Here is a 72,089-nt window from a genome sequence, read left to right on the forward strand (position 1 = left end):
AGTCTGTCTCTCTCTGATATGAAGGACGGGACATTCTGGGTAGTCTGTCTCTCTCTGATATGAAGGACGGGACATTCTGGGTAGTCTGTCTCTCTCTGATATGAAGGACGGGACATTCTGGGTAGTCTGTCTCTCTCTGATATGAAGGACGGGACATTCTGGGTAGTCTCTCTCTCTCTGATATGAAGGATGGGACATTCTGGGTAGTCTGTCTCTCTCTGATATGAAGGACGGGACATTCTGGGTAGTCTGTCTCTCTCTCTCTGATATGAAGGACGGGACATTCTGGGTCGTCTGTCTCTCTCTGATATGAAGGACGGGACATTCTGGGTAGTCTGTCTCTCTCTGATATGAAGGACGGGACATTCTGGGTAGTCAGTCTCTCTCTGATATGAAGTAGAGGACATTCTGGGTAGTCTGTCTCTCTCTCTGATATGAAGGATGGGACATTCTGGGTAGTCTGTCTCTCTCTCTGATATGAAGGACGGGACATTCTGGGCAGTCTGTCTCTCTCTCTGATATGAAGGATGGGACATTCTGGGTAGTCTGTCTCTCTCTCTGATATGAAGGACGGGACATTCTGGGTCGTCTCTCTCTCTCTCTCTGATATGAAGGACGGGACATTCTGGGTAGTCTGTCTCTCTCTCTGATATGAAGGACGGGACATTCTGGGTAGTCTGTCTCTCTCTCTGATATGAAGGACGGGACATTCTGGGTAGTCTGTCTCTCTCTCTGATATGAAGGACGGGACATTCTGGGTAGTCTGTCTCTCTCTCTGATATGAAGGACGGGACATTCTGGGTAGTCTGTCTCTCTCTCTGATATGAAGGATGGGACATTCTGGGTAGTCTGTCTCTCTCTCTGATATGAAGGACGGGACATTCTGGGTCGTCTGTCTCTCTCTCTGATATGAAGGACGGGACATTCTGGGTAGTTTTTTCTCGGTATCTGATATGAAGGACGGGACATTCTGGGTAGTCTGTCTCTCTCTGATATGAAGGACGGGACATTCTGGGTAGTCTGTCTCTCTCTGATATGAAGGACGGGACATTCTGGGTAGTCTGTTTCTCTCTCTCTGATATGAAGGACGGACATTCTGGGTAGTCTGTCTCTCTCTGATATGAAGGACGGGACATTCTGGGTCGTCTGTCTCTCTCTGATATGAAGGACGGGACATTCTGGGTCGTCTGTCTCTCTCTGATATGAAGGACGGGACATTCTGGGTAGTCTGTCTCTCTCTGATATGAAGGACGGGATATTCTGGGTAGTCTGTCTCTCTCTGATATGAAGGACGGGACATTCTGGGTAGTCTGTCTCTCTGATATGAAGGACGGGACATTCTGGGTAGTCTGTCTCTCTCTCTGATATGAAGGATGGGACATTCTGGGTCGTCTGTCTCTCTCTCTGATATGAAGGACGGGACATTCTGGGTAGTCTGTCTCTCTCTCTGATATGAAGGACGGGACATTCTGGGTAGTCTGTCTCTCTCTCTGATATGAAGGACGGGACATTCTGGGTAGTCTGTCTCTCTTTCTGATATGAAGGACGGGACATTCTGGGTAGTCTGTCTCTCTCTCTGATATGAAGGACGGGACATTCTGGGTAGTCTGTCTCTCTCTGATATGAAGGACGGGACATTCTGGGTCGTCTGTCTCTCTGATATGAAGGACGGGACATTCTGGGTAGTCTGTCTCTCTCTCTGATATGAAGGACGGGACATTCTGGGTAGTCTGTCTCTCTCTGATATGAAGGACGGGACATTCTGGGTAGTCTGTCTCTCTCTCTGATATGAAGGACGGGACATTCTGGGTAGTCTGTCTCTCTCTGATATGAAGGACGAGACATTCTGGGTAGTCTGTCTCTCTCTCTGATATGAAGGACGGGACATTCTGGGTAGTTTTTTCTCGGTATTTGATATGAAGGACGGGACATTCTGGGTAGTCTGTCTCTCTCTGATATGAAGGACGGGACATTCTGGGTAGTCTGTCTCTCTCTGATATGAAGGACGGGACATTCTGGGTAGTCTGTCTCTCTCTCTGATATGAAGGACGGGACATTCTGGGTCGTCTGTCTCTCTCTGATATGAAGGATGGGACATTCTGGGTCGTCTGTCTCTCTCTGATATGAAGGACGGGACATTCTGGGTAGTCTGTCTCTCTCTGATATGAAGGACGGGACATTCTGGGTAGTCTGTCTCTCTGATATGAAGGACGGGACATTCTGGGTCGTCTGTCTCTCTCTCTGATATGAAGGATGGGACATTCTGGGTCGTCTGTCTCTCTCTCTGATATGAATGACGGGACATTCTGGGTAGTCTGTCTCTCTCTCTGATATGAAGGACAGGACATTCTGGGTAGTCTGTCTCTCTCTCTGATATGAAGGACGGGACATTCTGGGTAGTCTGTCTCTCTGATATGAAGGATGGGACATTCTGGGTAGTCTGTCTCTCTCTGATATGAAGGACGGGACATTCTGGGTAGTCTGTCTCTCTCTCTGATATGAAGGACGGGACATTCTGGGTAGTCTGTCTCTCTCTCTGATATGAAGGACGGGACATTCTGGGTAGTCTGTCTCTCTCTCTGATATGAAGGACGGGACATTCTGGGTAGTCTGTCTCTCTCTGATATGAAGGACGAGACATTCTGGGTAGTCTGTCTCTCTCTCTGATATGAAGGACGGGACATTCTGGGTAGTTTTTTCTCGGTATTTGATATGAAGGACGGGACATTCTGGGTAGTCTGTCTCTCTCTCTGATATGAAGGACGGGACATTCTGGGTAGTCTGTCTCTCTCTCTGATATGAAGGACGGGACATTCTGGGTAGTCTGTCTCTCTCTCTGATATGAAGGACGGGACATTCTGGGTAGTCTGTCTCTCTCTCTGATATGAAGGACGGGACATTCTGGGTAGTCTGTCTCTCTCTCTGATATGAAGGACGGGACATTCTGGGTAGTCTGTCTCTCTCTGATATGAAGGACGGGACATTCTGGGTAGTCTGTCTCTCTGATATGAAGGACGGGACATTCTGTGTAGTCTGTCTCTCTCTGATATGAAGGACGGGACATTCTGGGTAGTCTGTCTCTCTCTGATATGAAGGACGGGACATTCTGGGTAGTCTGTCTCTCTCTGATATGAAGGACGGGACATTCTGGGTAGTCTGTCTCTCTCTCTGATATGAAGGACGGGACATTCTGGGTAGTCTGTCTCTCTCTGATATGAAGGACGGGACATTCTGGGTAGTCTGTCTCTCTCTGATATGAAGGACGGGACATTCTGGGTAGTCTGTCTCTCTCTCTGATATGAAGGACGGGACATTCTGGGTAGTCTGTCTCTCTCTCTAATATGAAGGACGGGACATTCTGGGTCGTCTGTCTCTCTCTGATATGAAGGACGGGACATTCTGGGTAGTCTCTCTCTCTCTGATATGAAGGACGGGACATTCTGGGTAGTCTGTCTCTCTCTCTGATATGAAGGACGGGACATTCTGGGTAGTCTGTCTCTCTCTCTGATATGAAGGACGGGACATTCTGGGTAGTCTGTCTCTCTCTGATATGAAGGACGGGATATTCTGGGTAGTCTGTCTCTCTCTGATATGAAGGACGGGACATTCTGGGTAGTCTGTCTCTCTGATATGAAGGACGGGACATTCTGGGTAGTCTGTCTCTCTCTCTGATATGAAGGACGGGACATTCTGGGTAGTCTGTCTCTCTCTCTGATATGAAGGACGGGACATTCTGGGTAGTCTGTCTCTCTCTGATATGAAGGACGGTACATTCTGGGTAGTCTGTCTCTCTCTGATATGAAGGACGGGACATTCTGGGTAGTCTGTCTCTCTCTGATATGAAGGACGGGACATTCTGGGTAGTTTTTTCTCGGTATCTGATATGAAGGACGGGACATTCTGGGTAGTCTGTCTCTCTGATATGAAGGACGGGACATTCTGGGTAGTCTGTCTCTCTCTCTGATATGAAGGACGGGACATTCTGGGTAGTCTGTCTCTCTCTGATATGAAGGACGGGACATTCTGGGTAGCCTGTCTCTCTCTGATATGAAGGACGGGACATTCTGGGTAGTCTGTCTCTCTCTCTGATATGAAGGACGGGACATTCTGGGTAGTCTGTCTCTCTCTGATATGAAGGACGGGACATTCTGGGTCGTCTGTCTCTCTCTCTGATATGAAGGACGGGACATTCTGGGTCGTCTGTCTCTCTCTGATATGAAGGACGGGACATTCTGGGTAGTCTGTCTCTCTCTCTGATATGAAGGACGGGACATTCTGGGTAGTCTGTCTCTCTCTCTGATATGAAGGACGGGACATTCTGGGTAGTCTGTCTCTCTCTCTGATATGAAGGACGGGACATTCTGGGTAGTTTGTCTCTCTCTCTGATATGAAGGACGGGACATTCTGGGTAGTCTGTCTCTCTCTGATATGAAGGACGGGACATTCTGGGTAGTCTGTCTCTCTCTCTCTGATATGAAGGACGGGACATTCTGGGTAGTCTGTCTCTCTCTCTGATATGAAGGACGGGACATTCTGGGTAGTCTGTCTCTCTCTCTGATATGAAGGACGGGACATTCTGGGTAGTCTGTCTCTCTCTCTGATATGAAGGACGGGACATTCTGGGTAGTCTGTCTCTCTCTGATATGAAGGACGGGACATTCTGGGTAGTCTGTCTCTCTCTGATATGAAGGACGGGACATTCTGGGTCGTCTGTCTCTCTCTGATATGAAGGATGGGACATTCTGGGTCGTCTGTCTCTCTCTGATATGAAGGACGGGACATTCTGGGTAGTCTGTATCTCTCTGATATGAAGGACGGGACATTTTGGGTAGTCTGTCTCTCTCTGATATGATGGACGGGACATTCTGGGTCGTCTGTCTCTCTCTCTCTCTGATATGAAGGACGGGACATTCTGGGTAGTCTGTCTCTCTCTCTGATATGAAGGACGGGACATTCTGGGTAGTCTGTCTCTCTCTGATATGAAGGACGGGACATTCTGGGTAGTCTGTCTCTCTCTGATATGATGGACGGGACATTCTGGGTAGTCTGTCTCTCTCTCTGATATGAAGGACGGGACATTCTGGGTAGTCTGTCTCTCTGATATGAAGGACGGGACATTCTGGGTAGTCTGTCTCTCTCTCTGATATGAAGGACGGGACATTCTGGGTAGCCTGTCTCTCTCTGATATGAAGGACGGGACATTCTGGGTAGTCTGTCTCTCTCTGATATGAAGGACGGAACATTCTGGGTAGTCTGTCTCTCTCTGATATGAAGGACGGGACATTCTGGGTAGTCTGTCTCTCTCTCTGATATGAAGGACAGGACATTCTGGGTAGTCTGTCTCTCTCTGATATGAAGGACGGGACATTCTGGGTCGTCTGTCTCTCTGATATGAAGGACGGGACATTCTGGGTCGTCTGTCTCTCTCTGATATGAAGGATGGGACATTCTGGGTAGTCTGTCTCTCTCTGATATGATGGACGGGACATTCTGGGTAGTCTGTCTCTCTCTCTGATATGAAGTAGAGGACATTCTGGGTAGTCTGTCTCTCTGATATGAAGGACGGGACATTCTGGGTCGTCTGTCTCTCTCTGATATGAAGGACGGGACATTCTGGGTAGTCTGTCTCTCTCTGATATGAAGGACGGGACATTCTGGGTAGTCTGTCTCTCTCTGATATGAAGGACGGGACATTCTGGGTAGTCTGTCTCTCTCTGATATGAAGGACGGGACATTCTGGGTAGTCTGTCTCTCTCTGATATGAAGGACGGGACATTCTGGGTAGTCTCTCTCTCTCTGATATGAAGGATGGGTTATTCTGGGTAGTCTGTCTCTCTCTGATATGAAGGACGGGACATTCTGGGTAGTCTGTCTCTCTCTGATATGAAGGACGGGACATTCTGGGTAGTCTCTCTCTCTCTGATATGAAGGATGGGTTATTCTGGGTAGTCTGTCTCTCTCTGATATGAAGGACGGGACATTCTGGGTAGTCTGTCTCTCTCTCTCTGATATGAAGGACGGGACATTCTGGGTCGTCTGTCTCTCTCTGATATGAAGGACGGGACATTCTGGGTAGTCTGTCTCTCTCTGATATGAAGGACGGGACATTCTGGGTAGTCAGTCTCTCTCTGATATGAAGTAGAGGACATTCTGGGTAGTCTGTCTCTCTCTCTGATATGAAGGACGGGACATTCTGGGTAGTCTGTCTCTCTCTGATATGAAGGACGGGACATTCTGGGTAGTCTGTCTCTCTCTGATATGAAGGACGGGACATTCTGGGTCATCTGTCTCTCTCTCTGATATGAAGGACGGGACATTCTGGGCAGTCTGTCTCTCTCTCTGATATGAAGGATGGGACATTCTGGGTAGTCTGTCTCTCTCTCTGATATGAAGGACGGGACATTCTGGGTAGTCTGTCTCTCTCTCTGATATGAAGGACGGGACATTCTGGGTAGTCTGTCTCTCTCTCTGATATGAAAGACGGGACATTCTGGGTAGTCTGTCTCTCTCTCTGATATGAAGGACGGGACATTCTGGGTCGTCTGTCTCTCTCTCTGATATGAAGGACGGGACATTCTGGGTAGTCTGTCTCTCTCTCTGATATGAAGGACGGGACATTCTGGGTCGTCTGTCTCTCTCTCTGATATGAAGGACGGGACATTCTGGGTAGTCTGTCTCTCTCTGATATGAAGGACGGGACATTCTGGGTAGTCAGTCTCTCTCTGATATGAAGTAGAGGACATTCTGGGTAGTCTGTCTCTCTCTCTGATATGAAGGACGGGACATTCTGGGTAGTCTGTCTCTCTGATATGAAGGACGGGACATTCTGGGTAGTCTGTCTCTCTCTCTGATATGAAGGACGGGACATTCTGGGTAGTCTGTCTCTCTCTGATATGAAGGACGGGACATTCTGGGTAGTCTGTCTCTCTCTCTGATATGAAGGACGGGACATTCTGGGTAGTCTGTCTCTCTCTGATATGAAGGACGAGACATTCTGGGTAGTTTTTTCTCGGTATTTGATATGAAGGACGGGACATTCTGGGTAGTCTGTCTCTCTCTGATATGAAGGACGGGACATTCTGGGTAGTCTGTCTCTCTCTGATATGAAGGACGGGACATTCTGGGTAGTCTGTCTCTCTCTCTGATATGAAGGACGGGACATTCTGGGTCGTCTGTCTCTCTCTGATATGAAGGATGGGACATTCTGGGTCGTCTGTCTCTCTCTGATATGAAGGACGGGACATTCTGGGTAGTCTGTCTCTCTCTGATATGAAGGACGGGACATTCTGGGTAGTCTGTCTCTCTGATATGAAGGACGGGACATTCTGGGTCGTCTGTCTCTCTCTCTGATATGAAGGATGGGACATTCTGGGTCGTCTGTCTCTCTCTCTGATATGAATGACGGGACATTCTGGGTAGTCTGTCTCTCTCTCTGATATGAAGGACAGGACATTCTGGGTAGTCTGTCTCTCTCTCTGATATGAAGGACGGGACATTCTGGGTAGTCTGTCTCTCTGATATGAAGGATGGGACATTCTGGGTAGTCTGTCTCTCTCTCTGATATGAAGGACGGGACATTCTGGGTAGTCTGTCTCTCTCTCTGATATGAAGGACGGGACATTCTGGGTAGTCTGTCTCTCTCTCTGATATGAAGGACGGGACATTCTGGGTAGTCTGTCTCTCTCTCTGATATGAAGGACGGGACATTCTGGGTAGTCTGTCTCTCTCTGATATGAAGGACGAGACATTCTGGGTAGTCTGTCTCTCTCTCTGATATGAAGGACGGGACATTCTGGGTAGTTTTTTCTCGGTATTTGATATGAAGGACGGGACATTCTGGGTAGTCTGTCTCTCTCTCTGATATGAAGGACGGGACATTCTGGGTAGTCTGTCTCTCTCTCTGATATGAAGGACGGGACATTCTGGGTAGTCTGTCTCTCTCTCTGATATGAAGGACGGGACATTCTGGGTAGTCTGTCTCTCTCTCTGATATGAAGGACGGGACATTCTGGGTAGTCTGTCTCTCTCTCTGATATGAAGGACGGGACATTCTGGGTAGTCTGTCTCTCTCTGATATGAAGGACGGGACATTCTGGGTAGTCTGTCTCTCTGATATGAAGGACGGGACATTCTGTGTAGTCTGTCTCTCTCTGATATGAAGGACGGGACATTCTGGGTAGTCTGTCTCTCTCTGATATGAAGGACGGGACATTCTGGGTAGTCTGTGTCTCTCTGATAAGAAGGACGGGACATTCTGGGTAGTCTGTCTCTCTCTCTGATATGAAGGACGGGACATTCTGGGTAGTCTGTCTCTCGCTGATATGAAGGACGGGACATTCTGCGTAGTCTGTCTCTCTCTGATATGAAGGACGGGACATTCTGGGTAGTCTGTCTCTCTCTCTGATATGAAGGACGGGACATTCTGGGTAGTCTGTCTCTCTCTCTAATATGAAGGACGGGACATTCTGGGTCGTCTGTCTCTCTCTGATATGAAGGACGGGACATTCTGGGTAGTCTCTCTCTCTCTGATATGAAGGACGGGACATTCTGGGTAGTCTGTCTCTCTCTCTGATATGAAGGACGGGACATTCTGGGTAGTCTGTCTCTCTCTGATATGAAGGACGGGATATTCTGGGTAGTCTGTCTCTCTCTGATATGAAGGACGGGACATTCTGGGTAGTCTGTCTCTCTGATATGAAGGACGGGACATTCTGGGTAGTCTGTCTCTCTCTCTGATATGAAGGACGGGACATTCTGGGTAGTCTGTCTCTCTCTCTGATATGAAGGACGGGACATTCTGGGTAGTCTGTCTCTCTCTGATATGAAGGACGGGACATTCTGGGTAGTCTGTCTCTCTCTGATATGAAGGACGGTACATTCTGGGTAGTCTGTCTCTCTCTGATATGAAGGACGGGACATTCTGGGTAGTCTGTCTCTCTCTGATATGAAGGACGGGACATTCTGGGTAGTTTTTTCTCGGTATCTGATATGAAGGACGGGACATTCTGGGTAGTCTGTCTCTCTGATATGAAGGACGGGACATTCTGGGTAGTCTGTCTCTCTCTCTGATATGAAGGACGGGACATTCTGGGTAGTCTGTCTCTCTCTGATATGAAGGACGGGACATTCTGGGTAGCCTGTCTCTCTCTGATATGAAGGACGGGACATTCTGGGTAGTCTGTCTCTCTCTCTGATATGAAGGACGGGACATTCTGGGTAGTCTGTCTCTCTCTGATATGAAGGACGGGACATTCTGGGTCGTCTGTCTCTCTCTGATATGAAGGACGGGACATTCTGGGTAGTCTGTCTCTCTCTCTGATATGAAGGACGGGACATTCTGGGTAGTCTGTCTCTCTCTCTGATATGAAGGACGGGACATTCTGGGTCGTCTGTCTCTCTCTGATATGAAGGACGGGACATTCTGGGTAGTCTGTCTCTCTCTCTGATATGAAGGACGGGACATTCTGGGTAGTCTGTCTCTCTCTCTGATATGAAGGACGGGACATTCTGGGTAGTCTGTCTCTCTCTCTGATATGAAGGACGGGACATTCTGGGTAGTTTGTCTCTCTCTCTGATATGAAGGACGGGACATTCTGGGTAGTCTGTCTCTCTCTGATATGAAGGACGGGACATTCTGGGTAGTCTGTCTCTCTCTCTCTGATATGAAGGACGGGACATTCTGGGTAGTCTGTCTCTCTCTCTGATATGAAGGACGGGACATTCTGGGTAGTCTGTCTCTCTCTCTGATATGAAGGACGGGACATTCTGGGTAGTCTGTCTCTCTCTCTGATATGAAGGACGGGACATTCTGGGTAGTCTGTCTCTCTCTGATATGAAGGACGGGACATTCTGGGTAGTCTGTCTCTCTCTGATATGAAGGACGGGACATTCTGGGTCGTCTGTCTCTCTCTGATATGAAGGATGGGACATTCTGGGTCGTCTGTCTCTCTCTGATATGAAGGACGGGACATTCTGGGTAGTCTGTATCTCTCTGATATGAAGGACGGGACATTTTGGGTAGTCTGTCTCTCTCTGATATGAAGGACGGGACATTCTGGGTCGTCTGTCTCTCTCTCTCTCTGATATGAAGGACGGGACATTCTGGGTAGTCTGTCTCTCTCTCTGATATGAAGGACGGGACATTCTGGGTAGTCTGTCTCTCTCTGATATGATGGACGGGACATTCTGGGTAGTCTGTCTCTCTCTCTGATATGAAGGACGGGACATTCTGGGTAGTCTGTCTCTCTGATATGAAGGACGGGACATTCTGGGTAGTCTGTCTCTCTCTGATATGATGGACGGGACATTCTGGGTAGTCTGTCTCTCTCTGATATGATGGACGGGACATTCTGGGTAGTCTGTCTCTCTCTCTGATATGAAGGACGGGACATTCTGGGTAGTCTGTCTCTCTCTGATATGAAGGACGGGACATTCTGGGTAGTCTGTCTCTCTCTGATATGATGGACGGGACATTCTGGGTAGTCTGTCTCTCTCTCTGATATGAAGGACGGGACATTCTGGGTAGTCTGTCTCTCTGATATGAAGGACGGGACATTCTGGGTAGTCTGTCTCTCTCTCTGATATGAAGGACGGGACATTCTGGGTAGCCTGTCTCTCTCTGATATGAAGGACGGGACATTCTGGGTAGTCTGTCTCTCTCTGATATGAAGGACGGAACATTCTGGGTAGTCTGTCTCTCTCTGATATGAAGGACGGGACATTCTGGGTAGTCTGTCTCTCTCTCTGATATGAAGGACAGGACATTCTGGGTAGTCTGTCTCTCTCTGATATGAAGGACGGGACATTCTGGGTAGTCTGTCTCTCTGATATGAAGGACGGGACATTCTGGGTCGTCTGTCTCTCTCTGATATGAAGGATGGGACATTCTGGGTAGTCTGTCTCTCTCTGATATGATGGACGGGACATTCTGGGTAGTCTGTCTCTCTCTCTGATATGAAGTAGAGGACATTCTGGGTAGTCTGTCTCTCTCTCTGATATGAAGGACGGGACATTCTGGGTCGTCTGTCTCTCTCTGATATGAAGGACGGGACATTCTGGGTAGTCTGTCTCTCTCTGATATGATGGACGGGACATTCTGGGTAGTCTGTCTCTCTGATATGAAGGACGGGACATTCTGGGTAGTCTGTCTCTCTCTCTGATATGAAGGACGGGACATTCTGGGTAGTCTGTCTCTCTCTCTGATATGAAGGACGGGACATTCTGGGTAGTCTGTCTCTCTCTGATATGAAGGACGGGACATTCTGGGTAGTCTGTCTCTCTCTGATATGAAGGACGGGACATTCTGGGTAGTCTGTCTCTCTCTGATATGAAGGACGGGACATTCTGGGTAGTCTGTCTCTCTCTGATATGAAGGACGGGACATTCTGGGTAGTCTCTCTCTCTCTGATATGAAGGATGGGTTATTCTGGGTAGTCTGTCTCTCTCTGATATGAAGGACGGGACATTCTGGGTAGTCTGTCTCTCTCTGATATGAAGGACGGGACATTCTGGGTAGTCTCTCTCTCTCTGATATGAAGGATGGGTTATTCTGGGTAGTCTGTCTCTCTCTGATATGAAGGACGGGACATTCTGGGTAGTCTGTCTCTCTCTCTCTGATATGAAGGACGGGACATTCTGGGTCGTCTGTCTCTCTCTGATATGAAGGACGGGACATTCTGGGTAGTCTGTCTCTCTCTGATATGAAGGACGGGATATTCTGGGTAGTCAGTCTCTCTCTGATATGAAGTAGAGGACATTCTGGGTAGTCTGTCTCTCTCTCTGATATGAAGGACGGGACATTCTGGGTAGTCTGTCTCTCTCTGATATGAAGGACGGGACATTCTGGGTAGTCTGTCTCTCTCTGATATGAAGGACGGGACATTCTGGGTCATCTGTCTCTCTCTCTGATATGAAGGACGGGACATTCTGGGCAGTCTGTCTCTCTCTCTGATATGAAGGATGGGACATTCTGGGTAGTCTGTCTCTCTCTCTGATATGAAGGACGGGACATTCTGGGTCGTCTGTCTCTCTCTCTGATATGAAAGACGGGACATTCTGGGTAGTCTGTCTCTCTCTCTGATATGAAGGACGGGACATTCTGGGTCGTCTGTCTCTCTCTCTGATATGAAGGACGGGACATTCTGGGTAGTCTGTCTCTCTCTCTGATATGAAGGACGGGACATTCTGGGTCGTCTGTCTCTCTCTCTGATATGAAGGACGGGACATTCTGGGTAGTCTGTCTCTCTCTGATATGAAGGACGGGACATTCTGGGTAGTCAGTCTCTCTCTGATATGAAGTAGAGGACATTCTGGGTAGTCTGTCTCTCTCTCTGATATGAAGGACGGGACATTCTGGGTAGTCAGTCTCTCTCTGATATGAAGTAGAGGACATTCTGGGTAGTCTGTCTCTCTCTCTGATATGAAGGACGGGATATGCTGTTACACAGTTACTATTGATGTTAATGTTCATGAGAATTCAAATAGTTTATTTTTTGTACCATTTTCTATGGACATTTCTATAGTTAGTAATGCTGCCATCCAGTGGTCTTATTTGGTAATGCATTTGTTTTTCATGTTGCCTTCCTGAGATCTATGACACAGTTCCTTTGTATATGAAGCTCCTCCCTTCTTCTTGAGTACAGCACTTTCTGTGTCATGGAGGCATCTAACAGACCACATGTAACAGGGACACGTGTATTCTGCATAGTACGCTACAGAATGTATCATCTTTTGACCGCATAATACTGGAAACCATTCTGCTGTATCCTGTTGTCACATGTACAGAATAAAGCAACTTCTGGATGAACACCGTATTGGTGAGTTCAAGCTATCTGATAAGGATTGTCCACAGTGATTATATCTGCTTCTACAGGCTAGGCAGAGAGGTCTCACAAGGGATAAATCGCTATCACAACAATCTGAGTCAGAATAGAAGATGCATAGAATCCCTCCAGCCTGCTGTGTATATGTGTGTGCCTAACCTGCAATCAAGCTCAGTGCCATCCGCCATCTTGCAAAGCACATGGCCGCACCAGCTCACTGCACTTCATGTGAATGTTGAACACTGATTCTCTGCATTGAACTGTGTTACCCCAGCTGTCTAAGCTGCTGCTCGTCTTCTTAACCCCTTCCATACCGGGCAATTTTACCCCTTTCTGCCCCCAGGCCAGTTTTCAGCGTTCTCACACTTTGAATGACAATTGCGCGGTCATACAACATTGTACCCAAACTAAAATTTGATCATTTTCTTCACACAACTAGAGCTTTCTTTTGGTGGTATTTAATCACCGCCGGGGTTTTTATTTTTTGCTAAATTAACAAAAAAAGACCAAAAATTTGGGAAAAAAAACACATTTTTCTTTGTTTCTGTTATAAAAGTTTACAAATAAATAATTGTTCTTCATAAATTTAGGCCGAGATGTATTCTGCTCCATGTCTTTGGGGAAAATAACCCAAATTAGGATGTATTATTTATCTGTAGGAAAGTTATAGAGTTCACAAACTATGGTATAGATCTGAATATTGATCAATCCTGAAGTACTGACAGCCAATCTAATCTCTTGAGGTCCAAGAATGTCAGAACAGTACAGATACCCCCCAAATGTCAGGACGGTACAGATACCCCCCAAATGTCAGGACGGTACAGATATCCCCCAAATGTCAGGACGGTACAGATATCCCCCAAATGTCAGGACGGTACAGATATCCCCCAAATGTCAGGACGGTACAGATATCCCCCAAATGTCAGGACAGTACAGATATCCCCCAAATGTCAGGACAGTACAGATATCCCCCAAATGACCCCTTTTTGCAGAGTAGACAGTCCGACGTACTTCATAAGAGGCATGGCGAGTTTTTTGAAGTTGTATTTTTTTGTCATAATTTTTCGGAAAATGAAAAAATTAAAAAAATTATTTTCACAATTTTTTTTTTTACATCCTGTCACCAGTGCAGTACAGCGTCATCATATAACTGGCATGGCGGTGAACAGCGACACTGACTGGTGACAGTATGAAAAAAAAAATATATTTTTTTTTTTAATTTTTTTTTTTTTTTTATTATATTTAATTTTTTATTACATTTTTTTTTTATTTTTTTTTAGATTTTTTTTCATATTTTACTATGACCAAAATAGTACAATGTTACCATAGTAACATTGTACTACTTTGGGGAAGTGATCAGTATTTTTTTTTTTTTTACACAATTTGCTTATAGCAAAGAATTACTTTGCTATAAACAAGCATTTACCTGAATGAAATCGATTCATTCAGCTTTTTTTTTTTTTTTTTTTTTTTTGTGCTTAGCTGTGATTTGGTCACAGCTAATCACATGACATGTGCATGTGAGCTGCTGTGACCATTCACAGCTAGGCACTAGTATACAATGGATGGCATCATGAATGAAGCCATCCATTGTATACAACTGTCATGTGACCTGCTGTGATTGGTCACAGCAGGTCACATGGTACCAGCAACGGGAGCCGGTACTCGGATCTGTCATCGGCCATGTCTGAGGTGCACGGCCCGTGACAGATCGCACTGCTGCGTCGCTCTGCAACCGCGCATGTGCGGGAGCACGCCAAATGGTGTCCACCCGGAAAGCTGCAGCGCTTTTCAAGCCGCCAAACGGCCATTGGCCGGGCGACTAATGGTTAAAGAGACAGTACCAATTTTTGCAGAACGCTAAAAAATGTCTAGACAAGGCTCTGAACACTCCTTTATGGCCGAACCAACGCAGATACATCGTTCCTCTGAACCAGCAGACGTACAGGGAGCAGATTCTGCAGACATTGCCGAACAGAGCGTAAAACCCAAACGTACAATAAAACCGACACAGAAACTCAGGGAAAACTATGAAGCCACTAGAGACGAGTTCTCCAGTAACCTGTCAGACCTCTGGGACCGAACTTCACAACGCGTGTCAGTTTTGTCACATGACAATGATCGACCAGCTGAATTAAGAGACTCTATAAATCGCCTATCTGCTGCTTATGAACGCTACCAGCGGCTGTCTGTAAAGTACTCCGCTTTCTTGCAGGACTCTAATGTAGAGGATTCTTCAGCAGAACTGACCAGGACTGATGCACTAAACCAACAAAGGGATCTTGTGGTGCAAAATGCTAAGTTTAAAGCAGAACTCCGCATTACTCAACTGCAGGAGACCAGATCTCACAGATCCACCTCAACCAAGCGCACTGCACTTTCTTCTAGATCCTCTCGCTCCAGAAGTTCCACGTTAAGCGATAAGCTAATAGAGGCCCGCGCTGATGCTGAATCGAAAAAGGCGCAAAGCTCTTTTACCAGAAAGGAAGCAGAGGTAGAAGCACGCAAGATAGCGCAACAAGCAGAGATGATAGCTCAGCAAGCAGAGGTAGAAGCACGCAAGATAGCGCAACAAGCAGAGATGATAGCTCAGCAAGCAGAGGTAGAAGCACGCAAGATAGCGCAACAAGCAGAGATGATAGCTCAGCAAGCAGAGGTAGAAGCACGCAAGGTAGCTCAGCAAGCAGAGGTAGAAGCACACAAGGTAGCTCAGCAAGCAGAGGTAGAAGCACGCAAGGTAGCTCAGCAAGCAGAGGTAGAAGCACGCAAGGTAGCTCAGCAAGCAGAGATGGAAGCACGCAAGATAGCTCAGCAAGCAGAGGTAGAAGCACGCAAGGTAGCTCAACAAGCAGAGATGGAAGCACGCAAGGTAGCTCAGCAAGCAGAGGTAGAAGCACGCAAGATAGCTCAGCAAGCAGAGGTAGAAGCACGCAAGATAGCTCAGCAAGCAGAGGTAGAAGCACGCAAGGTAGCTCAGCAAGCAGAGGTAGAAGCACGCAAGATAGCTCAGCAAGCAGAGGTAGAAGTACGCAAGATATCTCAGCAAGCAGAGGTAGAAGTACGCAAGATATCTCAGCAAGCAGAGATGGAAGCACGCAAGGTAGCTCAGCAAGCAGAGATGGAAGCACGCAAGATAGCTCAGCAAGCAGAGATGGAAGCTCAAAGCAAAGCTCTCCAAGCACAAATGGCTTCTCAACAAGCAGAGGAAGATTCCCAAATAAAGATTCTGCAGATGGAAGGGGAGGAAGCAGCTTCCCTAGCAAGGCTGAAAGTCCTTGAACAAGCGATGGGACAAAGTACTAATTCAGATTGCCTTGTCCCAGCAGAACTGGAGGATCCAGTTGAACGTACCAGTGAATACGTATTACAGCATAACATGTGCGAAGATACAGAGTTATCTCCTGTACCTCCTACTAACACTGTTCTGACTCTCAACACAGAGACCTCTCAGCTCCATATGCCTAAGCCTCTTCAAATCTACAACACAAGTACATCTATGCAGCAAACCACATCAACTCCTGCCAACAACAAGGTGACTTCCAGCGACAAGTCGCAGCTCAAGCCACAGCCAGCACAAGCCTTAGAGACTACACCACAGTTAAACGCTCATGCAACATCATTTTACCCTGGTAAACCTCACCCTACATCACCAGAGAACTTTCACACCCAAGGGGTTCCACAAGTTACTTTGGCACCAAAGAGTGAGAGATCAGACTTGAATGACTTCGCCAGATATATGATTCGCCGTGAGCTCATTGACACCGGCCTCTCAAGGTTTGACGACTGTCCAGAGAGCTACAGGGCCTGGAGATCAACCTTCAAGACTGCTATTGCTGATCTCAACCTTACTACTAAGGAAGAACTTGATTTGCTCATAAAGTGGCTGGGACCAGAATCTGCAGATCGTGTTAAAAGACTGAGAACAGTACATGTTGACCACCCAGACGCAGGTCTTGTTGCTGCATGGGCAAGACTTGAGCAAGCCTATGGTAGCTCTGAAGCCATAGAGAGCGCTCTATTCAAGAGACTGCAAAACTTCCCAAAAATAGGAAACAGAGACTATCGCAGGCTCCAAGATCTAAGTGACCTCCTCATGGAGCTAGAGTTGGCAAAGACAGACCCACGTCTATCTGGACTAAGCTTCCTGGACACCGCTCATGGTGTCAACCCAGTGGTGTCTAAACTGCCATACGGCCTGCAAGAGAAATGGGCACAACAGGGCTCAAGGTACAAAAGAGACTATAACGTATCCTTTCCTCCATTCTCATACTTTTGCAGGTTCATTAGTGATCAAGCCTGGACGAGAAACGATCCCAGCTTCAGCTTCAGTGAACCAAACTTGCCTGCTTCATCCTCATCATCATCAAGGTATGATAATACAGCAGCTAAACGTAGAGACTGTACTAGAGCAATATCTGTGAAAAGGACAGACGTCTCGCCCTCCACAACCTCGCCTACTGACCAAGGCATTGTGGATGCCAGAGATAAAGACCCTAATCGTCAGTGTCCTATTCACAAGAAGCCTCACCCTCTTAAGAAATGTCGTGGGCTTAGGGCAAAGACTTTACAAGAGCGCAGGGAGATTCTCCAGAAACTTGGAATATGCTACAAGTGCTGTGCTTCTTATAACCACTTTGCTAAAGACTGTAAAGTTGTCATCAAGTGCACAGAATGCGGTAGCAACGGACATGTTACAGCCATGCATGCTACTCCACTTCCAGACAACCCGCAGCAGCTACCTACCTCAACCCCTGTGTGAGGGACCGCCGAGCGGCACCACTAGCACTCCACTGGTCAAGCGTGCCCAGAGCGCGGAGTCTAAGCCCCAGGGTACTTGTTCACCAGGGCCCCTGATGGTGGGGATGGACTTGTAGTACCCCGGAACCAGGTCGCCACTACTGAGCACACCTGTCAGTGGTAGGGGTGTTCGCCAGGGTCTCCAACCAGGGAGAGCCAGATGTGAGGAGGTCGGGAGACCCCGATGGGATGGATGGATGGATGGCTGAGCAAGTGCGAAGTCAGACAGGCCGAGTTGGTAACGAAGAGGACGGTAAGGTACAAGGGAGCGGGCAGAGAATCGTCGGGTCACACGCCAGGTCAGCAACAGTAGGTCAGATCTAATGAGGGGCATCCAGGAAGAGAGGTCAGGCAAAGCAAGGGTCTGGGCAGGAGAAATCAGCAGGTCAAGAACAATCCGGGTCAAATAACTTACAAGGCACAAGTACAGGATCACAGGAAACAGGTAAGACCAGAAGGCACCGAAATGACAGCTCAGGGACATTTAAATATCCCGCCCTGCGCTGCCATTGGTGCCCAGCGGGCGGCCGCGGCTTCTACTGCGCATGCGCGAACTCAACGCCGCGGCCGGCCCGGACCTAGTGCCCGTGTCCCTGCACAGGGCGGTGCAGTGCGCCTGCGCCGGGACCATCGCGGCGGGGATCGAGGGGATCCCTGACACCCTGTCTCAAATTATGGTGGGGAGCAACAAAGTCATGCTCTAGCCAAAAGCCATGTTTCTTCTTCATGCACAGAAGTCTGTGGAGAGGGACTGGATCACAAATGCTGTGCCAAGATATGGCTAGTCAAGATATACCCCAAGGATCATCCTGAGGAAGCTGCTAGGATGTATGCCATAATAGATAAACAGAGCAACAGATCCCTGGTCAAGCCTAAATTCTTTGAGATCTTTGGCTTAGAAGGTCACGCCACACCGTATACTCTCAGAACCTGTTCTGGTCGTGTAGAGACCTTTTGGCAGAAGGGTCGATGGATTCATGGTCTCTCATATCAAGGATGGAGAAGGCATACCCCTCCCAACATTAGTTGAGTGTGATCAGATACCAGACGAAAGAGGAGAGATACCTACTCCAGAAGCTGCATATCATCATCATCCTCACTTAAGGCACCTTGCTGATGAGATTCCTGCGATGGACAAGAGTGCTGAAATCTTGGTCCTGCTAGGAAGAGACATTCTCAGAGTACATACAATGTGATGGACCTGACGATGCCCCTTATGCACAAAGACTTGACCTAGGCTGGGTAATAGTGGGCGATGTATGCCTGGACAGAACGTCATCTGAGATCCACTCCTTCAAAACTTACATGTTGGGAAATGGACGTGCATCCCACTTCAAACAGTGCCCTCACCATTATGAAGTAAAGGAGAAGCCTCTTGACATCATCCAAGTACCTGATGTTACTCCTGTTCTTTGTGATGACAACCTAGGTACCACAGTGTTTTGTACTACAAGTGATGACAACAAAATAGCCTTGTCAGTGGAAGATAGAGAGTTCATCAAAATAATGGACGAAGAATTCTTCCAGGATGACTCTAACAGCTGGATCGCACCATTACCTCTTCGTGCCGCAAGGGCCACACTCCCAACCAATCGTGAACAGGCTCTATCCAGATTCAACTCGCTTCAACGAACACTAAAGAACAGGCCTGAAATGAAGGAACATTTCATCGCTTTTATGAAAAGGATCTTTGACAATGATCACGCCGAACCAGCGCCACCACTTCAAAGACACGATGAGTGCTGGTACCTGCCTTTCTTTGGAGTGTATCATCCACGTAAGCCAAAACAAATCAGGGTAGTATTTGACTCCAGTGCCAAGCATCGAGGCGTATCCCTGAACGATGTTCTTCTCACTGGCCCGAATCTAACCAACAACCTTGTAGGTATACTTATGAGATTTAGAAGAGAACCAGTTGCCATAACTGCTGATATTGAGCAAATGTTTCATTGCTTCATTGTACGTGAAGACCATAGGAACCTCCTAAGGTTTCTGTGGCACCGTAACAACAAAATGGACAATGAGATCATTGAATACCGCATGAAGGTACATGTTTTTGGAAATAGTCCCTCACCCGCTGTTTCAACATATGGTTTACGAAGGACCGCCCTTGGTGGAGAAAAGGAATATGGTGCGGATGCTCGACACTTCGTTGAGAGAGACTTTTATGTTGACGATGGACTTAAGTCTTTACCTACAGACAAAGAAGCCATAGACCTGCTCCAAAGGACACAAGGTATGCTTTCCGAGGCTAACCTCAGACTACATGACTAGTGCACCAGAGATCGGTTCATCCAGATCCCCTTACCTATAACTCTTACTTAAATAAAAACATGACACCAATTTGGAGTAAAATGGCCAACGTGGCCTTTTATTAACCACACGATTTAAACACCAAACCATTCCTTATAACAGAAAACATACCAATTTGTTGTTGGTCTTCGAAGGCCCCATCCACAAATTATCTGAAATGCACCTGCGGACCCCATATACCACCAGGCCTCCAGCCGCAACCAACCAGCTCGGAGACAACCTTACCGTCCGCAGTGCAGCACCACCACATTCCAGTTAAACCTTGGTTAACTGGAATGTTCCCCGGGCACACCATACCACCGATGGGTCCCACACCATTCTCTGTACCTTTTTCAGGGCTCCCAGGTGTGACCAGAGGTGTGTGGCTGACGCAGGGAAACGCAGACCTCAGATATGTTATAAACAATATAATTTATTAACACTAACAATACAAACATAAACGCAGTGCAATACTAAAACATAATACAGTGCAACCAAACCAAACCAAACCAACCACCCACAGATAACAGTACATACAAGCAAGCGTCGTCAGGCAGGCCAGGTCAATATCAATAGGGCAGGTAGGTACAGGGGGAGCAAGCGGAGATTGGTCGGGGTCACAGGCCAGGTTCAGCAGGTAGCAAGCAGCGTAGTACAGAGGGTCAGGCAGAGGGATGGTCAGGGTCACAAGCCAGGGATCAGAACAGGTAGCAAGCAGCGTAGTACAGAGGGTCAGGCAGAGGGATGGTCAGACAAGCCAGGGATCAGAGCAGGGTCAGCAGAGAATCAGACAGGAACAGAGAGCAGGAACAGGATACAGGGCCCAAGAGAAACACAACACCAAGGCAGAGTCTGCAAGTCTGGCCATCCCTTAAATACCCCAGCATAATTAGTTCCAGGTGTTAGCTGGCTGCAACGTTGAGTCTCTGATTGCTGGGAGCACCCGCTGGCCAGCCCTGGTACTGCAGATCAAAAGGCAGGCGAGTCCCACCATTGCTGGCTAGTCCATTCCTGACAACCTTCAAGATAATACCCGCCTCCAAAGACCAACAAACCGCCGATGAACCGCATAACCCCCATTCCTCGTAGAGGAAACCAATACTCACTAAATAGGGAGGGCGGGAGGGAAGCTCACTCACCAATGTCCAGCTCCGACTGACCGCCCCCCACCCAGGACACCCCACCCAAAGGTGCCAAAGAGACCACCCACGTTCTCCCTCTACCAACCAGCTCCCACCTATACATTTTCAAACCCCTGCACTCACTTAACCCTTTCTAGCCTTCCTTACCCACTCTAGGCCTAGTCATGCCTGCCCTGCGCTACTTCTTTCCTGTCATTTACGCTACGGGCATTACTCAAGATTGCCTCGAATAGTGTCGCTGTTATGAAAGCCTTTCAACCTGGCGATCATGCCACTGGGTTTAAAGATTTAAATCTTGGGATGGACATGCCACCTGTACAGAGAAGTCTGGGCCTACGGTGGGACTTATTAAAAGATACCTTCGGCTTTCAAGTCGGCTCTGCAGACAAACCATTTACCAAGCGTGGTGTCCTGTCGGTGGTGAACGGCTTATACGATCCATTGGGGTTTGTGGCTCCCATCACCATACAAGGTAAAGCCTTACTTAGACAGTTCTCAGAGTCTATTAAAGGTTGGGATGCTCCGCTGCCTACAGACGAGCTTCCAAAGTGGGAGTCCTGGAAACAATCTCTACATGCCTTAGATGGAATCAGTATACCACGCTGTTACACCTCAGCTTCCCTTGCTACAAGTCAGGGGAAAGAGCTTCACATCTTCTCAGAAGCATCTGCCATAATCAATTCAAGACCACTTGTTCCAGTTCCTACAGATCCAGAGACCCCAACTATCCTTACCCCAGCTACTCCACTTACCCAGAAGCTTGGGTCCGTTCCTGTTCCACCTGGAAACTTTAAAGCAGGAAATCTGTGCTATGACCAGTGGAAGCGAGTACAACACCTCTCCAACCGCTTCTGGACTCGTTGGAGAATGGAGTATATTTCTACTCTGCAAGGACGCAGAAAGTGGCAACGCCTGAACCCTAACATTGGAGTTGGAGATCTCGTTCTGCTGAAGGACCAGCAAGCTGAAAGAATCGAGTGGCCTATGGGACTCATTGTAAAGAGCGTTCCTAGGGATGACGGCAAGGTACGCAAGGTGGAGGTGAAAGTTGCAAGACAAGGGACTGTAAAGACTTTCAGCAGACCTATCACGGAACTTGTTCTGCTCTTGCCCTTTGGAGAATGAACTTGCTTGCGTATGCTGCTGGATCCAACCTGTGACTTCAAGAAGGAAGTGTCTTGAACTTTAATCGATACAACTTGAAGCCTTACGTTATAATTGTTGCACTATATGCATGTTCTCTTTTTTATGTCTTTCAGGTCTTCAAGGCTTCAAGCAAATTGCGCTGTTGTTTATTTGCAATTGTATAACTACCGTTATGGTTTAAATAGTGACATTTACAATGCCAGACGGGGAGTATGTTGTTACACAGTTAATATTAATGTTAATGTACATGAGAATTCATATAGTTTGTTCTTTGTACCATTTCCTATGGACATTTCTATAATTAGTAATGCTGCCATCCAGTGGTCTTATTTGGTAATGCACTTGTTTTTCATATTGCCTCCCTGAGATCTATGACACAGTTCCTTTGTATATGAAGCTCCTCCCTTCTTCTTGAGTTCAGCACTTCCTGTGTCATGGAGGCAGCTAACAGACCACATGTAACAGGGACACGTGTATTCTGCATAGTACGCTACAGAAAGTATCATCTTTTGACCGCATAATACTGGAAACCATTCATTCTGCTGTATCCTGTAGTCACATGTACAGAATAAAGCAACTTCTGGATGAACACAGTATTGGTGAGTTCAAGCTATCTGATAAGGATTGTCCACAGTGATTATATCTGCTTATACAGGCCAGGCAGAGAGGTCTCACAAGGGATAAATCGCTATCACAACAATCTGAGTCAGAATACGGCCCATGCCCTATCGAAGATCTCGATTAACACTGATCTTGTTGAATCTAACTACAAAACGCTACTTCGCTGGTATCTGGTTCCGGCTGGCCTAGCCATAATGTATCCTTCCGTTTCATCTGGCTGTCTCCGACGCCGTGGTCAAGAGGGTACCATGTTCCACGTCTGGTGGAAATGCCCAGTCGTGAGTAGGTTCTGGATCCGCATATTTAATTTTCTTTACTCGGCGACAGGAATTAGTATCCGTAGATCGCCGGAAGTGGCCTTGTTCAATATACTACCCTCCGATGTTCCCAAAAAATCGATTCAATTCATTTTATATATAATACTGGCGGCTCACATTACCACAGCTAGAAGTTGGAAACAATCCTTCATCCCGCTGGATGGAGCGAAACAAAAACTCAACTGGATAATGGTTAATGATAAACCGACGAGTATCGTCACTGATGATGTGTCCGGATTGGAGAGGACTTGGGATCCTTGGATCTATTGTATCTCTGTATCGTGAGTGTCTGGCAGCTGACCCCCCCCTCTCTTATTTTCTTTCTTTCACTTGGGAGTCATTTCCTTCTTCGTCTCTCTCTTCCTCTCTTTTTCTACTTTATTCGTTGAACTTTTTTTTTTCTGTCACTTTTAGTTCATTTTTGTTTAATTTTTGTTTGATTTATGAAACCTGTAGGTCCTGATGGCTGCGACACCTTTTGTGTGACTTGTAATGCTATTGTCTGATAATCTTTTTACCTGCCTATAATTGTTATGATTCTACATCTTCTTCCACCATCTGGGGGGCCTTTTTTTTTGGTTTGCCATCTTGTTTTATGCTTTAACCACTTCCAGTCCGGACACTTTCACCCCCTTCCAGACCGGACACTTTCCCCCCTTCCAGACCGGACACCTTACCCCCTTCCAGACCGGACACTTTCCCCCCCTTCCAGTCCGGACACTTTCCCCCCTTCCAGACCGGACACTTCCCCCCTTCCAGACCGGACACTTTCCCCCCCTTCCAGACCGGACACTTTCCCCCCTTCCAGACCGGACACTTTCCCCCCCTTCCAGTCCGGACACTTTCCCCCCCTTCCAGACCGGACACTTTCCCCCCCTTCCAGACCGGACACTTTCCCTCCCTTCCAGACCGGACACTTTCCCCCCCTTCCAGTCCGGACACTTTCCTCCCTTCCAGACCGGACACTTTCCCCCCTTCCAGTCCGGACACTTTCCCCCCCTTCCAGTCCGGACACTTTCCCCCCCTTCCAGACCGGACACTTTCCCCCCCTTCCAGACCGGACACTTTCCCCCCCTTCCAGACCGGACACTTTACCTCCCTTCCAGACCGGACACTTTCCCCCCCTTCCAGTCCGGACACTTTCCTCCCTTCCAGACCGGACACTTTCCCCCCCTTCCAGTCCGGACACTTTCCCCCCCTTCCAGTCCGGACACTTTCCCCCCTTCCAGACCGGACACTTTCACCCCCTTCCAGTCCGGACACTTTCACCCCCTTCCAGTCCGGACACTTTCACCCCCTTCCAGTCCGGACACTTTCCCCCCTTCCAGACCGGACACTTTCCCCCCTTCCAGACCGGACACTTTCCCCCCCTTCCAGACCGGACACTTTCCCCCCTTCCAGACCGGACACTTTCCCCTCCTTCCAGTCCGGACACTTTCACCCCCTTCCAGTCCGGACACTTTCACCCCCTTCCAGTCCGGACACTTTCCCCCCTTCCAGTCCGGACACTTTACCCCCTTCCAGACCGGACACTTTCCCCCCTTCCAGTCCGGACACTTTCCCCCCTTCCAGACCGGACACTTTCCCCCCTTCCAGTCCGGACACTTTCCCCCCCCCCTTCCTGTCCGGACACTTTCCCCCCCTTCCAGTCCGGACACTTTCCCCCCCTTCCAGTCCGGACACTTTCCCCCCCTTCCAGTCCGGACACTTTCCCCCCCTTCCAGTCCGGACACTTTCCCTCCTTCCAGTCCGGACACTTTCCCCCCTTCCAGACCGGACACTTTCCCCCCTTCCAGTCCGGACACTTTCCCCCCTTCCAGACCGGACACTTTACCCCCTTCCAGACCGGACACTTTCCCCCCCTTCCAGACCGGACACTTTCCCCCCCTTCCAGTCCAGACACTTTCCCCCCTTCCAGTCCGGACACTTTCCCCCCTTCCAGTCCGGACACTTTCCCCCCTTCCAGACCGGACTGTCAGGGCAGGGGCCGAGGAACGGACAGGCAGGCCTAACAATGTAACGCACTGGCTGACGACAACCACCACCCACAGACCGAAGTCCCTCAGGGCGCGGAGTCTAAGTCCCAGGCTGCCCTTCACCAGGGCCCCTGATGGTGGGGATGGACTTGACGCAGCCAGGAACCAGGTCGCGGCCCCCGAGACACCTCGGCTGCGGTAATGGCTGCCGCCAATGGCGTGTAGCTGGTGGAAGAGACAAAAGAGTAGTCAGACAGGCCAAGTCAACAACAGCAGGACAAAACAGTACAGGACAGCAGACGAGAATCACAGGTCACAAGCCGGGTTCAGCAACGGAGGGTCAGATCAAAGGAGAATACAAAGAATAGTCGAGTCACAAGCCGAATCAGATACCAGGAGAGTCATGAGAGTCAGAACAGAGTAATAGCAACACAAAGACACAAGACACAAGTGCAAAGAGCATGTGCGGGCCACAGGCTTATATGTCATCAGCCACACCCCTCTGGGGGATGGACCACAGAAACCTGAAGGCATAAAAGGATTCCCACCATGCACAGCAGAATCCAAGATGGACGCCAGCACATGGAGCAACAACCTCAGGGAAAAGGTAGGACCTTGACATGGACACTTTCCCCCCCTTCCAGACCGGACACTTTACCCCCTTCAAGTCCGGACACTTTCCCCCCCTTCCATTCCGGACACTTTCCCCCCCTTCCAGTCCGGACACTTTCCCCCCTTCCAGTCCGGACACTTTCCCCCCCTTCCATTCCGGACACTTTCCCCCCCTTCCAGTCCGGACACTTTCCCCCCCTTCCATTCCGGACACTTTCCCCCCCTTCCAGTCCAGACACTTTCCCCCCTTCCAGTCCGGACACTTTCCCCCCTTCCAGTCCGGACACTTTCACCCCCTTCCAGTCCGGACACTTTCACCCCCTTCCAGTCCGGACACTTTCACCCCCTTCCAGTCCGGACACTTTCCCCCCTTCCAGTCTGGACACTTTCCCCCCCTTCCAGTCCGGACACTTTCCCCCCCTTCCATTCCGGACACTTTCCCCCCCTTCCAGTCCGGACACTTTCCCCCCTTCCAGTCCGGACACTTTCCCCCCCTTCCATTCCGGACACTTTCCCCCCCTTCCATTCCGGACACTTTCCCCCCCTTCCAGTCCGGACACTTTCCCCCCTTCCATTCTGGACACTTTCCCCCCCTTCCAGTCCGGACACTTTCCCCCCTTCCATTCTGGACACTTTCCCCCCCCTTCCAGTCCGGACGCTTTCCCCCCTTCCAGTCCGGACACTTTCCCCTCCTTCCAGTCCGGACACTTTCCCCCCTTCCAGTCCGGACACTTTCACCCCCTTCCAGTCCGGACACTTTCCCCCCCTTCCAGTCCGGACACTTTCCCCCCTTCCAGTCCGGACACTTTCCCCCCCTTCCAGTCCGGACACTTTCACCCCCTTCCTGTCCAGGGAAATTTTCAGCTTTTAGCGCTATCACACTTTGAATGACAATTGCGCGGTCATGCAACACTGTACCCAAATGAATTTTTTTACCATTTTTTTGAGATAGATAAAGCTTTATTTTGGTGGTATTTATTCACCGCTGGGATTTGTATTTTTTTTGCTATGTAAATGAAATGTCCAAAAATTTTGAAAAAAAGTGTTTTTTTTATAAAATGTTGCAAATAAATAATATTTCATCATAAATCTTAGCCAAAATGTATTCCGTTATCTTTTTAGTAAAAAAAAAAATCCAAATAGTTTATAAGCAAAAAAATTATAATTTTTAAACATTTTTTTTTACATTTTTATTTTATTTTTTTATATTATTATTATTTATTTATTTTTTACATACTGTCACCCTAGCAGTACATTGTCACCATGGTGACACTGTACTACTTGTGAGGGGCGATGAAGATTTTTTTTTTTTTTTACACGGATTGCTTTTACACCCATATAGGATGTAAGAGGAATCATTTCTCTTTCTCTCTGTCTGCATTCCTGCACTCATTGAGAAGTACTGAGTGAGCTGTGATTGGTCACAGCTTGTCACATGGTACAAGGCTTTTGTGAATAGCCCTGTACCATGTGATCTCTGTGATCATTCACAGATTTCACACGTAGTAAGCAATGATGTCACAAGTGACATCTTGCTTACTACTTTGCATGTGATCACTGATTGGCCAATCAGTGATCACATGATCGGGACCTCGTACAGAGGTCCCGTCCGACGATCGGTGTTTCACTCTGTCCAACCGGCCGTTGTATATAAACGGCCGGATGGTGGCACTGCAGGGTCGGGTGTCCGTCTATAAACGGCCTCCCCGCACCCTGCTTGTGCGCGCTCCCTGGGAGCGCGCAGCACCGCGATCCGGTGCCCGCTGTGTCCTCTGGACACAGTGAAACACCGATCGTCGAACGGGACCTCTGTACGAGGTCCCGATCATGTGATCACTGATTGGCCAATCAGTGATCACATGCAAAGTTGTAAGCAAGATGTCACTTGTGACATCATTGCTTACTATGTGTGAAATCTGTGAATGATCACAGAGATCACATGGTACAGGGCTATTCACAAAAGCCTTGTACCATGTGACAAGCTGTGACCAATCACAGCTCACTCAGTACTTCTCAATGACTGCAAGAATGCAGACAGAGAGAAAGAGAAATGATTGCTTTTACATCCTATATGGGTGTAAAAGCAATCCGTGTAAAAAAAAAATAAAAAATCTTCATCACCCCCCACAAGTAGTACAGTGTCACCATGGTGACAATGTACTGCTAGGGTGACAGTATGTAAAAAAAAAAAAAATAATAATAATAATATAAAAAAATAAAATAAAAATGTAAAAAAATATGTTTAAAAATTATAATTTTTGCTTATAAACTAATTTGGATTTTTTTTTTTTTTACTAAAAAGATAACGGAATAAATTTTGGCTAAGATTTATGATGAAATATTATTTATTTGCAAAATTTTATAAAAAAAACACTTTTTTTCAAAATTTTTGGACATTTCATTTACATAGCAAAAAAAATACAAATCCCAGCGGTGAATAAATACCACCAAAATAAAGCTTTATCTGTCTCAAAAAAATGGTAAAAAAATGGTAAAAAATTCATATGGGTACAGTATTGCATGACCGCGCAATTGTCATTCAAAGTGTGATAGCGCTGAAAGCTGAAAATTGCCCTGGGGGGGAAGGGGGGGAAAGTGTCCGGACAGGAAGTGGTTAATGACCACGCCTCTTTTTGCTACTCAGCGCTGCACTAATTCAACTGACAATTGCGCGGTCATGCAATGCTGCACCCAAACGAAATTTACGTCCTTTTTTTCACACAAATTGAGCTTTCTTTCAGTGTAATTTGATCACCTGTGCGCTTTTTATTTTTCACGCAATAAACAAAAAAAGACCAAAAATTTTGAAGAAAAACGATATTTTTTACTTTCAGCTATAAAAAATATATAGTAAACTCAAAGTTGGTTATAAATTTAGGCCAAAATGTATTCTGCTCCGTGTTTTTGGTAAAAAAAATCCCAATGCGTGTATATTGATTGCTTTGTGTGAAGTTATAGCGTCTACAAACTATGGGATAGATACTGTAATTTACACCATTTTTTTGCTATACAGCGCTGCGCTAGTTTAACGGACAATTGCGCGGTCATGCAATACAGTACATACATGAAATTTACATCCTTTTTTTCCCCACAAATTGAGCTTTCTTTTGGTGGTATTTGATCGCCTGTGCGGTTTTTATTTTTTGCGCTATAAAAAAAAAGGCTGACAATTTTGAAGAAAAAAAACAATATTTTGGACTTTTTGCTATGTCCAGTAAAAAAAAAAATGCAAAAATCAAATTTAGTCATAAATTTCTGCCAAAATGTATTCTGCGACATCTTTGCTAGAAAAAAAACCCAATACGTGTAAATTAATTGGTTTACGTGAAAGTTATAGCGTTTACAAATGGCGGGAAAGATACTGGGATTTTTAGGTGTTTTTTATACTAATAATGGCGGCGATCAGCGACTTATGGCGGCGATCAGGGACTTATGGCGGGACTGCGGCGGACATTCTGACATTGGGGGGTACTGACTTGGTGTCACTGACATCCCCAAAAACACTAATACAGTGATCAGTGCAAAAAAAAAAAAAAACACTGATACTGTACTAATGGCACTGGGGGGGGAAGGGGTTAACTTTATTTTGCAGGGAAGGGTTATAGGAGTGAGGGGGAGTGTTTTACTAGGGGGCGGGGCGGGGGTGTGTACTGGGCGGGACAAGGCTGATCGAGAAAGAGAAACTGTTCTTTCTCGATCAGCTCATCCTCGAGCTGACAGGGAAGTGACAGACAGCACAGCTACTGCAACTGTGCTCTCTGTCACTGTTTGCCGCCAATCGCCGGGAGATAGCCGGTAAGGAGCGGCTGTGACCCGGCGACTGACATCTGCGGCGGTGATCCGCGGGACAGATAGGGCGGCGGCGCGCCTCGCGTCTTTCTTTACAAAACACGTTTTAAGATGGGTTTAAGATGTTTAAGATGGTCTAAATTCAGCTGATTTTTCAGCAGAAAATAAATCAACTGATTTTTGGGCCGTTAGTGGGTTAAGTGGTCGGCCGTTTTTGGGGATTTTGGCACTTTTTTTAAATCGGTAATACAGGCCATAGATGGGTCTAAAATCGGCCGATTTTTTGCCCGAAAAAAAAATTGGCTGATTTTCGCACCGTTAATGGTCGGCCATTTTTCTGGATTTTGTCAGATTTTTTTGATCGGTAAAGTTGGAAAAAAATTGGCCGATTTTCACGGCAATGATAGGCAAATTGGCCGATCTTTTTACCAATAACAAATCTGCGCATGAGCCGTGACCTGCAAGAAAAAGAAGAAGAAAAAAAAAGAAGAGGAAGAAGAAGAAGAAGAAGTAGAAGAAGAGAAAGACAAAGAAGAAGAAGTAGAAGAAAAAGAAGAGAAAGAAGAAGCAACAGATAAAGAAGAGAAGAGAAAGCAGAAGAAGAAGAAGAGAAAGAAGAGGAAGGAGTACAAGGAGAACAGAAAGAAGAAGAAGAGGATGAAAAAGAAGAGGAAGAAGAAGAGGAAGAAGAAGAGGAAGAAGAAGAAGAGGAAGCAGAAGAGGAAGAGAAAGAAGAAGAGAAAGAAGGAGAAGAAGAGGAAGTAGAAGAAGAGGAAGCAGAAGAGGAAGAGAAAGAAGAAGAGAAAGAAGGAGAAGAAGAGAAAGAAGAAGAAGAGAAAGAGGAAGAAGAAGAGAAAGAAGAAGAAGAGAAAGAGGAAGAAGAAGAGGAAGCAGAAGAAGAGAAAGAGGAAGAAAAAGAGAAAGAAGTAGAGAAAGAAGAAGAAAAGAAGAAGAGGAAGAAAAAGAGAAAGAAGAAGAGAAAGAAGAAGAAAAGAAAAAGAGAAAAAAAGATGAAGAAGGAGAAGAGAAAGAGGAAGAAAAAAGGAAGAAGAAGAGAAAGAGGAAGAGAAAGAAGAAGGGAAAGAAGAGGAGGAAGAAGAAGAAGAGAAAGAAGAAGAAGAAGAAGAGAAAGAAGAAGAAGAGAAAGAGAAAGAAGAGGAAGAGGAAGAAGAAGATTTCCAGTCCGCTATTATAATTGACATTAAAAAGTATTGCGGTTGCAACAATGTATCTATTTGTATCTGAAAAAACCTCTGTATCCGAAATGGATACAAATAGATACATTGTTGCAACCGCAATACTTTTAATGTGGAATACAATAGCGGGGCTCTGCAGGGACAGAAGGAATTAAATGCCGGCTGCAGACGGGAAGAAAATCAGCTGATTTCTTTTACTGTCGGTGGTAACGTCGGCCCAATGAACGACCGATTTTTAGTTTTCTTGTTAAAAAAACGTCCGGTTTTCTCCCCGTCTATGGCCGGCATAAATTTGGATAAAAATCGGCTGATCTTTTTACCGATAAAAAATCTGTGCATGAGCCGTGACCTGCAAGAAAAAGAAGAAAAAGAAAAATGCCGGCCATAGACGGGGCGAACACTGACTTATGCAGCCAGTCTCCCTGACATTTCTTATATAGGTAAGGGGCGGGGCCAGCCGGGGACATCAAGCATGTGATCCCACCCCATGTGACATCAGTGATGTCACATGGGGTGGGGTCACTCGGATGATGTCCCCGGCTGGCCCCGCCCCTTACCTATATAAGAAATGTCACCCTCGATCACTGCATAAGGCTGGTGTTCCTCCTGGAGAGCGGAGCTTTTTTTTCTTCTTTTTTCGGGTCGCCGTGATTGACGTTGGATCTACTTCGGGGGACATTGTTATATTAAAGGACTTGTCAGAGACCCCGTACTGCGGTTTTTACACCACACTTTTGCTTTTTTTGTGAATGAGTCGCAGGACCATGTAAAGCGTTACTGATTCACATGGGGGGGCAGGGATCTGGAAGCCCCCTTGTTAAAGGGGGCTTCCGGATTATGCTAAGCCCCCCACCCGAAGACCCCCACAACCACCGGCCAGGGTTGTGGGGAAGAGGCTCTTGTCCCCATCAACATGGGGACAAGGTGCTTTGGGGGGGGGAACCCCCCTGCTCCAAAGCACCCCCCATGTTGAAGGCATGTGGCCTGGTATGGTTCAGGAGGGGGGGCGCTCGCTTGTTGCCCCCCTTTCCTGACCTGTCGGGCTGCATGCTCGGATAAGGGTCTGCTATGGATCTTGGGGGGAACTCCACGCTGTTTTTTTTTTTTTTTTTATTTTGGCGTGGAGTTCCCCCTTAATATACATACCAGACCTGAAGGGCTTGGTACGGATGGGAGGGGGGACCCCCGAAGGGCTTGGTAAGTATGGGAGGGGGGACCCCCGAAGGGCTTGGTGTGGATGGGAGGGGGGACCCCCGAAGGGCTTGGTGTGGATGGGAGGGGGGACCCCACGCTGTTTTTTTTTTATTGCAGACCTTTATTTTTACATTCAGCTGTCAAAATAAATATTGAAATCAGTAAAATCATCACAGAAATAATTATAAAGGATAAGAAACAAAAATAGAATCACTAGAACTAAGGAAATCCAATGAGATCCATAAAGATCTGCCGAGTGCTGGTTGTCACACACAGGAGACGCCACCGAGTGCCGGCTGTCAGAGGACTCCACACACAGGAGACGCCGCCGAGTGCCGGCTGTCAGAGGACTCCACACACAGGAGACGCCACCGAGTGCCGGCTGTCAGAGGATTCCACACACAGGAGACGCCGCCGAGTGCCAGCTGTCAGAGGACTCCACACACAGGAGACGCCACAGAGTGCCGGCTGTAAGAGGACTCCACACACAGGAGACGCCGCCGAGTGCCGGCTGTCAGAGGACTCCACACACAGGAGACGCCACCGAGTGCCGGCTGTCAGAGGACTCCACACACAGGAGACGTGACCGAGTGCCGGCTGTCAGAGGACTCCACACACAGGAGACGTGACCGAGTGCCGGCTGTCAGAGGACTCCACACACAGGAGACAAGACCGAGTGCCGGCTGTCAGAGGACTCCACACACAGGAGACAAGACCGAGTGCCGGCTGTCAGAGGACTCCACACACAGGAGACAAGACCGAGTGCCGGCTGTCAGAGGACTCCACACACAGGAGACGCCACCGAGTGCCGGCTGTCAGAGGACTCCACACACAGGAGACGCCACCGAGTTCCGGCTGTCAGAGGACTCCACACACAGGAGACGCCACCGAGTGCCGGCTGTCAGAGGACTCCACACACAGGAGACGCCACCGAGTGCCGGCTGTCAGAGGACTCCACACACAGGAGACGTGACCGAGTGCCGGCTGTCAGAGGACTCCACACACAGGAGACGTGACCGAGTGCCGGCTGTCAGAGGACTCCACACACAGGAGACGCCACCGAGTTCCGGCTGTCAGAGGACTCCACACACAGGAGACGCCACCGAGTGCCGGCTGTCAGAGGACTCCACACACAGGAGACGCCACCGAGTGCCGGCTGTCAGAGGACTCCACACACAGGAGACGCCACCGAGTGCCGGCTGTCAGAGGACTCCACACACAGGAGACGCCACCGAGTGCCGGCTGTCAGAGGACTCCACACACAGGAGACGCCACCGAGTGCCGGCTGTCAGAGGACTCCACACACAGGAGACGCCACCGAGTGCCGGCTGTCAGAGGACTCCACACACAGGAGACGCCACCGAGTGCCGGCTGTCAGAGGACTCTACACACAGGAGACGCCACCGAGTGCCGGCTGTCAGAGGACTCCACACACAGGAGACGCCACCGAGTGCCGGCTGTCAGAGGACTCCACACAGAGATTTACTATTGAGCAGTGGCTAAAAAGTAAGCGCCCAGAGAGGACGCCTAAAATGTGTTCTGCACATGCTCAGTTATATCGGCCATAGACACTGCACGGGCGTCTAGTTTTTTACTGTGTTGATTTGCTTTAAAAAAAACTATTTTTTACACATTTTACATTTTATTTGAAATGTCAGATATTGTTTGAAGTGAAGTCCTGATATCTGGTAAAGCAAATTTCCATGTGAAGGTCTCTGCAGTGATCTTTCATGGTGTCAGACGTGCCTCTTACCAAGTCTGCTTTGTGAGTCTGATTCCTGGTGTGTGTCTGCTTAGTAAATTCGATTGGCGTCTACTTGTTGGCGCTGCTCAATAGTAAATCTTAGCGGGGTAAAAGTAGACGGTCGTCCACGGACATGCGCCCAGGCACAATAGTACATCAGGGCCTCTGGGTCGTCTGTCTCTCTGATATGAAGGACGGGACATTCTGGGTAGTCTGTCTCTCTCTCTGATATGAAGGACGGGACATTCTGGGTAGTCTGTCTCTCTCTGATATGAAGGACGGGACATTCTGGGTAGTCTGTCTCTCTCTGATATGAAGGACGGGACATTCTGGGTAGTCTGTCTCTCTCTCTGATATGAAGGACGGGACATTCTGGGTAGTCTGTCTCTCTCTGATATGAAGGACGGGACATTCTGGGTAGTCTGTCTCTCTCTGATATGAAGGACGGGACATTCTGGGTAGTCTGTCTCTCTCTGATATGAAGGACGGGACATTCTGGGTAGTCTGTCTCTCTCTCTGATATGAAGGATGGGACATTCTGGGTAGTCTGTCTCTCTCTGATATGAAGGACGGGACATTGTGGATAGTCTGTCTCTCTCTGATATGAAGGATGGGACATTCTGGGTAGTCTGTCTCTCTCTCTGATATGAAGGACGGGACATTCTGGGTCGTCTGTCTCTCTCTCTGATATGAAGGACGGGACATTCTGGGTAGTCTGTCTCTCTCTGATATGAAGGACGGGACATTCTGGGTAGTCTGTCTCTCTCTCTGATATGAAGGACGGGACATTCTGGGTAGTCTGTCTCTCTCTCTGATATGAAGGACGGGACATTCTGGGTAGTCTGTCTCTCTCTCTGATATGAAGGACGGGACATTCTGGGTAGTCTGTCTCTCTCTCTGATATGAAGGACGGGACATTCTGGGTCGTCTGTCTCTCTCTGATATGAAGGACGGGACATTGTGGATAGTCTGTCTCTCTCTGATATGAAGGATGGGACATTCTGGGTAGTCTGTCTCTCTCTCTGATATGAAGGACGGGACATTCTGGGTCGTCTGTCTCTCTCTCTGATATGAAGGACGGGACATTCTGGGTAGTCTGTCTCTCTCTGATATGAAGGACGGGACATTCTGGGTAGTCTGTCTCTCTCTCTGATATGAAGGACGGGACATTCTGGGTAGTCTGTCTCTCTCTCTGATATGAAGGACGGGACATTCTGGGTAGTCTGTCTCTCTCTCTGATATGAAGGACGGGACATTCTGGGTAGTCTGTCTCTCTCTCTGATATGAAGGACGGGACATTCTGGGTAGTCTGTCTCTCTCTCTGATATGAAGGACGGGACATTCTGGGTAGTCTGTCTCTCTCTCTGATATGAAGGACGGGACATTCTGGGTAGTCTGTCTCTCTCTCTGATATGAAGGATGGGACATTCTGGGTAGTCTGTCTCTCTCTCTGATATGAAGGACGGGACATTCTGGGAAGTCTGTCTCTCTCTCTGATATGAAGGACGGGACATTCTGGGTCGTCTGTCTCTCTCTGATATGAAGGATGGGACATTCTGGGTAGTCTGTCTCTCTCTGATATGAAGGATGGGACATTCTGGGTAGTCTGTCTCTCTCTCTGATATGAAGGTCGGGACATTCTGGGTAGTCTGTCTCTCTCTCTGATATGAAGGACGGGACATTCTGGGTAGTCTGTCTCTCTGATATGAAGGACGGGACATTCTGGGTAGTCTCTCTCTCTCTCTGATATGAAGGACGGGACATTCTGGGTAGTCTGTCTCTCTCTCTGATATGAAGGACGGGACATTCTGGGTAGTCTGTCTCTCTCTCTGATATGAAGGACGGGACATTCTGGGTAGTCTGTCTCTCTCTCTGATATGAAGGACGGGACATTCTGGGTAGTCTGTCTCTCTCTCTGATATGAAGGACGGGACATTCTGGGTCGTCTGTCTCTCTCTCTGATATGAAGGACGGGACATTCTGGGTAGTCTGTCTCTCTCTGATATGAAGGACGGGACATTCTGGGTAGTCTGTCTCGGTCTCTGATATGAAGGACGGGACATTCTGGGTAGTCTGTCTCTCTGATATGAAGGACGGGACATTCTGGGTAGTCTGTCTCTCTCTCTGATATGAAGGACGGGACATTCTGGGTAGTCTGTCTCTCTCTGATATGAAGGACGGGACATTCTGGGTAGTCTGTCTCTCTCTGATATGAAGGATGGGACATTCTGGGTAGTCTGTCTCTCTCTCTCTGATATGAAGGACGGGACATTCTGGGTCGTCTGTCTCTCTCTCTCTGATATGAAGGACGGGACATTCTGGGTCGTCTGTCTCTCTCTGATATGAAGGACGGGACATTCTGGGTAGTCTGTCTCTCTCTCTCTGATATGAAGGACGGGACATTCTGGGTCATCTGTCTCTCTCTGATATGAAGGACGGGACATTCTGGGTAGTCTGTCTCTGATATGAAGGACGGGACATTCTGGGTAGTCTGTCTCTCTCTCTCTGATATGAAGGACGGGACATTCTGGGTAGTCTGTCTCTGATATGAAGGGCGGGACATTCTGGGTAGTCTGTCTCTCTCTCTGATATGAAGGACGGGACATTCTGGGTAGTCTCTCTCTCTCTGATATGAAGGACGGGACATTCTGGGTAGTCTGTCTCTCTCTCTGATATGAAGGACGGGACATTCTGGGTAGTCTGTCTCTCTCTCTGATATGAAGGACGGGACATTCTGGGTAGTCTGTCTCTCTCTGATATGAAGGACGGGACATTCTGGGTAGTCTGTCTCTCTCTGATATGAAGGACGGGACATTCTGGGTAGTCTGTCTCTCTCTCTGATATGAAGGACGGGACATTCTGGGTAGTCTGTCTCTCTCTGATATGAAGGATGGGACATTCTGGGTCGTCTGTCTCTCTCTGATATGAAGGACGGGACATTCTGGGTCGTCTGTCTCTCTCTCTGATATGAAGGACGGGACATTCTGGGTCCTCTGTCTCTCTCTGATATGAAGGACGGGACATTCTGGGTCGTCTGTCTCTCTGATATGAAGGACGGGACATTCTGGGTAGTCTGTCTCTCTCTGATATGAAGGACGGGACATTCTGGGTAGTCTCTCTCTCTCTCTGATATGAAGGACGGGATATTCTGGGTAGTCTGTCTCTCTCTCTGATATGAAGGACGGGACATTCTGGGTAGTCTGTCTCTCTCTGATATGAAGGACGGGACATTCTGGGTAGTCTGTCTCTCTCTGATATGAAGGACGGGACATTCTGGGTCGTCTGTCTCTCTCTGATATGAAGGACGGGACATTCTGGGTCGTCTGTCTCTCTCTCTGATATGAACGACGGGACATTCTGGGTCGTCTGTCTCTCTCTCTGATATGAAGGACGGGACATTCTGGGTAGACTGTCTCTCTCTGATAAGAAGGACGGGACATTCTGGGTAGTCTGTCTCTCTCTGTGATATGAAGGACGGGACATTCTGGGTAGTCTGTCTCTCTCTGATATGAAGGACGGGACATTCTGGGTAGTCTGTCTCGGTCTCTGATATGAAGGACGGGACATTCTGGGTAGTCTGTCTCTCTCTGATATGAAGGACGGGACATTCTGGGTAGTCTGTCTCTCTGATATGAAGGACGGGACATTCTGGGTAGTCTTTCTCTCTCTCTGATATGAAGGACGGGACATTCTGGGTAGTCTGTCTCTCTCTCTCTGATATGAAGGACGGGACATTCTGGGTAGTCTGTCTCTCTCTCTCTGATATGAAGGACGGGACATTCTGGGTCGTCTGTCTCTCTCTGATATGAAGGACGGGACATTCTGGGTCGTCTGTCTCTGATATGAAGGACGGGACATTCTGGGTAGTCTGTCTCTCTCTCTGATATGAAGGACGGGACATTCTGGGTAGTCTGTCTCTCTCTCTCTGATATGAAGGACGGGACATTCTGGGTAGTCTCTCTCTCTCTGATATGAAGGACGGGACATTCTGGGTAGTCTGTCTCTCTCTGATATGAAGGACGGGATATTCTGGGTCGTCTGTCTCTCTCTGATATGAAGGACGGGACATTCTGGGTAGTCTGTCTCTCTCTCTGATATGAAGGACGGGACATTCTGGGTAGTCTGTCTCTCTCTGATATGAAGGACGGGACATTCTGGGTCGTCTCTCTCTCTCTGATATGAAGGATGGGACATTCTGGGTAGTCTGTCTCTCTCTCTGATATGAAGGACGGGACATTCTGGGTCGTCTGTCTCTCTCTGATATGAAGGACGGGACATTCTGGGTAGTCTGTCTCTCTCTGATATGAAGGACGGGACATTCTGGGTAGTCTGTCTCTCTCTCTGATATGAAGGACGGGACATTCTGGGTAGTCTCTCTCTCTCTCTCTGATATGAAGGACGGTACATTCTGGGTAGTTTGTCTCTCTCTCTGATATGAAGGACGGGACATTCTGGGTCGTCTGTCTCTCTCTCTGATATGAAGGACGGGACATTCTGGGTAGTCTGTCTCTCCCTGATATGAAGGACGGGACATTCTGGGTAGTCTGTCTCTCTCTGATATGAAGGACGGGACATTCTGGGTCGTCTCTCTCTCTCTGATATGAAGGACGGGACATTCTGGGTAGTCTGTCTCTCTCTGATATGAAGGACGGGACATTCTGGGTAGTCTGTCTCTCTCTCTGATATGAAGGACGGGACATTCTGGGTAGTCTGTCTCTCTCCCTGATATGAAGGACGGGACATTCTGGGTAGTCTGTCTCTCTCTGATATGAAGGATGGGACATTCTGGGTAGTCTGTCTCGGTCTCTGATATGAAGGATGGGACATTCTGGGTAGTCTGTCTGTCTCTGATATGAAGGACGGGACATTCTGGGTAGTCTGTCTCTCTCTCTCTGATATGAAGGACGGGACATTCTGGGTCGTCTGTCTCTCTCTGATATGAAGGACGGGACATTCTGGGTCGTCTGTCTCTGATATGAAGGACGGGACATTCTGGGTCGTCTGTCTCTCTCTGATATGAAGGACGGGACATTCTGGGTAGTCTGTCTCTCTGATATGAAGGGCGGGACATTCTGGGTAGTCTGTCTCTCTCTCTGATATGAAGGACGGGACATTCTGGGTAGTCTGTCTCTCTCTCTGATATGAAGGACGGGACATTCTGGGTCGTCTGTCTCTCTCTGATATGAAGGACGGGACATTCTGGGTAGTCTGTCTCTCTCTCTCTGATATGAAGGACGGGACATTCTGGGTAGTCTCTCTCTCTCTGATATGAAGGACGGGACATTCTGGGTAGTCTGTCTCTCTCTGATATGAAGGACGGGACATTCTGGGTAGTCTGTCTCTCTCTGATATGAAGGACGGGACATTCTCGGTAGTCTGTCTCTCTCTGATATGAAGGACGGTACATTCTGGGTAGTCTGTCTCTCTCTGATATGAAGGACGGGACATTCTGGGTCGTCTGTCTCTCTCTGATATGAAGGACGGGACATTCTGGGTAGTCTGTCTCTCTCTCTGATATTAAGGACGGGACATTCTGGGTGGTCTGTCTCTCTGATATGAAGGACGGGACATTCTGGGTAGTCTGTCTCTCTGATATGAAGGACGGGACATTCTCGGTAGTCTGTCTCTCTCTGATATGAAGGACGGGACATTCTGGGTAGTCTGTCTCTCTCTCTGATATGAAGGACGGTACATTCTGGGTAGTCTGTCTCTCTCTCTGATATGAAGGACGGGACATTCTGGGTAGTCTGTCTCTCTCTGATATGAAGGACGGGACATTCTGGGTAGTCTGTCTCTCTCTCTGATATGAAGGACGGGACATTCTGGGTCGTCTGTCTCTCTCTGATATGAAGGACGGGACATTCTGGGTCGTCTGTCTCTCTCCCTGATATGAAGGACGGGACATTCTGAGTAGTCTGTCTCTCTCTCTGATATGAAGGACGCGACATTCTGGGTCGTCTGTCTCTCTCCCTGATATGAAGGACGGGACATTCTGGGTAGTCTGTCTGATTTTGGGGGTCTCTGTTCTATTCTGTATACCTTTGTTTCTATCTTGTGTTCTGTGTCTTTAAGACTTTTCTATCTGCAGTAAAATATATTTGTTAAACAGTTGGTTACATAAGAGTTGGTTTATTGTTTCTTACTTTTTATTAGTTATTTTGGCTCCTCCCTGATATCTCTGTAAGGTAATACAATGCAGGAATGGGTATTAGGGGACATTTCTCGGGGCTGCAGTTCCTCTGATCTCCACAAGATGGTGATCTCATTTCTACTAACCAGACAGGACTTCTCTATGGAATACAGACAGGAAGTGATGTCAGGAACAGACAGGATGTGATGTCAGGAACAGACAGGAAGTGATGTCAGGAACAGACAGGAAGTGATGTCAGGAAAAGACAGGAAGTGATGTCAGGAACAGACAGGAAGTGCCATTCGGTGTGAATGAGATCGGAGACATTGCAGGAAGTAGCAGCAGAGGAGGTAATAAGATGTTATGTTCTATTTACACCCAGTAACCCCCCGTCATGTCCGTCCTTTTCCTCCATAGTCTCTGTGAAGTCTTTTATCTCCAGCAGATGATACACATCAATATTTAGAAGGACACAAGGACCTCTACAAGGATGTCATGATGGAGGACCACCAGAGAGGACACAAGGACCTCTACAAGGACGTCATGATGGAGGACCACCAGAGAGGACACAAGGACCTCTACAAGGACGTCATGATGGAGGACCACCAGAGAGGACACAAGGACCTCTACAAGGACGTCATGATGGAGGACCACCAGAGAGGACACAAGGACCTCTACAAGGACGTCATGTTGGAGGACCACCAGAGAGGACACAAGGACCTCTACAAGGACGTCATGATGGAGGACCACCAGAGAGGACGCAAGGATCTCTACAAGGACGTCATGATGGACAATCAGCCGCCCCTCACATCACCGGGTAAGAGGAGACTTTATTGTAAAGGAGAGAGCAGTACGGAGGATCCACCTAGATCCCCCATCATCTGATAAACACATAGAAACAATGGATTCAGTCAGTGTGTGTGTTTCCTACAGATGGATCCAGTCATGGGAACCCACCAGAGAGATGTCCCCGTCCTCTGTATTCCTGGGATTCCACACAGGTAGGTCACACCATCCCTCAACATCCTCAGGAAGATGGATCCAGTCATGGGAACCCACCAGAGAGATGTCCCCGTCCTCTGTATTCCCGGGATTCCACACAGGAAGGTCACACCATCCCTCACCATCATCAGGTAGATGAGGAACAATCACTGATAGTATCATTAGGATCTGTACATTATCTGCATTGTTACCATTGATGTCATTTTTATTATATATTCAGAGTGGAAACCTGAGAGATCCTAAAGTTGAGGTCAAAGAAGAGATAAAAGAGGAGGAGGATGAGGATGGGGGGATGGAGGAGTCAGAGATTCCAGAAGGACACAAAGATCTGTACCAGGACACCATGGTGGAGTCATCCAGCTACAGGAACCCACCAGAGAGATGTCCCCGTCCTCTGTATTCCCGGGATTCCACACAGGTAGGTCACACCATCCCTCACCATCATCAGGTAGGTGGATCCAGTCATGGGAACCCACCAGAGAGATGTCCCCGTCCTCTGTATTCCCGGGATTCCACACAGGAAGGTCACACCATCCCTCACCATCATCAGGTAGATTATTATTATACAGTATTTATATGGCGGCAGAAGGTTTGCTCAGCGCTGTACATTATAGTGGGGACAGAACATGAGACAATACAGTAACAATACAATACACGAGGGGGGGGAGGGCCCTGATCCTGGGAGCTTACAATCTAGGAGGGAGGGGGTAGTGGTACAGGAGGAGGTGGCTGTGGGGGATGGAGTGGTAGGAGGAGTGGAGGAGATCGGCTGTTAGGTGAGGGTGGGGTAGGCTTCCCTGGAGAGATGGGTTTTCAGGGTGCGGCTAAAGGTGAGGAGGGTAGGTGACAGTCTGATGGATTGGGGTAGGAAGTTCCAGAGGATGGGGTAGTCCTGGAGACGTCCTGCAGTCGGGCGTGGGAGGAGGAGACCAGGGAGCTAGAAAGTAGGAGGTCCTGTGAGGAGCGAAGATTACGGGTTGGGTGGTATTTGGGTATCAGGTTGGTGAGGTAGTTTGGGGCGGAGTTATGAATTGCTTTGTATGTCAGAGGGGGGTGGAGGACACTGAGTGGAGGCCAGTGGAGGGAATGACAGAGGGGGGTGGAGGACACCGAATGGAGGCCAGTGGAGGGAATGACAGAGAGGGGTGGAGGACACTCAGTGGAGGGAATGACAGAGAGGGGTGGAGGCCAGTGAAGGGAATGACAGAGAGGGGTGGAGGACACTCAGTGGAGGGAATGACAGAGGAGGGTGGAGGACAGAGGGGGGTGGCAGAAGCGGAGCGGTTGGTGAGGTGGATGAGTCTGGCCGCTGAGTTCAGGATAGCCTGTGAGGAGGGATGGCCGATGGTGCGGGGGGAGGCCGGTGAGGAGGTCGTCCAGTGGTGCGGGAGGCCCGTGCGGAGGGATGGCCGGTGGTGCGGGATGGTCGGTGGTGCGGGAGGCCGGTTAGAAGGTCGGCCGGTGAGGAGGGATGGCCGGTGAGGAGGCCGGTGGTGCGGGAGGCCGGTGGTGCGGGATGGCCGGTGGTGCGGGATGGCCGGTGGTGCGGGATGGCCGGTGGTGCGGGATGGCCGGTGGTGCGGGATGGCCGGTGGGGAGGGATGGCCGGTGGTGCGGGATGGCCGGTGGTGTGGGAGGCCGGTGAGGAGGGATGGCCGGTGGTGCGGGATCACTGGTGAGGAGGTCGGCCGGTGAGGAGGGGAGGCCGGTGGTGCGGGTGGCCGATGAGGAGGTCGGCTGGTGGTGCGGGAGGCCGGTAAGGAGGGATGGCCGGTGAGGAGGGATGGCCGGTGAGGAGGGATGGCCGGTGAGGAGAGATGGCCGGTGAGGAGAGATGGCCGGTGAGGAGGTCGGCCGGTGTGGAGGGATGGCCGGTGGTGCGGGATGACCGGTGGTGCGGGATGGCCGGTGGTGCGGGATGACCGGTGGTGCGGGAGGCCGGTGGTGCGGGATGGCCGGTGGTGCGGGAGGCCGGTGGTGCGGGATGGCCGGTGAGGAGGGATGGTCGGTGGTGCGGGATCACTGGTGAGGAGGGAGGCCGGTGGTGTGGGAGGCCGATGAGGAGGGATGGCCGGTGGTGCGGGATCACTGGTGAGGAGGGAGGCCGGTGGTGCGGGAGGCCGGTGGTGCGGGAGGCCGGTGGTGCGGGAGGCCGGTGAGGAGGCAGTTGCAGTAGTCCACACGTGGGATGATAATGGGGTAGATGATGACAATTATTGGTAGGTGGGATTTATACTCGGCATGTTGGTTACAATGAATGTTTTATTATATCTGTCAGAGTGGAATCCTCGGGGATGATAATATTGATGGTAAAGAAGAGTATAAAGAGGAGGATGAGGAGTATGGAGTGATGGAGGAGTTTTCAGAAGGACACAAGGAGATGATGGAGCCACCTAATACCAGGAAGTCACCAGAGAGATGTCCCCGTCCTCTGTATTCCCGGGATTCCACACAGGAAGGTCACACCATCCCTCACCATTGCAAGGTTGGTGGGATGGAGCATCTAGAACATGGATTCATACAGACAATGTGTGGAGTTTCTGTGACCTTCTATCTTCCAGATGATATTTCCTCTCCTTCTCTTGATGTAGAGTGGAGATCCAATCGATATAGAATTTGAGGTGAAAGCAGAAGAAGAAGAGGCGTATGTGAGGGATGATCAGCAGTCTATGGAGGAGGATGGAATAACGGGGACATTTATAGAGGAGGACACTCCTACAGAGATCAGCACAGGTGGGTCATGAACACTAAATCCATTCCTCCACCCATACTGCTCACTGATTGGTCCAGAGTAGGGCGGGGGCGGGGTGATATCAGCCTGTAATACATCAGAAGAAACAATGCCGTCCCGATTGATCCGGTAAACGTATCTGGATTATATCTGCGACTCACTTCAATAAAAGCGTGGATTGTAAACCTGAAATACTGGAAGTCAGAAAAAATGGCGGCTGACTGGCGCATTACCGCCTACAAAGTGGTTCCTTCCATCCCATGAGGAGTCATGTGACCTACAAACCTTCAATGCCATGTTGTATGTATTAGATCACACGGGTCATAGAAAGGTTGTCATTCACATGGTGGACGTGCTGTAATCATAGAGGGGAGTGGAGGACAGTGGAGGGATTGGCAGAGGGGGGTGGAGGACACTGAATGGAGGTCAGTGGAAGGATTGGCATACATTCTCATCAGTCCCCGCCCCCGAGGGGCGTACAATCTAAACTCCCTAACTCCCATTCATACATTCACATCAGTCCCTGCCCCCGAGGAGCATACAATCTAAGGTCCCTAACTCACATTCACATTAGTCCCCTCCCCCGAGGAGCGTACAAGCCAAGGTCCCTAACTCACATTCATACATTCACATCAGTCCCGTCCCCGAGGAGCGTACAATCTAAGGTCCCTAACTCACATTCACATTAGTCCCCTCCCCCGAGGAGCGTACAAGCCAAGGTCCCTAACTCACATTCATACATTCACATCAGTCCCGTCCCCGAGGAGCGTACAATCTAAGGTCCCTAACTCACATTCATACATTCACATCAGTCCCCGCCCCCAAGGAGCGTACAAGCCAAGGTCCCTAACTCACATTCATACATTCACATCAGTCCCCGCCCCCAAGGAGCGTACAATCTAAGGTCCCTAACTCACATTCATACATTCACATCAGTCCCCGCCCCCGAGGAGCGTACAATCTAAGGTCCCTAACTCACATTCATACATTCACATCAGTCCCCGCCCCCGAGGAGCGTACAATCTAAGGTCCCTAACTCACATTCATACATTCACATCAGTCCCCGCCCCCGAGGAGAGTACAATCTAAGGTCCCTAACTCACATTCATACATTCACATCAGTCCCCGCCCCCGAGGAGCATACAATCTAAGGTCCCTAACTCACATTCATACATTCACATCAGTCCCTGCCCCCGAGGAGCGTACAATCTAAGGTCCCTAACTCACATTCATACATTCTCATACTAGGGATAATTTAGACAGGAGCTAATTAACCTCCCAGCATGTCTTTGGAGTGCGGGAGGATACCGGAGTACCCGGAGGAAACCCACACAGGGAGAACATGCAGACTCCAGGCAGGTGGTGCTGTGGTTGGGATTGGAACCAGCGCCCCGAGTACTGCCAGGGGGAAGTGCTGAGCACTCAGCCGCTGTATGGGAAGAATTGGTCGGTATGAGGCAATGGAGGGCCCTGCAGACATCAGCAGGAACATCCCATATACTGCATCCTAGTGAAGAGAGATTCTTCTTGGATTGTTCCTTCATAAATAACACCATCCAACTGGATGAACTCCGAGGGATGAAATCCTGGAAAATGATGAATGTCACTCCATTCCCCAGAAGGGACGCACATACTCCGCCATGTATGGCTCTCCTCTACCTTCTCATTGGCTGTGCCATCATCCATCTACAATGGATAGGAAACCTTCCTGGGGAATCCCCCCAATCAGAAATGAATCCACAATAAGAAGTGATTGGAAACGTGAAGAGTGACCATCGGAGATCAGTGATCCTGGAATATGTGCAGGAAGAAGAAATGATGGAAATGAGCAGAGAAGAGAAAACATTCCTTGTCCCTGAGAATGTGACGTGAGGTCCCAGTATTGTGACTAGGGAGGTGAAGGTCCAGGATCTTCTATATGGGAGGTGCAGAAAGTCATGCAGACATCACCATCCCATCATGGAATCCCCATCTAGGGGGTCCACACATGGCTCTTATTAGAGGCTCAGTGCGCTTCCTCTAGGGGTGTATGAGACCTGCGTCCCGTATCACTGACCGTATACAACATAGTATATACTATATACCACCTAGAGCCCAAACATTTCCCTCACACTCGGGCTGCAGGCAGAACAACCAACGTTCCCGATTCCCATCTAAAGTCACTCAGCCAATCAGACTGTTACTGGCCACCGGAGGAAGTGAGCCGTGTCTCTGAAATCACCCAAAAGACTCCTTAGAACGGTTGCCTCGTCATATTCTAGATTGCCTCGTGCTCATCCAAGATGGAGCTGCATCTCATGCCTCTTCCCTCCTCGTGGATACCGCACCCTATGAAGACGCCCAGCGTGATGACGTCATATCCCCCCCTTATGTATTATACATGGAGATCATATCCCCCCTTATGTATTATACATGGAGATCATATCCCCCTTATGTATTATACATGGAGATCATATCCCCCCCTTATGTATTATACATGGAGATCATATCCCCCTTATGTATTATACATGGAGATCATATCCCCCCTTATGTATTATACATGGAGATCATATCCCCCTTATGTATTATACATGGAGATCATATCCCCCCCCTTATGTATTCTTCATGGAGATCATATCCCCCCCTTATGTATTATACATGGATATCGTATCCCCCCCCTTATGTATTATACATGGAGATCATATCCCCCCTTATGTATTATACATGGAGATCATATCCCCCCCTTATGTATTCTTCATGGAGATCATATCCCCCCCTTATGTATTCTTCATGGAGATCATATCCCCCCCTTATGTATTATACATGGTGATCATATCCCCCTTATGTATTATACATGGAGATCATATCCCCCCCTTATGTATTATACATGGAGATCATATCCCCCCTTATGTATTATACATGGAGATCATATCCCCCCCTTATGTATTATACATGGAGATCATATCCCCCCTTATGTATTATACACGGAGATCATATCCCCCCTTATGTATTATACATGGAGATCATATCCCCCCTTATGTATTATACATGGAGATCATATCCCCCCCCTTATGTATTATACATGGAGATCATATCCCCCCTTATGTATTATACATGGAGATCATATCCCCCCTTATGTATTATACATGGAGATCATATTTCCCTTATGTAGTATACATGGAGATCATATCCTCCCTTATGTATTATACATGGTGATCATATCGCCCCCCCCTTATGTATTATACATGGACATCATACCCCCCTTATGTATTATACATGGAGATCATATCCCCCCTTATGTATTATACATGGAGATCATACCCCCCCTTATGTATTATACATGGAGATCATATCCCCCCCCTTATGTATTATACATGGAGATCATATCCCCCCCCTTATGTATTATACATGGAGATCATACCCCCCCTTATGTATTATACATGGAGATCATATCCCCCCCTTATGTATTATACATGGAGATCATATCCCCCTTATGTATTATACATGGAGATCATATCCCCCCTTATGTATTATACATGGAGATCATATCCCCCCTTATGTATTATACATGGAGATCATATCACCCCTTATGTATTATACATGGAGATCATATCCCCCCTTATGTATTATACATGGAGATCATACCCCCCCTTATGTATTATACATGGAGATCATATCCCCCCCCTTATGTATTATACATGGAGATCATATCCCCCCCCTTATGTATTATACATGGAGATCATACCCCCCCTTATGTATTATACATGGAGATCATATCCCCCCCTTATGTATTATACATGGAGATCATATCCCCCTTATGTATTATACATGGAGATCATATCCCCCCTTATGTATTATACATGGAGATCATATCCCCCCTTATGTATTATACATGGAGATCATATCACCCCTTATGTATTATACATGGAGATCATATCCCCCTTATGTATTATACATGGATATCGTATCCCCCCCCTTATGTATTATACATGGAGATCATATCCCCCCTTATGTATTATACATGGAGATCATATCCCCCCCTTATGTATTCTTCATGGAGATCATATCCCCCCCTTATGTATTATACATGGAGATCATATCCCCCCCTTATGTATTATACATGGAGATCATATCCCCCCTTATGTATTATACATGGAGATCATATCCCCCCTTATGTATTATACATGGAGATCATATCCCCCCCTTATGTATTATACATGGAGATCATATCCCCCTTATGTATTATACATGGAGATCATATCCCCCCTTATGTATTATACATGGAGATCATATCCCCCTTATGTATTATACATGGAGTTCATATCCCCCCCTTATGTATTATACATGGTGATCATATCGCCCCCCCCTTATGTATTATACATGGAGATCATACCCCCCTTATGTATTATACATGGAGATCATATCCCCCCTTATGTATTATACATGGAGATCATACCCCCCCTTATGTATTATACATGGAGATCATATCCCCCCCCTTATGTATTATACATGGAGATCATATCCCCCCCCTTATGTATTATACATGGAGATCATATCCCCCCCTTATGTATTATACATGGAGATCATATCCCCCCTTATGTATTATACATGGAGATCATATCCCCCCCCTTATGTATTATACATGGAGATCATACCCCCCCTTATGTATTATACATGGAGATCATATCCCCCCCTTATGTATTATACATGGAGATAATATCCCCCCTTATGTACTATACATGGAGATCATATCCCCCCTTATGTATTATACATGGAGATCATATCCCCCCTTATGTATTATACATGGAGTTCATATCCCCCCCTTATGTATTATACATGGTGATCATATCGCCCCCCCCTTATGTATTATACATGGAGATCATACCCCCCTTATGTATTATACATGGAGATCATATCCCCCCTTATGTATTATACATGGAGATCATACCCCCCCTTATGTATTATACATGGAGATCATATCCCCCCCCTTATGTATTATACATGGAGATCATATCCCCCCCCTTATGTATTATACATGGAGATCATATCCCCCCCTTATGTATTATACATGGAGATCATATCCCCCCTTATGTATTATACATGGAGATCATATCCCCCCCCTTATGTATTATACATGGAGATCATACCCCCCCTTATGTATTATACATGGAGATCATATCCCCCCCTTATGTATTATACATGGAGATCATATCCCCCTTATGTATTATACATGGAGATCATATCCCCCCCTTATGTATTATACATGGAGATCATATCCCCCTTATGTATTATACATGGAGATCATATCCCCCCCTTATGTATTATACATGGAGATCATATCCCCCTTATGTATTATACATGGAGATCATATCCCCCCTTATGTATTATACATGGAGATCATATCACCCCTTATGTATTATACATGGAGATCATATCCCCCTTATGTATTATACATGGAGATCATATCCCCCCCTTATGTATTATACATGGAGATCATATCCCCCCTTATGTATTATACATGGAGATCATATCCCCCCTTATGTATTATACATGGAGATCATATCCCCCCTTATGTATTATACATGGAGATCATATCCCCCCTTATGTATTATACATGGAGATCATATCCCCCCTTATGTATTATACATGGAGATCATATCCCCCCTTATGTATTATACATGGAGATCATATCCCCCCCTTATGTATTATACATGGAGATCATATCCCCCCTTATGTATTATACATGGAGATCATATCCCCCCTTATGTATTATACATGGAGATCATATCCCCCCTTATGTATTATACATGGAGATCATATCCCCCCTTATGTATTATACATGGAGATCATATCCCCCCCTTATGTATTATACATGGAGATCATATCCCCCCTTATGTATTATACATGGAGATCATATCCCCCCTTGGGGTACCCCACTAATAACACTGACCCTTGGGGTACCCCACTAACCCCTTCCATACTGAGCACTTTAACCCCCTTCCTGCCCCCAGGCCATTTTTCAGGTTTCAGCGCTCTCACACTTTGAATGACAATTGCGCGGTCATACAACATTGTACCGTCCTGACATTTGGGGGATCTCTGTCCCGTCCTGACATTTGGGGGATATCTGTACCGTCCCGACATTTGGGGGATATCTGTACCGTCCCGACATTTGGAGGATATCGGTACCGTCCCGACATTTGGGGGATCTCTGTACCGTCCCGACATTTGGGGGATGTCTGTACCGTCCCGACATTTGGGGGATGTCTGTACCGTCCCGACATTTGGGGGATGTCTGTACCGTCCCGACATTTGGGGGATGTCTGTACCGTCCCGACATTTGGGGGATGTCTGTACCGTCCCGACATTTGGGGGGATGTCTGTACCGTCCTGACATTTGGGGGGATGTGTGTCCCGTCCCGACATTTGGGGGGATGTGTGTCCCATCCCGACATTTGGGGGGATGTGGGGTACCCCAAGGGTCACACTGACCCTTGGGGTACTCCACTAATCACACTGAGCCTTGGGGTACCCCACTAATCACACTGACCCTTGGGGTACCCCACTAATCACACTGACCCTTGGGGTACCCCACTAATAACTTTGAGCCTTGGGGTACCCCACTGACACCCCCAGACCATGCAGAGTATGAATCATTAACCACTACTCTCTGAATACGATCTCTTAGCCAGTTTTCTATCCATTTACATTCAGATTATTCCAGTCTTTACCTTACACATTAGCTGTGTGTGGGGAACTGTGTCCAAGTATACCACGTCCACCACCACCCCTCTGTCCAAGTATACCACGTCCACCGCCACCCCTCTGTCCAAGTATACCACGTCCACCGCCACCCCTCTGTCCAAGTATACCACGTCCACCGCCACCCCTCTGTCCGAGTATACCACGTCCACCGCCACCCCTCTGTCTGAGTACCCCACGGCCACCGCCACCCCTCCGTCCGAGTACACCTCGGCCACCGCCACCCCTCCGTCCGAGTACCCCACGGCCACCGCCACCCCTCTGCCCGAGTACCCCACGGCCACCCCTCTGCCCGAGTACATCACGGCCACCGCCACCCCTCTGTCCAAATATACCATGTCTTATACTCGGACAGAGGGGTGGCGGTGGACGTGGTATACTCGGACAGAGGGGTGGCGGTGGACGTGGTATACTCGGACAGAGGGGTGGCGGTGGACATGGTATACTTGGACAGAGGGGTGGCGGTGGACGTGGTATACTTGGACAGAGGGGTGGCGGTGGACGTGGTATACTTGGACACAGTTCCCCACACACAGCTAATGTGTAAGGTAAAGACTGGAATAATCTGAATGTAAATGGATAGAAAACTGGCTAAGAGATCGTATTCAGAGAGTAGTGGTTAATGATTCATACTCTGCATGGTCTGGGGGTGTCAGTGGGGGACCCCAAGGATCAAAGTTATTAGTGGGGTACCCCAAGGCTATGAGGGAGGAGTCAATACCCCAATGATGATTGTCTTCAGGGTCTGGATGGTGGAGAAGTCAATACCTCAATGACGGTGGGCTTCAGGATGAGGGAGGAGTCAATACCCCAATGAGGGTGGCCTTAAGGATGGGGGAGGAGTAAATACCCCAATGATGGTGGTCGTCAGGATTGGGGTGGAGTCAATACCCCAATGATGGTGGTCTTCAGGGTCAGGATGGTGGAGGAGTCAATACCCCAATAATGGTGGTCTTCAGGGTCAGGATGAGGGAGGAGTCAATACCCCAATGATGGTGGTCTTTAGGCTGAGGGAGGAGTCAATACCCCAATGATGGTGGTCTTCAAGGTCAGGATGAGGGAGGAGTCAATACCCCAATGATGGTGGTCTTCAGGATGAGGGAGGAGTCAATATCACAATGAGGGTGATCTTCAGGGTCAGAATGAGGGAGGAGTCATCACCCCAATGATTGTGGTCATCAGGATGAGGGAGGAGTCAATACCCCAATGATGGTGGTCTTCAGGATGTGGGCGGAGTCAATACCCCAATGATGGTGGTCTTCAGGATGAGGGAGGAGTCAATAACCCAATGATGGTGGTCTTCAGGATGGGGGAGGAGTCAATACCCCAATAATGGTGGTCTTCAGGATGAGGGTGGAGTCAATACCCCAATGATGGTGGTCTTCAGGATGATGGAGGGTTCAATTCCCCAATGATGGTGGTCTTCAGGGTCAGGATGAGGGAGGAGTCAATACCCCAATGATGGTGGTCTTCAGGATGAGGGCGGAGTCAATACCCCAATGAAGGTGGTCTTCAGGATGAGGGAGGAGTTAATACCTCAAGGATGGTGGTCTTCATGATGGGGGAGGAGTCAATACCTCAATGATGGTGGACTTCAGGATGAGGGAGGAGTCAATACCTCAATGATGGTGGTCTTCAGGATGGTGGAGGAGCTAATTCCTCAATGATGGTGGTCTTCAGGATGAGGAAGGAGCCAATACCCCAATGATGCTGATTTTCAGGATGAGGGAGGAGCCAATACCCAAATGATAGTGATTTTCAGGATGAGGGAGGAGTCAATACCCCAATGATGGTGGTCTTCAGGATGAGGGCAGAGTCAATACCCCAATGATGGTGGTCTTCAGGATGAGGGAGGAGTTAATACCTCAATGATGGTGGTCTTCATGATGGGGGAGGAGTCGATACCTCAATGATGGTGGACTTCAGGATGAGGGAGGAGTCAATACCCCAATGATGGTGCTTTTCAGGATGAGAGAGGAGTCAATACCCCAATGATGGTGGTCTTCAGGATGAGGGAGGAGTCAATACCCCAATGATGGTGGTCTTCAGGATGAGGGAGGAGTCAATACCCCAATGATGGTGGTCTTCAGGATCAGTCCAGTCTTCATCTTGGTTGTTCTCCCCCCATCCTCACTCTCTGACCTCTGGTGGGGCTCAGCCATGCTGTTCTTCATGACTAAATCATGGAGTAAATCAGGAAGTGCAGTACTTCTGGTGTTGGAAAGATGGCGATGAGTGATAGAGGGGGTGGGGACCCTCGTCCTATAATCCCCTCATCACTGTCCCTCCTATAAAAGACAGTTCTGGTTGTTTCCTCACTCTCTGACTAAGGTCCATGAATAAAGAAATGACCTGGTAGGAGATCAGAGGAGCCATTTCCTAGTTCCCTTGAGGGTGGAATTGTAAGCTCCTCAGAGACCAAGCTGCCTGATGTGGGCGGAGTCCTGGTTTGGGGGAACCAATCAGCTCCTGTCTAGTAATCCTCTTTGTCTTTGTATTTTAGTCCATGGCCGGGAGATGAGGAAAACCTCCGAGGATTGTCTCACTTTGTCTCCAGACTGGAAAGTAGAAGATGAGGACATCACACAGTATAGTCCAGGAGAAAACCCGGCTCCCTCCAATGTCCATCCGGCACCACCCAGTGTAGATGGACCATCGGATTCCTCGTATCCTGAGGAACCTCAGACTGTGCGGGACCGGGCCGACCTTCCAACAGGGAAGAGGTTCTCCTGTCCTGAGTGCGGGAAAGGTTTTGTAGGAAAATCAACACTTCTCATACATCAGAGATCTCACACAGCGGAGAAGCCACATTCCTGTCCTGAGTGCGGGAAATGTTTCCGTTATAAATCTGGTCTTAATGTGCATATAAGATATCATACGGGAGAGAAGCCGTATTCCTGTCCTGAGTGCGGGAAATGTTTCCGTTATATATCCGGTCTTAATGTGCATATAAGATATCATACAGGAGAGAAGCCTTATTCCTGCCCTGAGTGCGGGAAATATTTTCGTTATAAATCCGGTCTTAGTGTGCATATAAGATTTCACACGGGAGAGAAGCTGTATTCCTGTCCTGAGTGCGGGAAATGTTTCCAATCTAAATCTAAATTCAATGAACATATAAGATCTCACACGGGAGAGAAGCCATATTCCTGTCCTGAGTGCGGAAAATGTTTTCAATATAAATCTGATCTTAATAGGCATGAAAGATCTCACACGGGGGAGAATCCGTATTCCTGTACTGAGTGCGGGAAATGTTTCCGAAATAAATCCGATCTTAATAGGCATGAAAGATCTCACACGGGGGAGAAGCCGTATTCCTGTTCTGAGTGCGGGAAATGTTTCCAGTATAAATCCGATCTTAATAGTCATGAAAGATCTCACACAGGAGAGAAGCCGTATTCCTGTCCTGAGTGTGGGAAATGTTTCAATTCTAAATCTCATCTTAATGTGCATAAAAGATCTCACCCGGGGGAGAAGCCGTATTCCTGTCGTGAGTGCGGGAAATGTTTCCAATATAAATCCGATCTTGACAGACATGAAAGATCTCACACCGGAGAGAAGCCGTATTCCTGTCCTGAGTGTGGGAAATGTTTCCAATCTAAATCTCAACTTAATGTACATAAAAGATCTCACTCGGGGGAGAAGCCGTATTCCTGTCCTGAGTGCGGGAAATGTTTTTCCTCTAAGTCCTATCTTCCCAGACATCAGAGATCTCACACGGGGGAGAAGCCGTATTCTTGTCCTGAGTGCGGGAAATGTTTTTCAGAATACTCCAGTCTTCACACTCATCAGAGATCTCACACGGGAAAAGCCGTATTCCTGTCCTGAGTGCGGGAAATGTTTTTCACATACTCGCAGTCTTCATATACATCAGAGATCTCACACGGGGGAGAAGCCACTTTCCTGTCCAGAGTGAGGGAAATGTTCCTCACTGAAGTCCTGTCTTCCTGTACATCAGGGATTATATCGTGGTAGACAGATCAGACCGGGGTCAGTCCTTATTGGGGGGCGGAATGGGGAAAGATGGGGGGAGGGCTATGGCAGATGGTAAGAAGGTTCCCATGTTACAACCAGTGGAATTGGTACCATTTGTATGAAAATAAAAAATACACAAAATCCGTGTGAACAAGGTGTCAGTGAATGAAGGAGGTGCCAGTGAATGGACAAGGTGTCAGTGAATGGAGGAGGTATCAGTGAATGAACGAGGTGTCAGTGAATGAAGGAGGTGTCAGTGAATGGAGGAGGTATCAGTGAATGAACGAGGTGTCAGTGAATGAAGGAGGTGTCAGTGAATGGAAGTGTTTGTTCCCCAATGCCAGAAGTCTGCCCAGCACAATAGGTGAGTTGGAAGGTTTGGTGAATGAAGAGAACTAGGATTGGATTGGTATTGCTGAATCTTGGCTTCATTCCTCACATGACTGGGCCATTCATATTCCTGGCTAGGTTCTCTTTCGGAGAGACTGGGGAATAGGAAAGGAGGTGGAGACTGTCTGGAATAGGAAAGGGGTGGAGTCTGTCTGGAATAGGAAAGGGGGTGGAGTCTGGAATAGGAAAGGGGTGGAGTCTATCTCTGAGAAGTGATCTCAGCGAGTGTGAGAGGACCTAGTGGATGGAGAGTGTGATGAGGCTGAAGTATTATGGGTGGAGCTGCACATGGGGGGCGGTACTACAAAGGTCATCATTGGAGTTTGTTATAGGCCTCCCAGTGTTAATGAGGAGGTGGAGACTCAGCTCCTCCCACAGATGGAAAGGGCGGGGACAGCGATAATAATGGGGGATGGTAACTACCCGGAAACTGACTGGAGTAATGGGACTGCAGGAACAGTTAAAGGACAAAAATGTATAAACCTTCTACAGGACAATTGTATGGTTCAGTTCATAGAGGCCCCAACTAGGAATGATGCTCTGCTGGACCTGGTCATAGAGGCCCCAACTAGGAATGATGCTCTGCTGGACCTGGTCATAGAGGCCCCAACTAGGAATGATGCTCTGCTGGACCTGGTCATAGAGGCCCCAACTAGGAATGATGCTCTGCTGGACCTGGTCATAGAGGCCCCAACTAGGAATGATGCTCTGCTGGACCTGCGTCATAGAGGCCCCAACTAGGAATGATGCTCTGCTGGATCTGCGTCATAGAGGCCCCAACTAGGAATGATGCTCTGCTGGACCTCTGTCATAGAGGCCCCAACTAGGAATGATGCTCTGCTGGACCTCTGTCATAGAGGCCCCAACTAGGAATGATGCTCTTCTGGATCTGTGTCATAGAGGCCACAACTAGGAATGATGCTCTTCTGGATCTGTGTCATAGAGGCCCCAACTAGGAATGATGCTCTGCTGGACCTGGTCATAGAGGCCCCAACTAGTAATGATGCTCTGCTGGACCTGGTCATAGAGGCCCCAACTAGTAATGATGCTCTGCTGGACCTGGTCATAGAGGCCCCAACTAGGAATGATGCTCTGCTGGACCTGTTCATAGAGGGCCCAACTAGGAATGATGCTCTGCTGGACCTGTTCATAGAGGCCCCAACTAGGAATGATGCTCTGCTGGACCTCTGTCATAGAGGCCCCAACTAGGAATGATGCTCTGCTGGACCTCTGTCATAGAGGCCCCAACTAGGAATGATGCTCTGCTGGACCTCTGTCATAGAGGCCCCAACTAGGAATGATGCTCTTCTGGATCTGTGTCATAGAGGCCCCAACTAGGAATGATGCTCTGCTGGACCTGGTCATAGAGGCCCCAACTAGTAATGATGCTCTGCTGGAACTGGTCATAGAGGCCCCAACTAGGAATCATGCTCTGCTGGACCTGTGTCATAGAGGCCCCAACTAGGAATGATGCTCTGCTGGACCTGTGTCATAGAGGCCCCAACTAGGAATGATGCTCTGCTGGACCTGTGTCATAGAGGCCCCAACTAGGAATGATGCTCTGCTGGACCTGCATTATAGAGGCCCCAACTAGGAATGATACTCTGCTGGACCTGCGTTATAGAGGCCCCAACTAGGAATAATGCTCTGCTGCACCTGTGTCATAGAGGCCCCAACTAGGAATGATGCTCTGCTGGAGCTGGTCATAGAGGCCCCAACTAGGAATGATGTTCTGCTGGACCTGGTCATCTCCAACCATGCAGAGATTATTACGAATGTCCATATATAGAACATCTGGGTAGCCGTGACCATAACATGATTTCATTGTTAGCTGTAAACAGCGAGCACATACGGGGAGAATAAAAACGCTGAACTTTAAGAGAGCTAATTCTCCAAGGCTGAGATCTGCTCTCCAAGACTTAGACTGGGAGGAATATTGGCATGGATGAACACAACACAGAAATGGGAGTTCTTCACAAAGACTGTATGTGACCACACTGCAGAATATACCCCCGTGGGCACCACGTATAAAAGGCTACAAATCCAACCTCTGTGTCTTCCGGCCAAAGTGACAAAAGCCATAGATAAGAAGAAAAGAGCTTTTATTACAGATAACAATGAAGGAACGCCATCATCGTTTACACATTACAGAGAATAGAACAGAAGATGCAGAAAGGAAATAAAGGCACAAAAACTGAAAACAAACCACAGAAAGATATCAGGACCACCCCAAAACATTCCTCCAATCTATGAATAGTAGAAAGGTCCGGTCCCAGCATGTAGGCCCTTTACAGAACCATCTAGGGGGGGGGGGACAAAGAGAAGGACAATGTATGACATCCCTTCTTCAGCTCTGTGTATACAAAGGAGCATGGGGGGCTCTTGTCCATAATGGGCGTGGTACTGACACCCCCCACATCATCCACATTGGCTCACAATTGATATGATCCAGAAATATTATAGAATAGAATAGAGGTGAATAAAGCCCGTGGACCGGATGGCATACACCCACGGGGCCTTACAGAATTCAGCTCTGTCATCTCACAGCCATTGTTTCTCATTTTTAGGGACTCTTTAATGACTGGCATAGTACCACGGGATTGGTGTAAGGCCAATGTGGGGCCAATATTTATAAATATATAAATATAATTATAGAGCTGTTAGTGTCACTTCTATAGTTGGGAAGATACTGGAGAGTTTAATAAAAGACCACAGAGAGGAGTTCTTGCTGGAAACAAATATTGTAAGCCACGGACAGCGTGGATTCATGAAAGACAGAAGTTGTCACACAAATCTGATTTCTTATTATGAGGAGGTGAGCAAAACCTTAGCAGAGGGGTGGTGGTGGACGTGGTATACTTGGACAGAGGGGTGGATGTGGTATACTTGGACAGAGGGGTGGCTGTGGACGTGGTATACTTGGACAGAGGGTGGCGGTGGACGTGGTATACTTGGACAGAGGGGTGGCGGTGGACGTGGCATACTTGGACAGAGGGGTGGCTGTGGACGTGGTATACTTGGACAGAGGGGTGGCGGTGGATATGGCATACTTGGACAGAGGGATAGCGATGGACGTGGTATACTTGGACTGAGGGGTGGCGGTGGACGTTGTATACTTGGACAGAGAGGTAGGGGTGGGCGTGGTATAGTTGGACAGAAGGGTGGGGGTGGGCGTGGTATACTTGGACAGGGGGAGCTGTGGACGTGGCATACTTGGACAGAGGGGTGGATGTGGTATACTTGGACAGAGGGGTGGACGTGGTATACTTGGATAGAGGGTGGCAGTGGACGTGGTATACTTGGACAGAGGGGTGGCGGTGGACATGGCATACTTGGACAGAGGAATAGCGATGGACGTGGTATACTTGGACTGAGGGGTGGCGGTGGACGTGGTATACTTGGACAGAGAGGTGGCGGTGGACGAGGTATACTTGAACACAGGGGTGGCTGTGGACGTGGTATACTTGGACAGAGGGATGATGGTGGACGTGGTATACTTGGACAGAGGAGTGGCGGTGGACGTGGTATACTCGGACAGAGGGGTGGCGGTGGATGTGGTATACTTGGACAGAGGGGTGACGGTGGACATGGTATAGGTGAACAGAGGGGTGGCGGTGGACGTGGTATACTTTGACTAAGAGGTGGTGGGCGTGGTATATTTGGACAGAAGGGTGTCGGTGGACCTGGTATATTTGGACAGAGGGGTGGCGGAGGATGTGGTATACTTGGACAGAGGGGTGGCTGTGGATGTGGTATACTTGGACAGAGGGATGGTGGTGGATGTGGTATACTTGGACAGAGAGGTGGCGGAGGATGTGGTATACTTGGACAGAGGGGTGGCTGTGGATGTGGTATACTTGGACAGAGGAGTGGATGTGGTATACTTGGACAAAGGTTTGGCTGTGGACATAGAATACTTCAACAGGGGTGGTGGGGGACGTGGTATATTTGGACAGAAGGGTGGACATGGTATGCTTGTACAGAGGGATGGCTGTGGACATGGTATACTTGAACAGATGTATGGATGTGCTATACTTGGACAGAGAGGTGGATGTGGTATACTTGGACAGAGGGGTGGCAGTGGATGTGGTATACTTGGACAGAGAGGTGGCAGTGGATGTGGTATACTTGGACAGAGGTGGATGTGGTATACTTGGACAGAGGGGTGGACGTGGTATACTTGGATAGAGGGAGGGCTGTGGACGTGGTATACTTGGACAGATGTTTGGCTGTATACATGGTATACTTGGACAGAGGGGTGGTGGGGGACGTGGTATAGTTGGACAGGGGGGCTGTGAACGTGTTACACTTGTACAGAAGGGTCGACATGGCATACTTGGACAGAGGTGTGGACGTGGTATACTTGAATAGAGTGGTGGCGGTGGACGTGGTATGCTTGTACAGAGGAGTAGCTGTGGACGTGGTATACTTGAACAGATGGATTGATGTGCTATACTTGGACAGAGAGGTGGCAGTGGACGTAGTATACTTGGACAGAGGGGTGGATGTGGTATACTTGGACAGAGGGGTGGACGTGGTATACTTGGACAGAGGGGTGGTGGTGGACATGGCATACTTGGATAGAGGGGTGGCGGTGGATGTGGTATACTTGGACAAAAGGGTAGCGGTGGACGTGGTATACTTGGACAGAGGGATGGCTCTTGAAGTGGTATACTTAGAGGAGTGGCGGTGGATGTGGTATACTTGGACAGAGGGGTGTCTGTGGATGTGGTATACTTGGACAGAGTTTTGGTTGTGGACGTGGTATTTGTGGACAGAGGGGTGGTGTGGGATGTTCTATATTTGGACAGAAGGGTGGAAGTGGTATGCTTGAACATAGGAGTGGCTGTGAACATGGTATAATTGAACAGAGGGGTGGCTATGGATGTGGTATCCTTGGACAGAGGGGTTGCGCTGGATATAGTATACATGGACAGAGGGGTGGCTGTTTGAACAGAGGGGTGACAGTGGACATGGTACAGGTAGACAGAGGGGTGGCGGTGGACGTGGTATACTTGGACAAAGAGGTGGTGGTGGGTATTGTATACTTGGACAGAGGGGTGGCGATGGACGTGGTATACTTGGATAGACGGGTGGCTGTGGATGTGGTATACTTGGACAGAGGGGTGGCGATGGACGTGGTATACTTGGATAGACGGGTGGCTGTGGACGCAGTATATTTGGACAGAAGGGTGACTGTGGACTTGGTATACTTGCATAGAGGGGTGGTGGGGGACGTGGTATATTTGGACAGAAGGGTGGACGTGGTATGCTTGTACAGAGGGGTGGCTGTGGACATGGTATACTTTAACAGATGGATGGATGTGCTCTACTTGGACAGAGAGGTGGCAGTGGACGTGGTATACTTGGACAGAGCGGTGGATGTGGTATACTTGGATAGAGGGGTGGCGGTGGATGTGGTGTACTTGGACAGAAGGGTAGCAGTGGTTGTTGTATTCTTGGACAGAGGGATGGCTCTTGATGTGGTATACTTGGACAGAGGGGTGGCTGTGGATGTGGTATACTTGGACAGAGGTTTGGTTGTGAACGTGGTATTCTTGGAAAGAGAGGTGGCGGGGGATGTTGTATATTTGGACAGAAGGGTGGACGTGGTATGCTTAAACAGAGGGGTGGCAGTGGACGTGGTATACTTGGACAGAGGGGTGGCGGTGGTTGTGGTATACTTGGACAGAGGGGTGGAAGTGGATGTGGTATACTTGGACAGAGGGGTGGCAGTGGATATGGTATACTTGGATAGACGGGTGGATGTGGTATACTCGGACAGAGGGGTGGCGGTGGATGTGTATCTTCTGCAGTCAGAGGACTCCACACACAGGAGACGCCACCGAGTGCCGGCTGTCAGAGGACTCCACACACAGGAGACGCCACCAAGTGCCGGCTGTCAGAGGACTCCACACACGGGAGACGCCACCGAGTGCCGGCTGTCAGAGGACTCCACACACAGGAGACGCCACCGAGTGCCGACTGTCAGAGGACTCCACACACAGGAGACGCCACCGAGTGCCGGCTGTCAGAGGACTCCACACACAGGAGACGCCACCGAGTGCCGACTGTCAGAGGACTCCACACACAGGAGACTCCACCGAGTGCCGGCTGTCAGAGGACTCCACACACAGGAGACGCCACCGAGTGCCGGCTGTCAGAGGACTCCACACACGGGAGACGCCACCGAGTGCCGGCTGTCAGAGGACTCCACACACGGGAGACGCCACCAAGTGCCGGCTGTCAGAGGACTCCACACACAGGAGACGCCACCGAGTGCCGGCTGTCAGAGGACTCCACACACAGGAGACGCCACCGAGTGCCGGCTACAAGAGGACTCCACACACAGGAGACGCCACCGAGTGCCGACTGTCAGAGGACTCCACACACAGGAGACGCCACCGAGTGCCGGCTGTAAGAGGACTCCACACACAGGAGACGCCACCGAGTGCCGGCTGTCAGAGGAATCCACACACAGGAGACGCCACCGAGTGCCGGCTGTCAGAGGACTCCACACACAGGAGACGCCACCGAGTGCCGGCTGTCAGAGGACTCCACACACAGGAGATGCCACCGAGTGCCGGCTGTCAGAGGACTCCACACACAGGAGACGCCACCGAGTGCCGGCTGTCAGAGGAATCCACACACAGGAGACGCCACCGAGTGCCGGCTGTCAGAGGAATCCACACACAGGAGACGCCACCGAGTGCCGGCTGTCAGAGGAATCCACACACAGGAGACGCCACCGAGTGCCGGCTGTCAGAGGACTCCACACACAGGAGACGCCACTGAGTGCCGGCTGTCAGAGGAATCCACACACAGGAGACGCCACCGAGTGCCGGCTGTCAGAGGAATCCACACACAGGAGACGCCACCGAGTGCCGGCTGTCAGAGGAATCCACACACAGGAGACGCCACCGAGTGCCGGCTGTCAGAGGACTCCACACACAGGAGACGCCACCGAGTGCCGGCTGTCAGAGGACTCCACACACAGGAGACGCCACCGAGTGCCGGCTGTCAGAGGACTCCACACAGAGATTTACTATTGAGCAGTGGCTAAAAAGCAAGTGTCTGCAGAGGACGCCTAAAATGTGTTCTGCACATGCTCAGTTATATCAGCCATAGACACTGCACGGGCGTCTAGGTTTTTACTGTGTTGATTTGCTTTAAAAAAACTATTTTTTACACATTTTACATTTTATTTGAAATGTCAGATATTGTTTGAAGTGAAGTCCTGATATCTGGCAAAGCAAATTTCCATGTGAAGGTCTCTGCAGTGATCTTTCATGGTGTCAGACGTGCCTCTTACCAAGTCTGCTTTGTGAGTCTGATTCCTGGTGTGTGTCTGCTTAGTAAATTCGATTGGCGTCTACTTGTTGGCGCTGCTCAATAGTAAATCTCTTAGCGGGGTAAAAGTAGATGGTCGCCCACGGACATGCGCCCAGCCACAATAGTAAATCAGGGCCCATCTGTCCACGTATACCACATCCACTGCCACCCCTCTGTCCAAGTATACCACATCCACTTCCACCCCTCTGTCCAAGTATACCACAACCACCGCCACCCCTCTGTCCAAGTATACCACGTCCACAACTCCCCCTCTGTCCAAGTATACTACATCCACCGCCACCCCTCTGTCCAAGTATACCACGTCCACCGCCACCCCTCTGTCCAAGTATACCACATCCACTGCCACCCCTCTGTCCAAGTATACCACATCCACTGCCACCCCTCTGTCCAAGTATACCACATCCACTGCCACCCCTCTGTCCAAGTATACCACGTCTACCACCACCCCTCTGTCTAAGTATACCACATCCACTGCCACCCCTCTGTCCAAGTATACTACATCCAACTCTCTGTCCAAGTATACCACGTCCACAGCCACCTCTCTGTCCAAGTATAACACATCCACCATCACCCCTCTGTCCAAGTATACCACGTCCTCAGCTCCCCCTCTGTCCAAGTATACCACATCCACTGCCACCCCTCTGTCCAAGTATACCACATCCACAGCCACCCCCCTGTCCAAGAATATCACATCCACCACCACCCCTCTGTCCAAGTATACCACGTCCACCGCTACCCCTCTGTCCAAGTATACCACATCCACCACCACTAGAGATGAGCGGATCGAACATGGCGAAGTGGAATTCGTTTCAAAGATTGGGAAATATTCGATTCGCGCCGAATCCGAAAATTAGCAGACTTCGGATGCACGAATCTAATTTTCCCAAAAATGGCGGCGACATGTGTGGCGACGGAGCGGGGATCTCTGGGAAGGCGCGCAGACAAGGCGCGCTGACCCATAATGCATTCATTCATGACATGTGATCGCATTAGCCAATCAGCAGCCAGCCAGCCAGCACTGTGTAATGGTGGAGCTATAAATCGCGGCCATCTTAGAATTCTCCATTAGCCTCCAGTCATTCAAGAGAGACAGACCTGTGTGTATTAGGGACAGAGTTAGGGCCACAGAGACTTTAGGGCCACAGAATCGTTACTCAGGGACACAGAATTGTTACTCAGGGACACAGAATTGTTACTCAGGGACAAAGAATCGTTACTCAGGGACAGACACAGAATTGTTACTCAGGGACACAGAATTGTTACTCAGGGACACAGAATCGTTACTCAGGGACAGAGAATTGTTACTCAGGGACACAGAATCGTTACTCAGGGACACAGAATTGTTACTCAGGGACACAGAATTGTTACTCAGGGACAGACACAGAATTGTTACTCAGGGACACAGAATTGTTACTCAGGGACACAGAATCGTTACTCAGGGACACAGAATTGTTACTCAGGGACACAGAATTGTTACTCAGGGACACAGAATCGTTACTGAGGGACACAGAATCGTTACTCAGGGACACAGAATTGTTACTCAGGGACACAGAATCGTTACTGAGGGACACAGAATCGTTACTCAGGGACACAGAATCATTACTCAGGGACACAGAATTGTTACTCAGGGACACAGAATCGTTACTGAGGGACACAGAATCGTTACTCAGGGACACAGAATTGTTACTCAGGGACACAGAATCGTTACTCAGGGACAGACACAGAATTGTTACTCAGGGACACAGAATTGTTACTCAGGGACACAGAATCGTTACTCAGGGACACAGAATCATTACTCAGGGACACAGAAGCGTTACTCAGGGACACAGAATTGTTACTCAGGGACACAGAATTGTTACTGAGGGACACAGAATCGTTACTGAGGGACAGACACAGAATCGTTACTCAGGGACAGACACAGAATTGTTACTCAGGGACAGACACAGAATTGTTACTCAGGGACACAGAATTGTTACTCAGGGACACAGAATCGTTACTCAGGGACACAGAATCGTTACTCAGGGACACAGAATCATTACTCAGGGACACAGAATTGTTACTCAGGGACACAGAATCGTTACTCAGGGACACAGAATTTTTACTCAGGGACAGAGAATCGTTACTGAGGGACACAGAATTGTTACTGAGGGACACAGAATCGTTACTGAGGGACACAGAATCGTTACTCAGGGACACAGAATTGTTACTGAGGGACACAGAATCGTTACTGAGGGACACAGAATCGTTACTCAGGGACACAGAATTGTTACTCAGGGACACAGAATTGTTACTCAGGGACACAGAATCGAATACTGAGGGACACAGAATCGTTACTCAGGGACACAGAATTGTTACTCAGGAACACAGAATCGTTACTCAGGAACAGACACAGAATCGTTACTCAGGGACACAGAATCGTTACTTAGGGCCACAGAATTGTTACTCAGGGACAGACACAGAATTGTTACTCAGGGACACAGAATCGTTGAATTAAAGAGTATGTCAGACAACATGCAGAGGAGTGGCAGAGGAGGCAATGTTTCAGGAGCGAGCAGACGTGGCAGCAGAGGAAGGGGTCGAGGCAGCACTATTCGCAGCCAGAGGCCAGTGCTCCCGGTGTCATCCAGCGGTCGTGTCTCCACCGACAACCCTGCCGTCGTCGATTGGTTGGCTCGGTCGTCTTCCTCTTCCCAGGTCACCTCTGACACCTACAGCCAACGGTCGGTGGGTACGTCAGACACAACCGTTAGTTGGCATGGCCCGGGAGCAAGCCCACTGAAATCACGTGTCCTCTACTTGCCCCTGTCCTTTGGTGTTCCCTCACCAAGCGAAGTATCGCATGCTGTGGGCTCAGCCCCACTGTACAGTGAGGAAGAGCTAACAGAGGGCGGTCAGGAACGGGGGGAGACATCCGCCTCTTCAGCAGCCAGGCGAAGAAGTACTGGCGAGGAGAGTGGCTCGGTAGCCGGTCTAGAGACAGGTCTGTCTCCTGACCCAGACGCAGCCGAGGGGGCTAGTAGTGAGGCGGAGACCCTAATTGATGATGATGAGGCTGATCGCACTTGGCAGCCTCGTCGTCATCAGGCTATTGCTTCCGCATCATCAGGAGAAGAGGGTGCCAGCTTGGCAGCGAGCGAAACAGTCGGTGGGTTGCCCAGGAGGCAGCAGGGTTGCAGCAGTGTCAGTGGAGGCAAACGGCCACGGAGTAGAGCACCAGCTCCACTGCAGCCTACCACCACAGCCAGTAGTGGTGCCGGTGTGCACGGAGGAAGTAGCAGTCAGCCAGTGAGGAGTAGCGGGGGCAAAGTTTCCTACTCGGCGGTGTGGCAATTTTTCGTCAATCCGCTCGAGGAAGTAAACGTAGCCGTATGTCGACTATGTGGCCAGAAAGTCAAGCGTGGTCAAGCCCATGTTGGGACTACAGCGTTGCGTCAGCATATGCAGCGTCACCATTTGGTGGCCTGGGAAAACCGTGATAAAGATACGGCGGTTCTGCCTGCCCCAGCCCCCGCTCCATCACCCGCTCCGTTACTTGCTCCGTCACCCGACGTCAATCGCCCTCTATCAGCCAGTCAAGGCTCCAACACCTCTGCTGAGGGGAGTTGTCGCTCGTTGGCATCTTCCGCTCGTTCAGATGCTCCTTCTCCTGCTACTCCTCTTCACGGATTCCGTCAGCAGTCTTTCTTGGAATCCGTTTCCAAGAGACAACAGTTTGCGAGCACGCACCCGACGGTGCAGAAGCTGAACGTCCTCCTGTCCAAGTTGCTGGTGCTGCAGTCCCTCCCTTTCCAAGTGGTGGACTCAGCACCTTTCCGAGAAATGATGGCTTGTGCCGAGCCGCGGTGGAGAGTGCCAAGCCGGCATTTCTTCACCAAAAAGGCAGTGCCAGCCCTGCATTCACATGTAGAAGAGATGGTGGGCCAGTCTTTGAGCATGTCGGTCTCTGCCAAAGTGCACGGCAGCGCCGACGTGTGGAGCTGTAACTACGGTCAGGGACAGTACATGTCATTTACGGCCCACTGGGTGAACGTGGTGCCGGCACAGCCGCACCAGCAACTTGGACAGGTCACGACGCTTTTGCCTCCACGTTTGCACGTCCTTGGTCCAGCAAAGATGTCCGCCTCTACCACCTCTTCTTCCGCCGTGTCCTCAGCCTCAGTTAAATGCTGTTAACAATGGCTGGTCAGGGTGTGGTAGACGTGGCGCACAGATCTCAACGCCACATGACCCCTGTGGGGGCAGGACAGGAAGAAGAGGAGGAGGTAGAGGAGGACATTGGTGCTTAGGAATTATTGAGTGAAATGGGTGGTTTTTCCACTCAGCGGACAGGAGTGGAGGAGCAGGAGCATCTGGTAGAGGAGGAGGAGACAGAGGACCCAGACACACCGTGGCAGTATGCTGTGGAGATGGAGGCAGGGAGTCCCTCGCATTCCTTGGCACAAATGGCCCATAGCATGCTCGGTTGCTTGCGTAGCGACAGCCGAATAATAACCATCAGACAGAGGGATGACTTTTGGCTGTCCACCTTGTTGGACCCTCGCTACCGTTCAAAAATGGTGGCCTTTTTCACACCTGCTGAGAGGGAGGCCAAAATAAAGTACTATAAAAACCACCTATGTAGTCAGTTGGTCTCTGCCTTTCTGCGCCAACGTCCATCCTCAGACACTGTGGGCCCTGTGCGCTCGCGTTCCGCTGCCATGGCAGCAGGGGAGGGGTGGGGTGGTAGGAGCAGTGGCAGCTCCACCAGCAGTGGCTGCCTCAGTCTGCAGTCGATGATGAGTAGCTTTCTTCACCAGCGCAGTGAGGAAACTACTAACCAGCCGCAGCAGCAGCAGCATCAGGTGGACCTGGAGCAGGACCTCAAACAACAGGCTCGGGCCTACTTGGACAGCACCCTGCCAACCGAGGTAGACAATCCCCTTGACTACTGGGCAACGAAACTTGACCTTTGGCCCCAACTAGCTGAATTTGCCCTTGAAAGGCTGTCATGCCTGGCCAGTAGCGTGGCATCAGGGCGCATGTTTAGTGCGGCAGGAGGTATTGTAACTCCGCGGAGGACACGACTGTCCACCCAAAGTGTGGAGAGACTGACGTTTGTGAAAATGAATCAGGCGTGGATTAGTCTGGATTTCAAACCACCAGTTCCTGACACAACTGACTAAATCCGCCATGAATCATGCCCCAAACATGTTATTATTTTTAACATAGGCCTCTGTATGGCCTTCAATTTAAGCTGCTTACGCTTCGCCACTCTGCCATGGGCCCCTGTACCGCCTCCTCATGCTGCTGCCAGGCCCGTAATCTGTCATGGGCCCCCGTACCGCCTCCTCATGCTGCTGCCAGGTCCAGAGTGTGTCATGGGTCCCTGTACGGCCTCCCATTGCTGCTGTCTCCATCGCCACACTCTGCCATGTGCCACTTTCAGGTCTCCTCACACTGTTGGTGGGTTCCATTTTGTCATAGGGTGCTGTATGGCCTCCCATTGCTGCTGCCAGGCCCGTAATCTGTCATGGGCCCCTGTACCGCCTCCTCATGCTGCTGCCAGGTCCAGAGTGTGTCATGCGTCCCTGTACGGCCTCCCATTGCTGCTGTCTCCATCGCCACACTCTGCCATGTGCCACTTTCAGGTCTCCTCACACTGCTGGTGGGTTCCATTTTGTCATAGGGTGCTGTATGGCCTCCCATTGCTGCTGCCTCCACCGCCACACTGTGGCTCCACACTCTGGTTTTGGCCCGTGACTGCCCAAATGAGTGAAGTGTGCGGTGATTCTAAGATCGACGGCACTCATCTGCATGTCATACTGACTGACAGTATTATTTCTCTTCCCCAGCAGACTCCAAGGGCATTTAAATTAAAGGTACAGTGTTCTGCACTAATATAAAGGCTCTCTGAAGCCTAGAAACACCCTTTTTATAAGTTAAATTCGCAGCGAATATATTCGCCTCGAATCGAATTTATTCCGCGAATTCGGCGAATCAGCCGAATCGAATTTTTGAATACTTCGCTCATCTCTAACCACCACCTTTCTGTCCAAGTATACCACATCCACCGCCACCCCTCTGTCCAAGTATATCATGTCCACCGCCACCCCTCTGTCCAAGTATACCACATCCACCGCCACCTTTCTGTCCAAGTATACCACATCCACCAGCACCCCTCTGTCCAAGTATACCACGTCCACCATCACCCCTCTGTCCAAGTATACTACATCCATCTCCACCCCTCTGTCCAAGTATACAATGTCCTCAGCTCCCCCTCTGTCCAAGTATACCACATCCACTGCCACCCCTCTGTCCAAGTATACCACATCCACTGCCACCCCTCTGTCCAAGTATACCACATCAACTGCCACCCCTCTGTCCGAGTATACCACGTCCACCGCCACCAACTGTCCAAATATACTACATCCAACTCTCTGTCCAAGTATACCACGTCCACAGCCACCTCTCTGTCCAAGTATACCACATCCAACATCACCCCTCTGTCCAAGTATACCACATCCACTGCCACCCGTGTCCAAGTATACCACATCCACCGTCACCCCTCACGCTGTGTTTGGGGGGAAGAGATATTGTGGTGAATTGCCCCAGGCCACACTCACGCTGTGTTTGGGGGGGGGAGATATTGAGGTGAATTGCCCCAGGCCACATTCACACTGTGTTTGGGGAGAAAGAGATATTGTGGTGAATTACCCCAGGCCACACTCACGCTGTGTTTGGGGGGGGGAGGAAGAGATATCATGGTGAATTGCCCCAGGCCACACTCACGCTGTGTTTGGGGGGGGAGGGAGGAAGAGATATTGTTGTGAATTTCCCCAGGCCACACTCACGCTGTGTTTGGGGGGGGGGGAAGAGATATTGTGGTGAATTGCCCCAGGCCACACTCACGCTGTGTTTGGGGGGGGAGGAAGAGATATCATGGTGAATTGCCCCAGGCCACACTCACGCTGTGTTTGGGGGGGGAGGGAGGAAGAGATATTGTGGTGAATTTCCCCAGGCCACACTCACGCTGTGTTTGGGGGGGGGGGGAAGAGATATTGTGGTGAATTGCCCCAGGCCACACTCACGCTGTATTTGGGGGGGTGGAAGAGATATTGTGGTGAATTGCCCCAGGCCACACTCACGCTGTATTTGGGGGGGAGGAAGAGATATTGTGGTGAATTGCCCCAGGTCACACTCACGCTGTGTTTGGGGGGGAGAAAGAGATATTGTGGTGAATTGCCCCAGGTCACACTCACGCTGTGTTTGGGGGGGAGAAAGAGATATTGTGGTGAATTGCCCCAGGCCACACTCACACTGTATTTGGGGGGGTGGAAGAGATATTGTGGTGAATTGCCCCAGGCCACACTCACGCTGTATTTGGGGGGGTGGAAGAGATATTGTGGTGAATTGCCCCAGGCCACACTCATGCTGTATTTGGGGGGGAGGAAGAGATATTGTGGTGAATTGCCCCAGGTCACACTCACGCTGTGTTTGGGGGGGAGAAAGAGATATTGTGGTGAATTGCCCCAGGCCACACTCACACTGTATTTGGGGGGGTGGAAGAGATATTGTGGTGAATTGCCCCAGGCCACACTCACGCTGTGTTTGGGGGGGGGAGGAAGAGATATTGTGGTGAATTGCCCCAGGCCACACTCACGCTGTGTTTGGGGGGGGGGAGAGATATTGTGGTGAATTGCCCCAGGCCACACTCACGCTGTGTTTGGGGGAGGAAGAGATATTGTGGTGAATTGCACCAAGGCCACACTCACGCTGTGTTTGGGGGGGAGGAAGAGATATTGTGGTGAATTGCCCCAGGTCACACTCACGCTGTGTTTGGGGGGGGGGAGGAAGAGATATTGTGGTGAATTGCCCCAGGTCACACTCATGCTGTGTTTGGGGGGGAGGAAGAGATATTGTGGTGAATTGCCCCAGGTCACACTCACGCTGTGTTTGGGGGGAGGAAGAGATATTGTGGTGAATTGCCCCAGGCCACACTCACGCTGTGTTTGGGGGGGGGGAGAGATATTGTGGTGAATTGCCCCAGGCCACACTCACGCTGTGTTTGGGGGAGGAAGAGATATTGTGGTGAATTGCCCCAGGGTCACACTCACGCTGTGTGTTGATGTGGGCTGTAAATGTTTTGCATGTTCTTCCTTCTAAGGTGTGTTTGTGTGTTATTGTACAATGATTGTGTTTATTATCTTTGCATTGTAATCCTAACACATGTTTATTGCTCTGCTCTTCCAAGTTTGATTTATTTAGAATGAAATGCAGTTTTCAGACAAACCTGATGAGAAATGTATGTGTGGGGGATTTGGGGAGGGGGGAGGTGTTATTTTGGCACGTATGTATTTTTATATTGATATTTTGATCTGCAGCTTGTTTTGTGGATAAGCCCAAGTGATTCATATTACCCATTTGTTTCCTGCTGTAACCTGTGAAAGCACAGTTCATTAGAAGTAACATCTTTTAGATTGTAAGCTCTTATGAGCAGGACCGTTCTATTTTAGCAACATCAATCCTGCTTTTTTTTTTTTTTCACACCAAGATATTGAATGTAGCTTTTTGTTGCTGTCCAAGTAAATGTGGAATGTGTATTTGATCAATAAACATTTATACTATGTATTTTTGGGGGGATTATTTCATGTTCTAGTTGTATGTTGCACAGTGGCTAAATGGTTAGCGCTTCCACCTGGCAGTACTCGCGTCGTTGGTTCAAATCCCAGCCATGGCACCTTCTGCCTGGAGGTTGCATGTTCTCCCTGTGCCTGTTTCCTCCGGGTACTCCAGTTTCCTCCCACACTCTAAAGACATGCTGGTAGGTTAATTGGATCCTGTCAATATTGGCCCTAGTATATGTATGAATGTAAGTTAGGGCCCTTAGATATTACGTCCCTTGAGGGTTAGGGACTGATGTGAATTTACCACATCTATATGTAAAGCGCTGTGTAAATGAACAGCGCTATATAAGTATCTGAAATAAATAAATAAATGTACTCGCACCCCTAACACTTATTTTTGCTAGCTATATAATATGCCCAAATCTTCCTTGTTAGAGCGCACATGTGCAAGTATGTCCAAACTAACCAACCAAAAGCCCCCTATTGCACCACAAGACCATGTTATGTACCAATGAATAGGTCGCGTTCAATGTGCAGCTAGCTATTCTTCTTCTACAATCCTATTAACAGTAATAAATTGGGCCCCCAATTTATGGTGACTTTGGGCCTTTACTGGCAAATATATATTCACCAATGTCATATACACAGTATAGCTGCAAACATACATTCACCAATGTCATATACACAGTATAGCTACAAGCATACATTCACCAATGTCATATACACAGTACAGCCGCAAGCATACATTCACCAATGTCATATACACAGTACAGTTGCAAGCCTACATTCACCAATGTCATATACACAGTATAGCTGCAAACATACATTCACCAATGTCATATACACAGTACAGCTGCAAGCCTACATTCACCAATGTCATATACACAGTACAGCTGCAAGCCTACATTCACCAATGTCATATACACAGTATAGCTGCAAACCTACATTCACCAATGTCATATACACAGTATAGCTGCAAGCATACATTCACCAATGTCATATACACAATAGAGATACAAGCATACATTCACCAATGTCATATACACAATAGAGATACAAGCATACATTCACCAATGTCATATACACAGTATAGCTGCAAGCATACATTCACCAATGCCAAATCTACAATAGAACTGCAAACCTATATTTGCGAATGTCATATACAAAGTACAGCTGCAAGTATACATTCACCAATGTCATATACACAGTATAGCTGCAAGCATACATTCACCAATGTCATATACACAATGTATAGCTGCAAGCATACATTCACCAATGTCATATACACAATATAGCTGCAAACATACATTCACCAATGTCATATACACAGTACAGCTGCAAGCATACATTCACCAATGTCATATACACAGTACAGCTGCAAGCATACATTCAACAATGTCATATACACAGTATAGCTGCAAGCAGACATTCACCAATGTCATATACACAGTATAGCTGCAAGCAGACATTCACCAATGTCATATACACAGTATAGCTGCAAGTATACATTCAACAAT

At 48.9% G+C, this 72,089-nt stretch overlaps 1 protein-coding gene across 1 annotated transcript; it reads left to right on the forward strand.

Annotated features, from left to right (window-relative positions):
• The first annotated feature begins 19,631 nt into the window (after positions 1–19,631).
• Positions 19,632–43,702, forward strand: LOC149433050 (uncharacterized). The gene is made up of 7 exons (XM_089664715.1): positions 19,632–19,854; positions 21,852–22,078; positions 40,043–40,127; positions 40,223–40,594; positions 40,711–40,910; positions 41,000–41,197; positions 43,058–43,702. Exons 1-7 carry the CDS (start codon positions 19,632–19,634, stop codon positions 43,397–43,399), a joined length of 1,647 nt encoding a protein of 548 aa, XP_089520841.1. The 3' UTR covers positions 43,400–43,702.
• Positions 43,703–72,089: the final 28,387 nt, after the last annotated feature.

The sequence above is a fragment of the Staurois parvus genome, unplaced genomic scaffold, assembly GCF_062004578.1.
Source record: "Staurois parvus isolate SC_StPar_1 unplaced genomic scaffold, SC_StPar_1.0 ptg002006l, whole genome shotgun sequence".
Lineage (NCBI taxonomy): Eukaryota > Metazoa > Chordata > Amphibia > Anura > Ranidae > Staurois > Staurois parvus.

Excerpts from the sequence above, each read along its gene's own strand:
- LOC149433050 (XM_089664715.1), top strand. The coding sequence starts at position 19,632 with ATGGACAATGAGATCATTGAATACCGCATGAAGGTACATGTTTTTGGA. Across the intron at positions 40,595-40,710 it reads GCCGCCCCTCACATCACCGG|ATGGATCCAGTCATGGGAAC; the intron begins GTAAGAGGAGAC and ends TGTTTCCTACAG. Across the intron at positions 41,198-43,057 it reads ATTCCCGGGATTCCACACAG|AGTGGAATCCTCGGGGATGA; the intron begins GTAGGTCACACC and ends TATATCTGTCAG.